Here is a 68911-nt window from a genome sequence, read left to right on the forward strand (position 1 = left end):
GCCAAAGAAGGGGGTGGCAGAGGATGAGATGGTTAGAGAGCATCACTGACTCAATGGACATGAATTTGAGCAAACTCTGAGAGATAGTGGAGGACAGAGGAGCCTGGTGTGCTGCAGTCCATGGGGTGGCAAAGAGTTGTATACAACTTAGCAACTGCACAACAGCAACAATGAGGAACCTAGGCTTTAGGAAGATGGGGTGACATTCGTGAAAATCTCCTATATTAGAAGAGTTCAGTTCAGTTGTTCAGTCATGTCCAACTCTTTGCGGACATGCCAACTCTTTTGGACTGTAGCACACCAAGCTTCCCTGTTCATCACCAACTCCCGGAGCTCGCTCAAACTCAAGTCCATTGAGTCGGTGATATCATCCAACCACCTCTTCCTCTGTCATCTCCTTCTCCTGCTGCCCTCAATCCTTCCCAGCATCAGGGCTTTTTCAAATAAGTCAGTTCTTCGTATCAGATGGACAAAGTATTGGAGCTTCAGCTTCAGCATCAGTCCTTCCAATGAATATTCAGGACTGATTTCCTTTAGGATCAAATGGTTTGATCTCCTTGCAGTCCAAGGGACTCTCAAGAGTCTTCTCCAACATCACAGTTCAAAAGCATCAATTCGTCAGTGCTCAGCTTTCTTTATGGTCCAAGTCTCACATTCATACATGACTACTGGAAAAACCATAGCTTTGACTAGATGGACCTTTGTGTCTGCTTTTTAACATGCTGTTTAGGTTTGTCATAGTTTTTCTTCCAAGAAGCAAGTCTTTTAATTTCATGGCTGCAGTCACCATCTGCAGTGATTTTGAAGCCCAAGAGAATAAAGTCTGCCACTGTTTCCATTATTTCCACATGTATTTCCCATGAAGTAATAGGACCGGATGCCATGATCTTAGTTTTTTGAAGAAGGAGGTTTGGTATTCCCATCACTTTAAGAATTTTGAATGCTGAGTTTTAAGTCAGTTCTTTCACTCTTCTCTTTTACTTTCATTAAGAGGCTCTTTAGTTCCTCTTCACTTTCTGCCATCAGGGTGGTGTCATTTACATATCTGAGGTTATTGATATTTCTCCCAGCAATCTTGATTCCAGCTTGTGCTTCATCCAGCCCAGCATTTCACATGATGTACTCTGCATATACATTAAATAAGCAGGGTGACAATATACAGCCTTGACTTACTCCTTTCCTAATTTGGAACCAGTCCATTTTTCCATGTCCAGTTCTAACTGTTTCTTCTTGACCTGCATACAGATTTCTCAGGAGGCAGGTAAGGTGGTCTGGTATTCCCACTGCTTTAAGAATTTTTCAGTTTACTTAAGAGTAGAGGAGTAATTAGCTCTGTGCTAGGCCCTCCCAGAACCTGCAGTTTATCTTCTCTCCATAGTCAAGCTCTCCTGCTCAGTTGTTGCCTTCGTCTCAGTCCATACACTGGAATGTTGCAGTCCCGATGCTTGTGCACACCAAATCAGTCTTTAGTTGCTAGGATCAACCTCATTATTTTCTTAAATATTTACCTGTTTGGTTTTTTTTTTTTTTTTTTGTCCTTTCCTTAGTCCTTGAATGAGTTCCTCCAGTAGAGCTCGAACAGAATAGTTTAATTCTAACCTCTGGGCAAAAACAATCTGTTCTAACTACGCATCTAAAATACAGTTGACCGTACAATACCAGTTTTACGCACGGGATTTAAGTATCCCTGTATTTTGGTATCCACGAGGGGCTCCTGGAAGCAATCCCCTGCGGATACCATGGACGACTGTATGCAGTTTCTCTGAGTTCAGTGAAATTCCCCTTCCCGAACTGATTCTATGAATGACTGATATAAACCCCACTACTGCACGTTGGGGTGTAGCAGGAGCCCTTGGTAACTTCTCTCAACGTACCAACTTTTAGAGGAAGTCATCGTTGGGTTCCTAGTATGTCTTCGCAGGCATGTTCGCTACGAAAAGCCAGAAGCGAGGAGCACAAAGGAAGCTGACCACTCAAAGACAAGCCGTTTCCTGGTGAGAAGTACGAGGCTGGGGCGAGTCTGAAGAGGCCGCTCGGAAAGGGTCCTTGCCTAGCGACGACTGGTCGAAGTTGGAGACCCAGGGCCGAGAGTCCGGAAACCGGCGTTCCCATCTGCAGTGCCGTAGGGACCTGGCGTAACCTGCGGGCTCTGCATGTGTGTCAGGACGGTGCGTGAATCGCGGGGCTGTAAACATCACACCTGGGACCCATCTGTCAATGCAGGAGACAGAAGAGACGCCGGTTCGATCCCTGGTTCGGAAAGATCCCCTAGAGCAGGGCATGCAACCCACTCCAGTATTCTTGCCTGGAGATGCCTGGCGAATTCCATGGCCTGAGGGGTCTGGCGGGCTGCAGTGCGTGGGGTCGCAAAGAATCGGACAGGACCGAAGAGACTTAGCACGCGCGCACGCAAACCTCACGTCAGACCTCGTTCCGGTGATCTGCGCCTTGGAAGACTGACTGATACATAATACTCTCACACGAAAGCAAGAAGACACCTTCGCGCCGGGACTTTCAAACTGTAGAAGAGCCACACCCCCGGAGACCGGAAGCTTTTCAACTAGCGCCCCCTTGACTGCCGGTTATTTATAAAGGGGCGGGGGTTGGGTGGGTGGGGGATCGGCCTCAGGAACTGCAACTCCCAGAATGCAGCGCGGAGCTTCCGGTTTCCGGCGCGAGGACCTGAGTGAGTGTTTACACCGGCGGCCCTGCGGCCGGGTTCCTTCCGCGGGACGGGTGAGGGCGCTGGGTCCCGGGCCGCGCGGGATCGACCTGTGGTGACTAGTAGCTGGTTCTGTGGGAGTGGTGGGGTCGTCACCCAAGAGATAGTGTCCCTGTCGCAATATTAACTATCAGTGACCTTGGGCCGCTGACTTCACCTTTCTAGATCTTGGTACCTTCGGCTGTAATATGTAGATGATAATGCCTGTCTCAGAACAGTTGTGAGGATTAAATGATATATAGTGTATTAAAAGATCCATTTCCTTCCCTGCCGTTAACCTGGAGATGGAAGGTTTGAGAGTGCCTTAGGATCTGCTGCACAGCCTCGAAGCCTTTTCTTTCCTCTTCTAAAGAAGCCACTTTGGAAGCAGTAATGATTCTAACAAGGCCTTGCCTTGTCTTAATTCTCCCAACCGCCTGGTTTCTGATTCATTTTCTGGGTACCCATAAGTACCGGGCATGGAGTCAATAAAGACAAAAAATTCTAGTCTTTGCTTTCAAGAGCCTCTAAGAATGAGATGCAGAGACGATTGAGAAGTAAATAGTGTAGATATTTGTAACCCTTTGTCATGAGGGACTATGACAACAACAGAGAGGGGAGACAGAGAGAACAGAGGAGGTTGTGTTTGAGTTGCTCTTCATCAGAGTTTGCTTAGAGAGGGAAGAGGGAAGAGGAGTTATATGCAGAGTTAGCAGATGAGCAGAGTGGGGGAGAACTTTGTTATGAATCCAGGCTTGGTGGGGATGGACTTAAGTATTGGGGAGGGTGGGGTAGCCCAGAACTTTTGAGAGGGGAAGGCTGGTAGAGAGAACAGATGTGAATGTTTTTGAAAGCCAGGTTGTGGCGTTTAGACTTATTCATAGAAGTGGTTTGATTTCTAAACAAAAGAGTGTCTTGATCAGATCTGCATTTTAAAATGATGAGTGGCAGCGTGGATATTTAACAGGGAGAAGCAGGAGGCAGGGAGCTTCTGGTAAAGCTGTTGTGGTGGTTAAAGCAAAACTTGGTGAAGAAACACAGAGTCTATGTAAGGGAGAGGGGTAGATGATCTCATTTGAACCTCACAACGCACCTGTTAGGTGGGATGGCATTTTTATGTCCACCGTAAAGCCACAGAGGCTTAGAGAGCTGAAGTTTCTTGCTGCCATAGAATGAGTGAAAAGAGGACCTCAGATTCTAGTTCAGGCCTTCTGATGCTGCATCCTGAGCTTTTCCAACAGAGTCACAGAGAATTCTCATTCAACCCCTTGGTGGGGTGTGGGTGGTGTAGGTCTGTCCTTTAACCACTAAGGCTTTGTTCCTTTACAGGGAGAAAGAGAGAGCGCGAAAGAGAGAGGATGTCTCTCTCAGATTGGCACCTGGCGGTGAAGCTGGCTGACCAGCCACTTGCCCCCAAATCTATTCTTCGGTTGCCAGAGACAGAGCTCGGAGAATACTCCCTGGGGGGATATAGTATTTCGTTTCTGAAGCAGCTTATTGCTGGCAAACTCCAGGAGTCTGTTCCAGACCCTGAGCTCATTGGTGAGTCTCTGTGGCCTGGGGATGGGCTTCTGCTCTGATTTCTTTTGGGGGAGAATCATTCTGGAATCACAAGGATAAAGTAAGAGTTTGGGATTTGTTGTCTCATAATGTAAACACTGGGCTGCCCTGGTGGTTCAGCAGTAAAGAATCTACCTACCTATGCAGGAGATGCAGGTTCAATCCCTGGGTGGCAAAGATCCCCTGAAGAATGAAATGGCAACCCACTCCAATATCCTTGCCTGGGAGATGCCATGGGTGGAGGAGCCTGATGGGCTACAATCCATGGGGTCGCAAAAGAGTCGGACATGACTTAAGAGACTAAACGAAAACAAATGTTAACACTGCTGGGAAGTGATTGTTGTTAGGTGAATAGAAACAAATCATATAATAAAACCATTGGTTACCATTTTAGTTGTACAATATACTGAACTACTTCATCACAACATTTCTTACCTATAACATTCTTTGAAAGAGCAAGAACTTGGGTTGGAAGGAGGTGCTGGCTAGGGAAAGGCCCTTAGCATATGGCATTTGAGGTAGGTCTTAAGGGATGGTTAGAAGGATTTTTGGTTGGTTGGTTGGTTGGTTGGAGGGAAGACAGTGAAAAAGGAGAGATGGCAAGGGCACTCTAGGTGGAGGAAGAAGGAATTTAAATATAATTTCTTTCTTTCTTTCTTTTTTTGTCTTTTTTATTTTTGACTATGCTGTGTGGCGTTCAGAATCTTTGTTGCCTGACCAAGAATCAAACCCTGGACTCCAGCTAGCATCACTCTAGTGAAAGTGAATATAATTAAATTGTATTATTAATGCAATGTCTTATAAACTAGAAAAATGGTATAAACTGGCAAGAAGTATATTTTCAGTCATGCGTGCTAAGTCTCTTCTGTTGTGTCCAACTCTTTGCGACCCCATGGACTGTAGCCCACCAGGCTCCTCTGTCCATGGGATTCTCCAACCCAGCTGGAATGGGTTTCTATGTCTTCCTCCAGAGGATCTTCCTAATCCAGGGATCGAACTCATGTCTCTTAAGTCTTCTGCACTGGCAGGCGGGTTCTTTACCACTAGTGCTACCTGGGAAGCCATATATTATTAATGCAATGGCATATAAACAGGCAAAATGGTATAAGCTGGCAAAAAAAAAGTGGTTTTAGTCATAAAAACATGGGGTTCATTCTTTTTTATTGTTATATTTTCCCATTCATTTAAATGGTGCAGTCTCCATGATGTTAAGGTGTAGAGTTTTCCTGTGTGTAGATTCTGTATTTTATCAGTTTACACTTGTAACAGTTGTTATTAAAATGTATTTGAAAGGAATCAGCCATACATATACATGTATTCATTTTCCCCAGGCCCTACTTCCATCCAGGCTGGCAAAATGTATATATTAAGAGTACTTTTTAAAGCATATATCATTCTCTAGCTATCTGTCCAATCAAGATAAGGTTCTTAGGGGACAGAAGTCATTTAAATTGTTATGAGGAACAAAATATAAATGAACGATTCTTTTTTTTTCTTCACATAGATCTGATATACTGTGGCCGGAAGCTAAAAGATGATCAGACCCTTGACTTTTATGGCATTCAACCTGGATCCACAGTCCATGTTCTGCGCAAGTCCTGGCCTGAGCCTGATCAGAAACCGGGTGAGTGTTGGCTCTTAGACAGGCAGAGCTTCTGAAATATCTGCAAGGGAAGGAGGGTCTGTGCATCCTTGAGGCAAGGGCCTGGGTGGAACATAGGGGAGATTTACTGAGATGATAATAAAGGATATCTTTATTATTTATTGGATTGGACACATTGATGAACAGTGTAATTTTGATCTTCTTGCTGCCAGTGGCCACTAACAGAAGGCACTTTTAAGTTCATTACCCATTGTTTTAGTGGCATGGAGAGTATGTATCTATTTAAATTCCTTTAGGGCAACAGTTTATTTTTCAGTGAACCTTGTATTTTTTGGTTATTTTTGTTCTCATTAGAAAGAAAGTGAAAACTCCTTGCCCTCCTCTAAATGTTACAGTGTGTTCTCATGTTCACAGATCTTCCCACAAACTGCTTCAGGCGGGTGATTTATTCAGTCACCTCACTCCTGCTAATTTATTTTCCTGGAGTTTGAGAATATTCGAATGGTGTGAAAGTAGCTCTTGGAGGAAACATACAAAGCCTCTCATGCCTTTCTGACTTATTGATAAAAGGTGCTGCTTGGAATTCATAATTTAAATTTCACATCTGTGTTTTAAAAGCCTCCCTGAGGATAAAGCTAAGCTGTTAAGAGATTAGCTTTGTTAAAAATGGGCAGTTTGACATATTTTAATAATGTTCACAATTGCTGTGACTGATTATCAGCTTGAAATTCTCCCTCTTTTCAATTCTAAACATAAAGGACAAAAAGATCTTCTTTTGTACCTGATGGGAAGTGAGAAAGAGAAAGGCAGTCTCTGGTATCCAGGGGCTGGCCTGGCTTTCAGCTAGGCCTTGAATCGTGAACAATTTCACAGGTCACCAGCATCTACAAGGCCATTCACTCTGGGGCCATAATGGATCCAGATAAAAACTAAGATTTCTTCTCATTTCTGAACAGAGCCATAAATCTGCACATTGACTAACCACAGAAATGACCAAATAACCCTCTATCCTGCCTATTAGGAGTGACTGCTGTTTCTTCACCAATTTCAGCTTTCATCTTGCTCTAGTTTTCCTTCCTTCTAGATAAGAATTATTAAAATACCTAATCATAAAATCACCCCCACTTCCTGACAGCCTCCAGTCCACAACAAAACCCTGCTTCCTTCAACTTCCTGCACCGAGTCCCCTAACTAAAGCGCAGACCCTCTGAGTCCCTTTTAGCGTGCTGCTGTTGAGATGCCCTGTGGTCCTGGTGGTGCGCGTCCCTCTGTAGGAGCAGTAAACACCCCTGGCACAGCTGCAGGTGTGCCCCTCTGGTCTTTGGCTGGGGGGGATTGACAGACGGAAAGGAGCATTTGTTGCTTCTTCCAGCCAGATTGTTGCGGTTTGATATCTCATTTAATCAAGTGGCTCAGCAGGTCAGGTAACAGTATTCGCGTTTTATACATGAAGAAAAAGAGGATTAGAAAGGTATTCATTCAAGGTCATCTGCTTAGAAAAATGAATGCAAGAGCTGGGATGTGAATCCAGGTTTTCCTGGCTCAAGAGTATTCTTTCCACTGGGCTGGCTGCCTCCCACTTCCAAAGGATGAGATTAGCTCAGAGACATTAAAGAGACAACTCTTTAGCTGATTATGGGCTTAAGATTTCAGAGTCCTTTTTATCCCCTGGAAATTTATTTTTAAACAAACGGACTTTTTATTCAGAGGTGAAAATAAACTTTTAGATTTGAAAAGAAATTTTTGTGACGGCATTTTAGATATTTTATCCTTGAGTGTTCTTTCAAGAGGAAGCACATTTCTTTATCTTCCACCAGATTAGATCCTGTAGGAGGAGACAGTGTCAGTTGCTTCCTTCCCACCTGGACCCCTTTGGTGGTTCTCTGCAGAAGTTTACAAATCCCTTTAGGATCTCACTTAGGCCTGCTGTTTGGGCAGGGGTATGTACCCTGGGCTCCAGCACAGAATCAGCTTCGTGTTCCTTCAAAGCACCTCATGCTTACATTCTCCCAAGCCTTGGTGCTTGTTCTCATTTAGGCCTGCAATACCTTTTCCCCCAGTCACCATCTGTTCTACCTTCAATACTCCTCTCAAACGTTCTCTCCTGGGAGGTGTGGTCCTCCCAGTCAGTAGTGCTGTCGGCCTCATGTGCCTAATGCCCTCACTGTGGTCCATGTCTCTGTTGTTGAAGCCCTCAGCATGGTATTTTGTCATTGTGTGTATGTGTGTCTGATTCTGTCTCATTTCTCCTACCGTCTTAAGAGTTCCTTGATGGCAGGGACTCTTACTTTTTGCATTCCTGTGCCTTGCACAAAACAAGATTCACTCCAAAAGTATGGAGTAAATGCTTAGCACAAATTTGTTTAACAAATAAGCCAGGTAACTTACTTCAGGTGAATATTTTTCAAAAGAGACAACCTTATGATTAGAACGATAGGTAAGGGTGTGGTTGCCACACAGAACCCCAGGGGTGCCATTCTCCTTGCTTTGGGAATTGTGCCTTTGGAGTTGAGCAGTGCAAAGTATAATCACAAGTAGCCTTCCTGGGTGAGGGTCACCACACTTTTAAAAGTGTGATCCAGGGTGGACTTCCTGCCTACTCCCCCTTCTTTTACTGAAATTTCTATGAAGTGGGCTGATGTCCTAAATTATCTATGAAATGGGTAGATGTCCTAAATAGTAAAGTGACCAAGTAAAACTAAGACAACTGCTAGACTTTCCCATAGGTATGAGTCATAACGTCCAAAGATCAAAAAGGAACTTTGAGTCCTAGTGACATGCTTGTTTTTGGACATGTGATGAAAGTTTGTTCAGAAGCCTAGAGGTACAATGTTGTCTTGGTCCTTCTTATATTTGTTTGTTTGTTTGCTTTAAATCAAAATAATATTACAGAGTCCTGAAAGAAAATACCCAGGAGAAAACAGTTACCCCCCCAATCCTGTCACCTTGGCTTGTTCCCTTCCAGCCTTGGCCCACATGCACACTGACTTCTCATAAAGTTTTACTAGAGAACACCCATACAACTTTATGTTCTATTTCTTTCTCTTAACATATTGTGTCAACATGGCTCCATATTGTTCAGATGGCTTGCAGCACTTATTTTAAATCACTGCACAAAAGTCTACTGAGTTCATTATACCCTCCTCCTTTCCAAGTGTGAAAAGTCTAGAATTCCTGCAGTGGGACATTGATCAGAACAGTCTCTTTCCTAAGGTAAGAGTCTCCTCTGCTAGAACTTGAATTTGTTTATCTACCAAAGAGGCTTAAAAAGAGTGCCGTTTTCACGTCTGTGGCGTAGCTTTTTTTGATTGGGTGCCAATTCTTAGCGGGGTGAGGTGGGAAGAGAACCCGCACCTGGACTCTGGCTGAGGCGATGCGCTGCGTCTGTGGCAGGGGTGAGGCCCTGGTCACAGGGTGACTGAGTGAGTGTCTCATCCCCAGAACCTGTGGATAAAGTGGCTGCTCTGAGGGAGTTCCGAGTGCTGCACACGGCCCTGCACGGCAGCTCCTCCTACAGGGAGGCGGTGAGTGTGTGCTGCGCCCCCTTCGAGACTCTTGGCAGGCCTGCTGGAGAGGGGTGGTGCAGAGAGGGAGCCAGAAGCTGGTTGCCATGGCTCCCCAGAGTTCCATGGGGAGGTTTCGCCATGTCTGTGGGTCCCAGTAGAACCCTGTCTTCCCCCAAAGAGGCTCTCAGCTAGGCATTGTTGATTGCCTCTAATGATAATGATACAGCCTCTCCTGACATTGGCCTCATGGAATGAGTATAGTTACAGTCAAAAGATCCGTATGCTGTTTCTGCTGGGCCTCATTCTTTGACTTGGACTGAACTGCTTGCCCACCACTCCTTCCCAGGATCCCCTCACTTGGAAAATGCACTGATGACTTTCCATAGGAGAGTTGATAAGCAAGATGAAGACAGCTGCAAACTTCCCAATATATATAAATGCAAAATGATAGTTGTCTGGAGATTGAAAAGGACTTTTGGAATCTAGAGAAACCTTTGTTATTGGGCTTATAATAAGAGCTTTTGTTGTGCAAGCATTAGAACTAGAAATGGGGGAAAGGACCATAGATTGAAGGCTTATTGTGATCTTGCTTTTATGTTGTTTCCCCTCCAGTAAGCCATGATCTCAGAGAAAAAAAAGAGGTTCATCTCTTTCCTGGGGCTATTGTTCCACTGTGGTGGTGTGTGTGCAAGCACTTAGAGGAAGGAAGTACTTCAGCTGTGTGTGGGTATTTCTGAGTGCACCGAGCTAGTAGGAGTGTTCAGCCCTCCCCATTTCTCCTGCAGGTCTTTAAGATGCTCAGCAATAAGGAATCTCTGGATCAGATCATTGTGGCCACCCCAGGCCTCAGCAGTGACCCCATTGCTCTTGGTAAGTGCAAGGCTGAACTAAAGGAAATAGGAACTGTTGAAGAAGGAGAAGCCAGGAGGAGGCAATTACGTTAAAGAAGCTTTGACACATCATGTGAAGAAGATTCACTGGTCTTGTGGCAGGAGGGGGAGTAATCCAGATGTGTTCCATATACCCAGCCCTCCAAGGGCTGCAGCCCCACAGGGAAATCGTGGCCTAACACACACCAGAAATGAGACTGTGAGGAGGACATGTGAAGGCAGCAGTTAGCCCGAACCACAGAGTCAGGGAAGGCTTCCTGCACACCTTGATGGACAAGGGGAGAACCTAGAGACACGGGGAAGAGAGGCTGGGGTGCTGTACACAGTATGTAACCTCCGTGCGGGGGGGCAGTAGGAGCAAAATGGAGAGCACGTGGGCTGTGCTCCTGGCACGTTGTTCCCCCGCTTTCCATGAGGATCCCTGTTAAGCTGGTTGCTCCAAGGTCTCCCCACTGGATCTGGCTACATTTCCTGTCTCTGAGGTGACCCCTATTCTCCTTCAGGGGTTCTCCAGGACAAGGACCTCTTCTCTGTCTTTGCTGATCCCAACATGCTTGATACGTAAGTATGCCCATCTTACTAAGGGCCCTTTTTCTCTCCTCATGGTCGGGCCAGAAGCCTAATGGTCGCCCTGGATTCTGCTCTTGGAGCCCATCCCCCAAATCTGTCCTATAAATGTGTCAGGGGGTGGGGAGGAGCCAGGGCTGGAGGAAGGGGGGCGGGGCGGGGAGGTGAGGACAAAGCCCAAGGGCAGGGGCAGGCAGAGGTGGGGATGAAGCAGGGTCCTGAGGGAGGTGACTTTGCAGGCCAGGCTCAGTTTAGATCTCATTCAGTAGATATTAGGGAGCCTGTGAAGGATTTTAAGCTGGGAAAAAAATAGGTGCATACGTCCCAAAATTTTAGAGTTGGAGGGGAAAGTAGAGGTTGTGTACCTTTATTTTCAAGTGAAGAAAACAGCCAAACCCTCGGAAGGATGGGGACCAGTCAGAGACTGCCCGCTGAAGTGGTGTTGGGAGTCGAGACAGGAGACTACCCCTGAGCCTCTGCGCTGTGCGTGTCCCATCATGCATTGCCAGAGAGGAGAGGGAGGCATCTGCGGGGGCGCTAGGGTGAAGGCCTGCTGATGCTGAAGGCAGAGCAGCAGGGAGACAAGCCGCCTGGAGGGAGGTGCTGTGGCCAGGGAAATTTAAGGACAAGCAGGGGTGACTTGACTGTTGTGAGGGGCGCCCAGAATTCCTGCCAAACCCACAGATGCTCTTTCCTTCTTAGTCACCCTTGAGATTCTTCCTGCCCCGTCATAGGTTGGTGCCTGCTCACCCTGCCCTGGTCAATGCCATTGTCCTGGTCCTGCACTCGGTAGCAGGCAGCACCCCACTGCCGGGGGCCGACTCCTCTTCCCGGGGCATGCCCTCCAGCGCCTACCGGGACGTGCCAGGTGAGCCCCAGGACAGGGGGACGCGGGCCCTCTGGGGAGCGGGCAGTGGCCCAGGGCTTTGCTTTACTCGCAGCTATGTATAGTGCTGGCAGAGGGTGTTCCTTGGGAACTCTGGGTTTGAGTCAGGGAGAGCATCTGTCCTGTAATTTTCCAGGGGAGAGATGAGAACATGAATTTGGAGTAACTAGCGCCGAGATGCTGGAGCAGCGCCTGTGCCTTCCTGTTCCTCCTCCTGAAATCTGTCCTCCCTCCTCCAGGTGGCTTCCTGTTTGACGGGCTCTCTGATGATGAGGACGACTTTCACCCAGTAAGTGACCGGGCTGCCTGCCATCTGGGGGAGATGGTGCTGGGAGGCACCCTCCCCGGGACCTGGCACGCCCAGCAGGGGGTGGTCAGAGGCCCTGTGGGGGCCCAGGTGTGTGACTCTATTGCTGAGAACCTGGCAGCCTGGGGAGTCTCCCCAAGAACTGTTCCTGAAGCAGGGATGGGGTTCTTCTGAGAACCACTCAGGGCTGCTGCCCTGATCTGGGCACCTTGCTTGTCCAGAGTGCCAGGTCCACGCCCTCAAGCAGCACCCCCAGCTCTCGCCCAGCTTCCCTGGGGTACAGTGGAGCTGCCGGACCCCGGCCCATCACCCAGAGCGAGCTGGCCACCGCCCTGGCCCTGGCCAGCACTCCGGAGAGCAGCTCTCACACGCCGACTCCTGGTACCCAGGTATGGAGAGAAGGGGTGGGAAGGTCCAGGCCGGGCCCCCAGGGAGAAGGGCCCAGTGGTAGAGTGAGTTTACCTTTGCTGATCCTTGTGCTCCATCTGCTTGGATCTGAGCTCTACCTGGAACCCCAGTGGGTTTCCCACTGCAGCTCAGGTGACCTCCCTTCACCTGCCTTTAGGCTCAGAAGTCTGGGGCTCATCCCAGGCCTGACTGACTCTTCTCAGCAGTTGGAAGAACCTCTTGTTGCATAATGCTTCCTTACTTATTCCTGAAAGTGGCCAAGCATACATCACAGGCTTAAGCATTCCTGGTGATGGTCACTCCAGTCGGCAGGGCCATTTCTCCTCTCCCAGTGTGGGTCCTAGGCTCGGTCAGGGGTCCCATTCCATCTCCCTGGAGCAAAAGAGTACAGAACCCTTTGTGCCCACACAGCTTTTAGGTAGCTCTGTGTGACTGTCTCATGCTGGCCCCTGCTGGGAGGCAGTGGTGAGGCACCCAGGGCACCCTGGGGTGATGTGACAGCAGTGGGTGTGTGCTGGGAGACTGGGGTGGCTCTGAGGGTGGCACTGACCGTGGTCTGTCTCTAGGGCCACTCCTCAGGGACCTCCCCAATGTCCTCCAGCGTCCAGTCAGGGACGCCCATCACCAACGATCTCTTCAGCCAAGCCCTGCAGCACGCCCTGCAGGCCTCCGGGCAGCCCAGCCTTCAGGTCAGTCTTCCCCCTTCTGATGTTCACACAGCTTCTTTGGTACTTTGGACGTGAGCTTTTCTCTGCTCTCCGGAGGCTCTTCCACTTGGCCTGCTTTGCTGCAGGAACAGCTGGGGCGTGACAGCGTGACAGGAGAGGGTGCTCCCAGCAAGGGCGGTTGTCCTTGAGGCTTCCACTCCTGCACCCAGTGCCCATGACCTGGCTCCACTGACCACCGGCTTGGGTATTTCAGTGGCTGTTTCAGTTGAGGAGTCACTCGTCCATCCTGTGAGCATTGACTGAGCCTTGAGCATGTCTGGTCCAGGCTTGGTCCAGCTCCTGGGATAGTGATGAGCCAGTCCTCATTCCCGCCATGGAGAGGCGCCAGATAGTCACTGAACTGAGGGAACAGCAGGGTGAGAAGCTGGCCCAGTCTTGAGGTCAGGTAAAACTTTTCTGAGAAAGAGGTATTGTACCTACTGTCAAAGAATTCATTAGAGGTTAGCCAGGCAGAGAAGGGGATGTTTGGTTGAGGGGATGTGGTGTCCCAGCAGAGGCAGCTACCTGTTTGAGCGAATGTGGAGGTACACATGGCAAATCGGCAAGAGCAGAAGGCAATATCCATGATGAGAGATCCTGAGATGGAGCCAGAGTAAGGGAGAGCAGACGCCTGAGTGTGAGGGCCTTGAGTGCCTGTGTAAGGAGATGAGGCTTGTCCTGCGGTCACCAGGGAGTGGTACGGTCTCCCCTGCCTCATGGAACACGGAAGCTTAGCTAGCAGCTAAGTGCCTGACCCAAGGGGTGCACATTTTATTACACGCCTCTGTGCGCAAACTGTTTGCTTCACTCTCTTTCCTTTGCTCCTAAGCCTGGGGCATGAACATCATTTTTGGAACTGGTCCACGGTCATGAAGCCATCAAGTGACAGGGACAGGGTCCGGCCCGTGTGGTTCTCACTGCCCCACGTGGCTCTGCTGAACAGTGAGGGGAGCAGGAGCAGGACCTGGAGACAGTTGGTCTCTTTGGTTCCTTCATCATTTGCAGCCTGATGCCTGTTTGCTCTGCTCTTCAGCTCAGAAGCTTTTATGTCTCCACCTGGCCTGTAAACTGAACTTGAGTTGGTTTCTGTGGTTTTCTAAAAATTCTCCACATCCTCACCTTTGCTTACCTGCTTCTTTGAATTTGCATTTCATCTTCACTGCCTTCTTTCCCACAGTATAAACACATCCTTTTCCCTAAGGTGTACACTTCCTCTTTCATGAGACAGAGATATTGAAAATACTAAATTTCTTTAAATCCATAGAGAAGGCCTTTCATAGCTGAAAGTCAAAAAATCAAGGAACCATTGTATGAAGAGTAACATATAGTTTGAATTCATAAATGTGAAAATTTCTGCAAAGCAAACCAAACCAACATACAAAAAGAAGAAGCAAAGTCTGAAAGCTGATCACAAACTGGGAAAGAAATCTGTAACGCAGATCAAAGGGCAAAACCTCCCTGAATTGAAGTTCTAGTGATTTAGGACCAACAGCTCCATAGAAAAGCAGGCGAAGGATAGTAACAGACTGTTCACCAAAAAGGAAGTACAGATGGCCTGTAATTCCTTGCAGCCCCATTGCTCAGAATTTATCCCGGAGATGTGTGTGCATGCAGAGAGTGACATTTGTACAGAACCAGTCACTGCAGTGTTTCTATAATGGCAAAGATTGGAAACTGCTCTGTTGTGGTACATTTCAGGACATCCACAAGTGCTTTCTATGATACCTTAATATGTTAGAAAAAAAGGAGAGATATAAGAGAAGGGTAAGTATAGGAATGTATATTTATATTTCCTCAAAGAAAATAAAGTAGGTTATCAGGAATGGGGGAGACGAGTAGATGAGTGTGACACTTTTCACAGTGTGGTTTAGTCGCTCAGTTGTGTCCAAAACGACTCTTGCAACCTTACGGAGTGTAGCCCATCAGGCTCCTCTGTCCATGGGATATCCCAGGCAAGAATACTGGAGTAAGTTGCTATTTCCTTCTCCAGGGGATCTTCCCGACCCAGGAATCGAACCCAGGTCTCCTGCATTGCAGGCAGCCTCCTGTAGTGCAGGTGGATTCTTTACCAACTGAGCCACCAGGCACTGTGTATCATGCTAAAACAACAAAGTTAATTTAAAAGTGTGTGTGTGTCTATAGATACAGCAGGCAAAGAAAGTAATCTTTTGAAATTTAGACACTGAATACTTTATGCTTTTTCTTTTTGATCTTTATGGTACATTTCCCCTTTTATTGGGAAAACTTTTAATTTGTTCCCTAAACCCTCAGGCCTCTCCATAGACCTCCTCGACAGTCCGCGGACCTCCTCAGTGTGCTGTGTTTTTTGGAACCTCATGTCAGCAGCTTTCCTGGAGGAACACACCTCCTTCTGCTAGAGGTGAACAAGTCTCTGTTGGATCCTTACTGACCACTCCTGCCTGTCCTGTCTTTCTGCAGAGCCAGTGGCAACCCCAGCTGCAGCAGCTGAGGGACATGGGCATCCAGGACGATGAGCTGAGCCTGCGGGCCCTGCAGGCCACCGGGGGGGACATCCAGGCGGCCCTAGAGCTCATCTTTGCTGGAGGAGCCCCGTGAACTCCCCGCTCCTCCTGAACCCCCAGCAAACTGCTAAGGCGGCTGCCCATGGGAAGCACTCTTGAAGGTGCCCCATCTCTACTCTCCCCAATACACCTGATGGTCGACCTTCTGCTTTGTCCAGTGTGTGGCCTTTCTGGCTGATCTGAGTGGGTAGAGGTGGTGGGGGGGGGCAAGTATGGTGTGTGGGTTCTGGTGCCACAGCATCAGCTGGCCCCTGCTTCTGGGCCCCGGCGGGAGAAGCTGAGATCCATGTCCCGAGATGCCGCGTGATGCCCACACTGGTTTTTTGGCAGACGTTTCCAGTGATAGCCTCCAGGCCCTTTGGTGCTCTGGGTGTGGCCTCCTCCAAGTGTGCCCAGGGACTGCTGCTCAGCCTCCAGGGTGGCTGCTGTGTTACGCCTGTGGCCAGAAGAGCCTTGAGCTCCTGAGATGACCAGTCTGAGGAGTGGCCGGGTGGGAGCTCACCCCCGCTTCCCCGCCATTGCTCCCTCTCCCAAAGGCTTGTGAAAGATTGCTTGTCCCTCCCCTGGCCTAGTCTCACCAGGCACTCTGACGCCCACTCTGTAATGATGCCAGGATCCAGGCCTCAGAGCCGTGCCAGGAGGCAGAGCCCGCTTCTCTGTCCTGAAGGCATAAATACAAGAGCAGTTAAATAACAATACTAAACAACAACACCGACACCCACAGGGCCCAGCTTTCATGTTGCAGAGAGGGCACCGACTCCCAAGCTGCTGCTCCATCTGCCTGAGCTCTCGTTCCCCTTGGCGCCGCATTCCCTGGTGCGTCGCAGACATGTCCAAGTTGAGCGAGTGGGTTTCATGTGCTTTGGATACTCTGTCAAGAAAAAATCCTTCCCTTCAGCTGGTGTTTCGGTGGGAAGTTGCTCAGAGGTCTGCTCCTGCCGTGTGCCTTTGGCAGAGATTTCATCCGCAGCCTCCGTGCTCACGTCATTCATCTTCTGCTTGTCTCCTCCTGGGACAAAAGATTTACCCCTGATTAGGACTGCCTACTCTGTCCTTGCTTCCTCAGAGCATTTACCTCTTAGCTCCCTTTCTGTCTCAAGGGACCACACAAAGCAAGCCTGCTCCCCCTGCTCTCTGAGCTGGGCTTCAGCTCAGGAGAGCTGGGCCTCCCAGGTGGTGCAGTGGTAAAGAATCCGCCTGCCAGTGCAGGAGAAGCGGGTTTGATCCCTGGGTTGGGAAGATCCCCTGGAGTAGGAAATGGCAACCCATTCCAGTATTCTTGCCTGGAGAATTTCTCAGGCAGAGGAGCCTGGTGGCCTACAGTTCATGGGGTCACAAGGAGTCGGACACAATTGAGAGATTGAGCACACACAGGGAGTCCACTTGCCCTTGGGCCTGTTCCCCTGGATTTGGCCCCTCACAAGTCCTCTTTCCCGATGGCCTCCAGCCTCTGACACTACAGAGAGGTCCTTGGGAGGCTCCACTGTTCCACATGTGGTCTGAACATTGTTTTTTCCTTCCAGAAAATGGGAAGTCTCCACATTTCCCTCCATCCAAGACCTAATGTTGAGGGGTGTTTGCATTGGCTGAAAGGACTCAGAATTCACCAGGCTTTTTGGTGCCAGACCTCTTTGTGCCTCAGTGGTCTGCCTGGAACCCAACTGCCTCTTTGTGGTCGGGAGCAAAGACCAGGAAGCTCTGTCTTTGAACCTGATGTGTCTGGCTTGTTTGCGATGTAAACAAAGGCCAGTTCCATCCTCCAGGCTTGTCTGGTCAAATGGGGCTGACACAGCCCTTCCCGTCCCCATGATACAGCCCGCCTTGAGCTGGTTTCCGTCCTGTGGCAACTTGCCCCCGGCCCCCAGGGACTGCACTAGGTCTCCTTAACACCCCTAGCCATTATGCTACGGAACACTTGGGTTGCCTTGCCCTGTCCCTGGAACTGACTCCCAAATACCAGTTTTACTGCTTCCCAGAATTGAACTGTCCCCACAGTTTCCCTTTCCCTTGTTTGTCAGCTCTTTCCTCCAGGGTCTGGGTATGTTGGCTTTGCTTCCTGTAGCCATGTTTTAAATAATATATTTTGAGTCTGATAAGTGCCACCACTGAGCCTGGGGCTTTCCAAGGGACCAAGGACTGCTTCCTCGCTATTGTCCCCTTTATCCTTTCAACAAACATTCATTCAGTTTCTATTCTGTGCAAATTAAACACATCGAGGGCCTTGCTCTCACAGAGCCATGCCATTGGTAAGACAGACAAACATGTTTGCACTAAGTCTGATGAGAATAGGCCGGGCCAGTCCTGTGGGCTTGCGCTCATAGGAAAGGGAGCTCGGTTGGTTGGGTTAGGGTCGGTGTGTGTGTGTGTGAAGAGGGACAGCTGCCTGGAGAAGGTGGCATCTGATGTGACGCCTTCAGCAGGTGAGAATTGGGCCGGAAGGTGCACATGCAGAGTGGGCCGGGAGCTGAGAGGACACAGCTGGAGCCCTGGGTGTGAGGGTGGACTTCAACGTAGGCAGAGGCTGGAGCATTCAGCCTTGTAAGGAGTTAGGACTTATCCTAGGGGCAGTGGGAAGTCACAGGAGAATCTGCATCAGAGGGGAGAGCTGGGTTTCCATTTTAGAAAGGCCGCTGGTTGCTGTGTTTGAAGAGATGGAGAGGAGCGAGCTTGGGCAGGGGAGACCAGTGAGGAAGCTGTGATCCACTTAGAACTGACAGTGTGTGATGGGCAGTATGGCAGGTGCGGAGAAGAGTGGGTGGGGCTGGAGAGACGAGTCAGCGTTAATGGCTCATCTTGGCACAGGTGAGTATATTATGATTAGCTGCATTTATCAGATGGGGGCACCAAGGTGGAGAGGTTACCTGTCCCCAGTGTCATGGTGGTGCAGTGGGCAGATCAGCCTTGGAAGCTCACGTCCACTTACTCCAAAGCTGGCAACCTTCCCACTGTGGCCCATGACTTCTGAGAGTGAAGTGGGAGGTGGGGTTGGGGTGGGGTCTCATCAGGCTGAGGAACTAAGGCTTCATTCTGAAGGCAGAGAGCAGCCCGTGGATGACTCTAGGCAGGGCAGCGGAGGACTAGACTCGTGTGAGAGAATCTGACAGCTGCGTGGAGGCTGGATTTGTGGGAAGTGAGACGGAGTGGGAGGCCAGCTAGGAGGCTCGCTGCCTGCAGATGGGGGCCTCGACTAGAGTTGCAGCAGGGGGCTGGGAGGAGAGGGATGTGAGATGTGAAAGACCAGATCTAGGGGGCAGGCAGGATGTGAGTGGGTAGAGGGTGGTGCTGCAGGAGTGAGGCACTGGGCTTGGGATTCCGCGAACAAGACCACTTAGGATATACTGAGCGGCAGGAGCCGTGAGACAGCCAGGTGGGGGTGTCTGGGAGACAGCTGGAGGGTTCTAGGCTGGAGATAATGATCAGGAAGTTTTGAATTGAATGGGCCTGTGTCAAGAGAGAATGACATTCAGCTTTTCAAGGAAAGGCAGGAAAAGGGGACACCCACTAAGTAGTTAGACTTTTATAGCAAATAGTGACTGATGGACGTGGGACCGGGAAGGAGGAAGGACGAGATGGGCCGCTTCTGGGAAGGCTGGAGCAGGAGTCATCAGAGCTGGACAGAAAGGAGCTGGAAAGAACCGGACCCAAGGGGCATGGTCAGGGGGTATGTAGTACCACTGAGCAATTTGGTGACCCAGGGGCTGACCTTGGACTTGACTGCTTGAGCCATGGTGGCCTTGGCATAGAGCCCAGTTCCAGGGGTTGAGGCCTGACTAGGTGGGGGCAACGGAGGCAGGGAGGACAGAGAACCCTGGAGTATCTGACCAGGGAGAGGGTGGTTGGAGGGAAGACAGGATAGAGTGAGTGTTTGCAGTTCAGCAGAGGTGAAATTGGAATTGATCACGAGAACTTTTCTAGGAAGCGAAGGGGAAAAAAAAGGAAGCGACCCCAAAATAGAATATGCAAATATGCAGAGATGGGTGAGTTTTCTGAACAGATCCCTTCTCCTGATATAACTCAAATTTGGCTGGGCTAGCATGGGCTGGGCTGGCACAGCTTGCTGGGCACATGGGCCCGGGTTCTGCTCCTTGCCTCAGCCCCATATGGCCTGGGCCCCCGACCAAGTTCTGAGTCCTACCCTGAGGTGGCCTCTCGTAGCCTCTGCCACAGCCTTTGGCAGTGAACGTGTGTTGAGGATGGGGGGGTGGGGAGTGGTATTTAGACCTCCCTCTATCTGCGTACCCAGCCTCTCAAACCCTGCTCTGGCCCTGGCTTGGGGTTGGATCAGCTTGGCTGTGCCCCTGGCTCCCCTGGGGCCGGCCATATTTTGGCTCCTATAGACTCTGCAGTTGCTGGTAACAGAATTCTGCCTCCTGTATGCCTGAAATGCCTTTTGCGGAGGCCCAGGCACTGTCCTACTCCACCTTGGCAAAAGCAGCTCACAGCAATGCAGGGCAACAGTGCTCATTTATCAAGCACCCTCTCTGTGCCAGTCACTGAGCTAGGCACTCACATATGCCATCTCAGTTGATCCTCACAACAACTCTGAAAAGTAGACCTTATTATCCCCATTTACAGATGAGTGTTTCCTGTTAACTGGACATGACTGTGCCGGGAAACGGGCCGTGCTAGAACTTGGGCAGGATTGTGTCCACGTGATTCCATCAATTCACGCACCTGGGGCCTCATGCCTGCCTGGCAGGCCGGAAGCCACTCAATGGGCCTGAAGGGTCTGCTCACTACTTATCCTTCCTGGAAGTGGCAGCCTGAGTCCTGAAGGGAAATCAGGCTTCTAAGTCAGACTGACTGAAGTGTAGGTCTCTTTTCCATGGAGAACCTAACCTCTTGGAGCCTCAGTTGTGTCCTGTTTGACATTTTCCCTCAACATATGTAAGTGGACATTGACAACATTTATGCCAGACATGCCAAGGCAGTGAGAGCTGGACTGGTGAATATTCTAGATGACCTGATAATGAGGCACCCCTGACAAGAGGGATAGAAATAGGGACACTCTGAGGTCCTGTGGGGCGGAGGGACCAGAAAACCACTTACTTTTCTGCATGATGGGGTCTCCTTTCTTCCCCCTCTTGGGCCCAGATCCAGACTCAATCTTTCTCCACCAGTCTCTCAAAAAGCCACTGCTGATGGATGGGAATTGGTTCAAGGACCACCCTAAGCTAAGATCAACAAGATTTAGCAACCCAGTGTCTTGGCCCGACAAGGCGTCGCCTCTGGAGGGGCTGTGATAGGAGTGGAGAAGTCTTTCCATTCCTTGACTCCTCCATCTCTCTTCTAGGTGCTGTGTTCTGATCTGCACCCCAATCTCTGAAGGAGATGGTCACAAACCAGACTGCCTAGGACGATCTCAGAAGATGTTTGTTAAATGACTGGTTGATGATGTCCTAGGGACCAACCAGGATTAGAGAGACCAAGCAAAGCCCCACGAGGGACAGAGTTGGAAGTGGAGTTATATACCCTGAAAAAAAAAAGAAAGATTTCAGGGGACATGACCTCTATGTTGAAATCTCTGAAGGGCTCTGTTCCAGGAAGAGTGATTAGATGTGGTCTGTGAGGACAGAGGCCTTAGAGGACAGATTTAGGACCACTGATAGGAGTCTTCCACTAGGGAAGAAGCCTTTATTTGTCAGAGCTAACGAGATGGGTGAGGCTGCCTTGGGGGTAAGCGCATCCTCACTGGATGTAAGCAGATGCTACATGACATCCAAAAGGGCTGTTGGAGGGGCTCCCAGGTTGGACTGAACGACCTCTGAGGGTTACTTCTGACCCCAAGAAGTGGGGTATCCAGGAAAGAAAGTGAATGTGGGAAATCACATGTTTGCATGCATTTCTTTTCCTCACTCAGGTGGCCCTAGCAGACCCAAGGATCACATCAGAACTGGAAGGGTCCTGGGACGCCTCCTATCATCCAGAGATTTAAAAGCATGTTTATTTCAGCCTAAGGACTTCCCTGGTGGCTCAGATGGTAAAGCATCTGCCTACAATGTGGAAGATCCAGGTTTAATCCCTGGGTCAGGAAGATCCTCTGGAGAAGGAAATGGCAACCCACTCCAGTATTCCTGACTAGAAAATCCAATGGACAGAGGAGCCTGGTAGGCTACAGTCCATGGGGTCACAAAGAGTCGGACACAACTGAGTGACTTCACTTTCACTTTCACTTATTTCAGCTTACAAACAAGAAGCAAATGCAGAAGATAGAATGAGGAAGCTTTGTCTACTCTGGTCTAGATCAGATAGACCAGAAGAGCTGCTGGTTTAGCCTCTCTTTCTCATTTTGTAAACAAAGAAATAGAGGCCTGGCCTGGGATAGGGTCCTGCTTAATGTGAGTCAGTGGCCAAGCTGGGACTTGATCATTGGCCTCCCAGCCATATCTGGTCAGGAGACTGTGTTAGTCTTGATGGGTTCCACATGATTCCCACAAGATCCTGCTCTGCCTCAGGCCTTGGGCACCGAGAATGAACGCTCAGAGATGGATCTGAGGGGAGGGGAGGGGAGAAGTAGGGTGGAGCGGAGGGAGGAGTTTGTCTCCAGGAAGGCTTGGGAGCATGTAGAGTTGCCCCTTAACAAGCGGGGTTAGTGGTGGTGTCCCACTGTGCAGTTGAAAATCCATGTATGACTTAAGGTCCGCCCTCTGACTCTGCTCTTCTGCATGTGAGGATTTAAACAACCGGGGATTGGACTGTGTAGCACTGTAGTGTTTTCTATTAAAACAATCCACGTGTGAATGGACCTGTGCAGTTCCAACCCATGTTCAAGGGTCAACATTTAGTCTCTGCTAAGAGTCCGCTCTTTTCTGAAATGGCCACCAGGTGGCACTCTAACCACAAGCCCAATGCCGTATGGGCAGAGTTTGGGGGCTAGGAATGCTGGGCTGCCCCTGGAAGCCATGGGGGGCACCTATCATGTTTTGAGGTGACCTGAGTGCCCTGACGGGGCTTCCCTGGTGGCTCAGTGGTAAAGAACCTTCCTGCAATTCAGGAGACATGGGTTTGATCCCTGGGTTGGGAAGATCCCCTGGAGAAGGAAATGTCAAGCCACTCTAGTGTTCTTGCCTGGGAGATCCCATGGACAGAGGAGCCTAGCAGGTTACAGTCCATAGGGTCACAGAGAGTCAGACATGACTTAGCTCAAGTGCCGTGATAGAAGGAGAAAAGTTGTCTGTCTTCTCCCCACTCTTGTTTGTCGCTGAATGTCCGTCCCCCTGTGGATTTCTAATTTTTGTCTCTCAACTTGACTGGCCAGACTCTGATCTGAGCAGTATAAGGTAGGACCAGTCATATAAAAATGCGTCAAGAATGACTAGGACAGGGAACAGAGATGTAAGAATGGAATGCTTCTGGGAGGGGTTGACGCTTAGGGCTAAGAAAGGTGGTGGAAATTCTGAGAACTTCTCCGTTTAGGGTGATTCTGAGCTGGCCTAGAAGGAAGAGGCAGCCTTGGGTAGGAGGAGAGGGGTAGGCATTTGAGGGGAACATCCTATCAGAAGGGTAGGGGTGGGCAGACCACTGAGGGAAGCATGAGGTGTGGTATCAGAGTCTGCATGAGCCGAGGAGGGCTTCCTCTGCCTCACCTTGTCCAGCCCTGAGCCCTGACATGGACTACCAACAGTTGGGCCACGTCCAGTGGTGGCAGAGGCTGTTGTGACCATGCCTACAGCTGTGATACAGTCATGGGCCTATATACCACGAGCACACAGTAAGTTGGAATTCCCAGACGGTTACATGACTATAAATATCTGACTTGTGAATTATTTTAAAACCGGGAGTTTCAACAAAAACTCATTTTTAGCTTCTCTTGAAAACTAGCTGCCCGTTTCACGGAGTGTACTTTCCTGTGGCCTCGGGGCTCAAGCTGAGTAGCAGCTGCCCTGATGACAGATCACCCTGGTCTCTCAGCCCCTGCCATGGGTGCTGGTGGTGATGGGGGGACAGGAAGAGTTGCTGTTACTAGTAGCTGTAGGTCCTGGCTGGGCACCAAGCTCTGAGCCTCTTGAAGGGGCTGTTGTGGGCTTGGGCTCCTTATCCCGCCATCCTCATACCTCCCACCGACCTCTTGTTAGGGGTGGGTCATTTCTTTGAAGACCAGGTGTAGCCTTGGACTCAGGGTTGGGGAGGGGTCAGAGGAAGCTTGGAGTGTGAGGAATGCTCTGAGTAAGGCCCTGAAAGGTCTTGGTCAGAAGGCTTCCAGGGCCTCCTGCGGCTTTGGAGCTCTGAACCTCACATCTGTGTGTGTCCGTTTCTCTGATTCTGCAAGGGGTCTTCTTGGATTTGGCGCTTCATCCACAGGGAGAACTACTCCAAGGTAGTTTTCTCCTAGACAGAAGCCCCTGCCTCATTTCTTTCTCCCAGCCTCCTCCCCTGACTCCCCCAAGGAGGAGCTGTAGGGAGAGGGAAGGCAGGAGGAATATGCCTCTGCCTCAGACACGTCAGTATCCACATCTGTTGCTCCTCTGCTGGTCCATTTCCCATCACTGGCTGTGAGCATCCTTGGTCCAGGCCCAAAAGCCAGCCTTGGGCCCCAGTGAGGAAGGCAGGCTCCTGTCGCCTGTACCATTCTGATGTGACTTCCCTTCACTACCATGCCAGACCCTGGCCCTCTGCTTTCCCCACCCTGGGTACCTCTTCCCCTTCATGCCCAGAGTCTAACTGCACTCCCCTGCTAGAGCTACTGCCCCAAATCACTTTTACGGGCTCAGTTCTCACCTTCCCTGGCTGCCTGTAGCCAACCAGTTGTGGGCTGCCATCTGGCGCTGGCCCTTTGCCCCTGGGTTGGTTGGCCCGGGGTGTCCATTGGTGGTGAAGCAGGTGCTGAGATGAGCGTGGAGGAGCCTAGCCAGAGGGATCCCACTTTGACAGGAGGTGGGACAGTCTTCAGTACTACCCCATCACCCCCACCCCAGCCTGGAAAAAAATTCCCTGGCACTTGCCCCAGTTTCCATCTGCTGCCCTATTGCTTGGGAGGCTGAGCGCAGCCCCTGACTGGCCCTCCTCTTGAGCACCTGGTAACCTGGGCCCTGTCTGGGTTGTTCTGAGGATAGTTTAGGTCCAGCCATACACCAGAGGCAGCCGCAGAAGGGTGAACTGTACTGAGAGCGTTATGATAGAGAAGGTAGGGGTGTGGGTCCCAGAGAGACTGCCTGGGCTGCCATCCCAGCCCTCCTCTAATGAGCTGTGTGACCTTGGGCACACCTCTTCCCTTCTCTTACCCTGGTTTCCATGTTTGCAAAAGGAGTCAAATAATAATACCTACCTCTTAAGACTGTGAAGATGAAATGAATTCAAATGAGACTATGAAACATGCGCGGCACATAGTAACCTCAGCATGGGTGATTGCTGTTGGAGTCAGATGACCTTGGTCCCCAGCTTGGCTCCATCAGCTGAGTTTGGGCAGATCCCTCTCCCTCCCTCTGCCTCAGTTTCCTTCTCTAATATAGGGTTCTGCTCTCTCCCTCACTAAAGGAGAGAGCAGAGAATGTAGGACTGGCTGGGAGGGTGTAGGTGGAAGTGGGTTGTGTTGTGAGTTGCTGTGCATGTGGGCAGTGTTATCATCAGTTCTGAATTTCAGTTCTTACAGGCAGGGCAGGCTATTTCTTAATTTGCTCATCCTTGCAGAGAGGGCAGACACTGGGCCATGCATCTCAGCTGATGGGGCCCTGGGCTGGGAACAGAGTGTCAGTGTTGGAGGTCAGCCTGGGCCAGGACATGCTGCTGGCTTCAGGGTCACAGGCTTGAGTATAGGACCGGGGCGGGTGGACTGTTCAACTGTCGACAGCCCCTGTCTCTTTGGGACTGTGTACCTCTGGGCATCATGAATCTGTTGGCCCTACGAGTGGGCCAGGAACCTAGTTCTGCACTATCCCTGGAGGCATCTTGATTTCATCTTTTGGCCTGCTGGGGTGTCTTAGGGGCACTTAGGGAAGAAGGAGAGGATAACTGGAAACAAAATATGAAATGGTAAGGCAGAACTTCCTAGTGATAACCTTTTCCTGGGGCTGTGGGGCTGGGCAGAGGGTTGGAGCTGGGGCTGGGGCCAGGGCAGTCTGTTCCCTGTCTTCGGTGGTCTGTAGTATGCGAATCAAGTCCAACTAGGTGTGTGGGTCTTGGGGGCCCCAGTGCACCTCTGCTACTTCCTCCTCAACCTCTCTTCTCTCGGGGCAGTCCACCTCAGGACGGACGTTCAGTAAGCAGTAGGTGGGGCTTCCCAGGTGGCGCTAGTGGTAAAAGAACCCGCCTGCCAATGCAGGAGACATAAGAGACTCAGGTTCGATCCTTAAGTCAGGAAGATCCCCTGGAGGACGGCAACCCACTCCAGCATTCTGGCCTGGAGAATCTCCACAGAGGAGCCTGGTGGGCTATAGTCCATAGGGTCGCAAAGAGTTGGACACAATTGAAGTGACTTAGCATAGCAGGGCACAGCACGAGCACTGGATAAGTGGATTTCCCATCCTTGGTTAGGTTGGGCTGAAGCAGAGGTGGAGGGTCTGGGTCCTGACTGGCTTGAGGGAGAGGAGACTCCTTTACAAAGGGCAGACGTGAGGCTCGGAAAAGATGAGCTGATGGCAGAGCTGCCTGGGCAGTTCAGATGACTGCAGAGGGATGTGGTCAGACCTGCAGGGGGTCACCACCGGGTCATCAGGTTGCCTGCTCAGCTGAACCCTGTGCATTCTGTGGGCAGAGATCCCTTAAAGCTGGTCTGACTTTGTTTCCCCAGCAGTGAGTCCTGGGCATGCAAGATGCTTCCTTCTCTTTCTACTTGGGGAAGGGGCCTTCTTAATTATATCCCCCTCCACTCACATGGAAATGAGTTTGGATTTTCTGAGCATACACCAGCTGGCTGGGGGGGAGGCAGCCCAGAAGCCTGCTGGCTGGGGAAAGGAGGAGAGGGGAGGGGAGGGAGCCAGGCCAAGATGAAAATTCCGTGTTCTCACAGCAGAGCAAGGATGGGGTTCTGAGTGCTCCCCACAGATTATTGACCCTCTGCACAAACCCCGCCCTCTTGCTTAGGGAAAAGCTTCTTGCATCTGCTTATAGGCTCAGAGGAGCTGTGTCAACTCAGGCCAGCCCGCCTCTGAGAACCACATCCTTCAGGGTCCAAACACTTAGCTGACCATTAGCGAGGCTGTCTGAGCCCTCAGGAGAGGTCCTTCCTGACTTCTAGGCTAGGCCAATCCCTTTATACTGTGGGGGGAGTGACTCTCAGGCCCGAAGAGGGGACAGAACCTGGAGCTCATCACAGAAGACCATAAGTCTGTCTTGCTCGCTGCCCACCCGGGTTCTGCCTGCCGGTGGAGTTGCCCAGAAAGAGGTGGTGTAGGTTTCCCTGGGGCGTGGGGGAGAGGGGGCACTTACATCCCCCTTGGCTAGCCTAGAGACGAGGGGCGGGGGAGGGGCGGGGTGGGGTCAGACGTTTGACTCCGCCTCCTCGCACTGGCTTCAGCTCACGCTCGGGCGCTGGCTCAGTCTGGCTGCTCTCCGCCGTCGCTCCGCTCCGGGGATGACACCGCCTCCGTCCAGATGCACCGCCCTCGGCGCCCCGCGAGCCCGCGTTTCCAGCCCTCTGGCTTGGTCCAGGTTCCCGCTGCGGCTGCTGCTGCAGCTGGTCTGGACGGCCGCCGCCTCTCAAGGCCACCCGAAGAGCGGACCCCGCATCTCCGCTGTCTGGAAAGGTAGGTGGCGCCGCGCGAGCTGCGGGGCGCGGGATCCAGTGCCGCGCGGGGCGGGTGCGGAGTGTGCGGCACCAAAAGGAGTGCGTGCGCGCGGCTCTGTGGGTCCCGAGCTGTCCCCGCCGGGAGCGTGTGGGTCCGGGTGAGTGTGTGAATGTGCGCGCGGCCACACAGTAGCAGGTGTAACGCTGCGGCGAGCGAGCGGCGGGGGCCGGAACCCGGCTAAGTCGCTCCAAGTCCGCCCGCAGCCGGGAGCCGCAGCGGCCGGGCGCAGGGGGACGGAGAGGGCCCTCTTCTCGGCCCTGGGCACTCCCTGTCCTCCAGCGCCCGGGCCTCTGTGCGGGGGATCCTTTCTCTCGCCGGGACCCCCACCCGACTCTGTCTTCCAGAGCTGCGGGCTCTAGCTGCGTGCGGGGAGCCAGTGGGGCCGGCAAGGGGGCGCGGATCCTCTGCCGCCGCCGCTGCGCTCGGGCTGCGGGAACAAAGACCCCGCTGCCTGCCCCCGCCCCCCGCCCCGGCCCCTTGCGCGGGCCGGGTAAAGGGGTGGGCACCCTGTGGAGACCCCGGACAAGGTGCGGTGCGGAGGCTTCGGGCACCCGGGCGCTGCCTCTGCAGTGCCGGGACCAGCCGCTCCCCCCTTGTCCGCACGTGGCAGTTGTCACAGGGCTCGGCGCCAGCGTGGGGGTAGTGCCCGATGGGTGGGGCGCGGCCATTGGGACCCCCAGACAGAGGATTTGGGGAAGGAGTGCAGCCTTTAGGCCCTCGTGGTTATGTGAACTTGGGGGACCGGAGTCTCCCCCAGGGGCGCCTCAGTTTAGACCACTGTACGTGGGTTGGAAAACCAGCTGGGTGGTTTGAGGGGTTTTCTGCCTCGAGGGGCTGAGCTCCCCTCCTCTGCAATGCACAAAAATGCTTCCCCACCCCCCTGCCACTGGGCTGTGTCCCCATGTTCGGCGTCGGCGCGGCCCCCCCTGCGGTGGCGGTGGACCGGCAGTGGGGGTTGGGGGGGCTGGTAGATTTGGCCCCTCCGGGAGCTCTTTGATGCCTGAGGCGGTTTGCAGGGATTGCCAGAGCCTGAGCATTATCTGGGGCAGGTATTCTTAGCAGAGAGAGAGAAGAAAAACCCACTCCAAAAGCAAGTGGCCTGAACTGCTGCTGCAGTGGAGGGAATGTGACTCGCCCAAGGTCACTGTGCATTGTGTGAGCTCACAGTGCAGAGAGGAGGCTCTAATCTGGCAGGGCCCAGAGCTTGTTCTGAGTTAGGAAGTGGAGAAAGATTTAGGCCGTTTCTTGGCCATGCAGAGGGTACTCTGGGGGCCAGCTCTGCTACCCAGACAAAGATATTCCTGCTGCAAGTGGAGCGGGGCATCTGGACCCCTGACCATCCACTCAAGGTAGACACCGACACGCCCCTCAGTCATACCAGCTCCAACCTGGGCTCTCTCTCCCTTCTCAGCATCCTTGTCTTTCCTCGGCCGGCTTAGCTGTCTTGGACAGCACGGCATTTGTGCACTTTGAAGGGGATGATGGCCACATCTGAGTGTTCGAAAATCTCTCCTTGCCTGAGTGTTCTGAAGGCTCCCCTTGTGCCAACCCCCTTGCCTTTGGCTCTGCTTTTCCTCATCCCCCAATCTTCCCAAGATACCCTTTCACACACATACTTAATGCACACCCACCTTTTAGCACTTAATGCTGCCTTCCCATCTCGGGCACTTAGTTCCCACCCTGAGGCTATTTAAAACTGATTTCTGTCCTCTTACCCACTTTCCAAAGTGCTGTCTCTGCTGCACGCAGTTCACTATTGTAGCCACAGTGGCCGTGCCCTCTGCTGGGTAATGCACTATTGACCCCCACTTGGGTCTGCCAGCCCCTCACCTTTCTTGGCCAAGGGCAATCTGTGGTCTTCTTCACTGGTGCCAGGTACCCCACAGGCCAGACAAACCCTGCCATCCACCTGTCCCCCAGGACCACCAGCTGGTAATGGTATGCCTAGCTGACAGCTGCCTCCTATTTCCCGTGGAGTGACACATGGCAGTCGGACAGGAATGGGCTTGGGCAAGGCGAACCCAGGAGTAGGGTGAGAGGAGGACCCTCCCAGCCTTGCTGGAGGCCTACGTCCTGTATACCAGTGGGGTGAAGGGATGGGGGCGGCAGCCTCCAGGAATGACTAGACCAAGGATAAAGGTAGTTCTGGAGCTGCTTTTCCATGAGGCCTAAACTGGGATTTTAATTATAAGCCAGAATAGGTGTGAGGACTGGAATGGATAGAGAGGGATCTTTCTTTGTCATTTATTTCCTGCTACTTGAACCCCCAAGTCCTAGGGGATGATTAGATAAGGGAGTTCTGGGAAGGTCCTGGCCTGCTCTTGTCAGGGGGGTTGATGCCTCTCCAGCCTGATAAAGGTTGGCCCAGAGCAGCTCTGGACAGAAGGAGGGATGTGCTAGTACTGACCTGCCAGGTGCCCTTGAGCTCTTTACCTGTCTCTGACCCTCAGAGCTTGTCAGGACTCTGGAGTTTTTCCCCCTAGAGCTGTCACTGACACGGGGCCAGTCAAGGGTGTGACTTTGTGGACGTGACCTCCCTGCAGCAGGGGCTGGAGGGGAGTGGTTTGCAGGTGAAGGCAGGAGGTGGGCATGCTTGTGTACCCCTCTCCCATTCCATCCCTGGTTGAAGGAGGTGAAGAAGACCCGAAGACCTTGATCTCTAAGGTCAGAGGTGAGCCAGCTTGTCCACAGCAAGAAGCAGAGAGCAGTCTCCACTTATCCATCTGGTTCTGCCATCTCCCTTGTCCAGTTAAAAAACAGGATGTTATTGTTGACTCGGCAGCTGCTGGGGGAGCCATTATGGGGCCACTCCCCAGGGTAGGAGGTTGTTGTCACCTCCTTTAAGGGGATGAGGTCACAGCTGGGGCTCCCCAAGCATCACCATTTCCAGTGGAAATCCTTGCCCCCTTGGGGACTCAGATGTATTCATCACCTTCAAGGTGAACTCCCCCTGCAGAACAGGGCGGGGGTAGGGGGGACAAGTCCCAGGAGGAAGGGGAGTTTCTAAGCTGGGAGAGATGCTTGGTGATGTCACTGGGAGTTTCCTGTTAGCTCTGTGGTCCCCCTTTCCTGAATAATGAAAATTCTAAGAGCAGGCTGGGATGTGAGAGATCTGGCACTAGCCCAAGATGACCATGATTAGGGAGAAAGAGATGGGAAGTTGGAAGCCTGGTTCTGTACCCAGCTCTGATGATTTTCTGTGTGCCTCTGGGCAAGTGCTTGACTCCCCCCCCCCCCCCCCCCCCCCCGCCTTGACTTTTTCTGAGCCTCAGTTTCTTCAAATTTCCAAAGCAGGTGGTGTTATTTGCCGCTAAATTGTGTCTGACTCTTTTGCGACCTTGTGGACTGTAGGTTCAGTCCCTGGGGCATGGAAGATCTCCTGCGGGAGGGTGTGGCAACCCACCCAGTATACTTGGCTGGAAAATCCCATGGCAGAGAGCCTGGCAGGCTACAGTTCATAGGGTTGCAAAGAGTTGGGTATGACTGAAGCAGGTGGAGGCTGTAGTGGTCTCTTCAAACCCAAGCAGTAAGGAGAAACCAAAACCTGGGAAGTCAGGGGAACTCCTTTAGTTTTCTGTTCTTTCCTAGCATTTTCTCTCATAAGTTGATGGCTGATCAGCTGGAGGAAATGGCTCATTTGGTTTGTGACTCTGGGGGTGGGCATAGTAATTCAATATTTTTGGCATTTATCGTTTGCTGGGGCCAACCTTGTGCTGGTCCTGAGCCCAGGGAACCAGGGATTAGAAACTAGATGAGTGCATAGGCGTCTCTGTGTAGATGAGGAGACAGACAAGCAAGTCAACCTGCAGTTACAATGCAACATGTCAGGGCCTGTCACAGAGGGCAGCTGTGGGGGTCAAAGAGGCACCTAATCCAGTCTGCACAATCAGAGGGGGCTTCCTGAAAGAAGTGATAGCTCAGGATGGTGCGTGGAATAGGAGCCAGCTTGAGAGGGGAGGGACAGGAGGCAGTACCCTGGTGTGACAGGATTTCAGACCCCAGAATTTGCAACTAGGACGAAGGAGAAGCAAGGAGCTGTGTGGGCAACACTGAGTCAGCCTGGGGGCTCCAGGAGGGTTTCTTGTAGGAGGGGGATGTCTGAGCTAGGCACCTGGCCTTCCACAGTCAGCCCAGCAGTAGGAAGGAAGGACCAGGGCGGGCAGGGAAGACCTCCCTGTGTCGTAGCTCCCTGATGGGGAGCTGGGGCAGGGTCCAGGGACCCCAGAGCCTTCCTGCTGACTCCTGACCACAGATGTTCTCCGGGGAGGACGCCCAGTCCTCAGCAGAGACGCTTCATGGACTGGGGAGCTTGCCCAGCGTCGGCCAGGCCCTGCTAGTGTGGGAGGTGCAGATGGCCTTCCTCTGCCCAGCTTTCACTTCCAGGAACCTTCACCTCCTTACCCAGGGTGGATCACTACCCAGGCTGGGCACTTGGGAGAAGCAGGGAGAGCAGGACACCCTTCTTGGAAGAAGGCTGGGCCAGGACCCCTAATGTGCAGGTGGGAAGCTGAGGCTCAGCCTGTGGGGTGGGACCCAGTGGCCTGCAAGCGGCGGCGGTAGGAGTGGGTGGCCCCCGAGTTGACAGCTCAGGCCCCAGCTGACGTCCTATCCTCCACCCCCAGTGCCCCTGCTGGGCAGTCTAGCTGTGTCACAAGGGGCTGACCGTGCTTCCTCTGCTCTAGTTGACAGCTCTGGTTCCTCCTTGGTTTCCTTTTTTGGCCAGGCCTGGCTGCCCTGGAAGCCACCTATCTCCAAGGGTGGGGGAGTAAGGGGGGTCCTCCTCGAGCAGGGACTGTAGCCCCCAAATGTCAGGAGACTTGGGCTTCTCCCTTTCCTAGCCAGCCCAGGCTGTGAGGGACGTTTCATCCACCCCTTTCTTGTTCCCGATGGCCAGTCAGCCTCCAAGCCCTTTACTGCACCTCCACCCCACCCTGGCCACAGGCCTTCCCTCACCATTCCCCACTCGCCATACTTTCCTGCCTCAAGGCCGTCGCCCTGCTGGCCATTCCTCCAAGCACCCAACTCGCCCCCCTTCCTTCTTTCTGTTGGTTGGATCTCACTTCCTCCAAGGAGCCTTCTTGGATGACTCTAACTCACACAGCCTGATGTCAGAAAACAAACGTCAGAGGTCAGCTGGGTTAACCACTTATTCCACAGATGGGGAAACTGAGGCCAGAGAAGCCAGGGACTGGCCCAGCATCACCCAATGAGACGGGCAAAGCTGGGAGCAGGGTGTTGTCTTCCTTCCAAGACTGTCCTTGGCCTCAGCCCTTGGCCTCCCTCCACTTGTCTGTCTTCATGCTCTGTCTCCAGGGTTATGGCTCCCCGAGCCCATTTCCAGTTCAGCTGGACCCAGACTCTCCCTGCCCCAGCGCTGTCTGCTCCCGGGAGCCCCAGCAGCTTGACCTCCTCCCTTCAGGACCTTGGATTTGGGCCAGCTCCACGCACTCTTCTGGTCTTTTCCTCGGGGCAGCTGGGCCTCAGGTCCTGGGGACAGGTTGATCTGTGTCACGGCATGGACTAATCGGGGTTTAACCGTCACGGCAGCCCAGGATTAGGCTGAGGCTGCTGTGTCTCTGCACCCTTTCTGCCAGTCAGGGGTGGGGCTCTAACCCAGCACTCCTGGGGGCGGCCCTCACGAAGGAGGGTAGCCAGTCCCTGCTCTGTGCCTGGGTCTGTGTTTAGTTCCTTTTCCGGTGAGGGCAGAGGAGAGGCTCTGGGTTTGCCCTTGGAGGGCCTGCTGGTACCTGGAGAGGTTGGCCTGCGGCCTGTGACTAGAGAGGGCACCTGGGGAGGTCAGGAGCCTGGTGCAGCCAAGGACTGGGACAGGAGGTGAGAGCAGGAAGGGTCAGTGTGGGGTGGTGCAACCGGGGACGACTGCCTGGTGGAAGAGGAAGAGCCAGGCTAGACAGAGGAACAGGGATGTGGAGTGGGGCAGAATGCAGCATAGATTGCTGCTTGTATCCTTGTCTTCTGGGCCTGGGGCTCTTTGCCAGCCTGGTGAGGGAGGAAGGTCACCGGGCAAGGCTGGTACCGTGTTGGTGGCCCAGGAGCCTGTCCTAAGGTGTCTCTTGAGTCTGACCTTGGGGTTTGGCCTACCCTGGTCCTGCTCCTTTTTAATGCAACGCCCTCAGCTGCCCACACTTGCCCGTTCTGGCCTTGGATTGGCCCCGGGGGACTGGGCTTCACCTTCAGGACCCCACAGTCCAGGTGAAATTCCACTAAACAGTGTGATCCGAGAGAAGATGGTGTGTGCCAGATGGTGTATAGAACAAGGTCAGAGGGAGGACGGAACCATGAGGCCTGGAGCAGTCTGGGACACTTCCTGAAGCTGGCAGGGGAAGAGGGAAATTGAGGCTAGATCCTTAAGCCCAGGTTAGACCATGTGCACAGAGAGAAGGGGCAAGGAGGTCGGGGAAGGGAGAGCACAGGCGAAGGGGTAGAAGTGGGATGCAGCCGTGCAGCCACGGCAGAGAGGAACAGAAACGGGCGGGCCTTGACTGCCCAGCGGAGGAGTTGGGCCCTGCTGCGACAGGCAGTTGGGACCCGTGGTGGGTTCTTGAGTTGGGAGGTAGAAGCAGTGTTTTTGTTTTTTTTTTTTAACCTGTGCAGGTTGGATGGGAGCCTGGCTGGTTGGGTAGTAGAGAAGGGTCTCTGAGCACACCCTCCCTTCGCTATAGCCTGCCCACACTGCACCGTGCTTCTGTTCTGGGCAGAGATCATGGGATGCTTGTGCACTAGTCAGCACGCAGTGCGGCACTGCACCCCCAGGTCCCTAGTCCCTGCCTCCCGCAGGCCTGCACACCCGCGCTTGCTTACACACACTCTCTTTAGGGCATCGTGGATAGAGGTCAGGCATTCATCGGCCAAGTAGCCTCTGACCAGGTTCCACCCTCTCTGGTCCTCGGTCTCCTCATTTGTATGAGAGGCTGACCTAGAGGCTTCCAAGGGCTCACCTATGGAGCCCAGTGTTATAAACACAGATTTCAGACTCAGTCTGCCTGAGTGTCAGCCTCCACACCACTAGTGAGCTGAGTGATCTTGGGCAAGTTACTCAACTTCTCTGTGTCTGGCTGCCCTCATCTCTAGAACGGGCATAATAAGAGAAGTTGCCTTTGAAGAGTTCAGTGCTGATTGAATGAGTTAATACATCTGACACTCGAGTACCGCCGGGTACGTAGTAAATGCTGTGGAACAGTTAGGTGGGGGTATCATCGTTGTCTGCATCATCTCCCCCTTTGGCATCTCTGATTGCTGATGAAATGCAGCCCTGGCAGCCTGACCCCTGCCAGCTCTCCCTAACTGCCCATGCTGGCTGGCTGCCCTTGCTCTCTGACCCCTCCCTTCTTCCCCTCTGGCCCAGGCTAAGGCTGAGCTAAGGAACCTTCTGTTTCTCAAGGCCCCCTGTCCTGCCTGCCTCCTTCCATTTGGGGTGGTTTAGCCATCTTTTGCTCTCTCCCTGACCCCTACTCTGGCCCTGGGCCCAAGGGCAGGCCCAGTACCTCTGCCTATCCTCTCCTTTGAAAGAGCCACCACCTGACTTCAGCCTCACTCTGGGGCTTTTAGAACCTGCTGAGCTGGAGGGCCGGTGGAATCCGGGCAGAATCCGGACAGGACGTGGCTTCCTGCCTGCCCTGGGCTTGGAGCCTCCTCCCTGTCTGGCTGGGCCTCTGTGCTAGCCTTCCCTGAGCCCCCAAATCTTTCTTGGTTCAACCCCGCCCCCAGCACACACTCAGTTTATTCTTCATGCTGCTCCTTACCCTCATGCCTTTGCCCCAGCTGATCTCTCCAGCAAGTCAAGCCTTCTGGTCCTTCTAGAACAGTGGTGCAGTGCAGAGAGCACACAGCCCTTGGTGGCATGGAAGGCCCTTAGTTTTACTTCCTGTAAAATGGGCATGCAGGTGCTGTCCTGACTTCTTTGCGGGGTGGTCGGGGGAATTTGGTGAGCTAGTTGGTGGAGGCAGATGAGGATGTGGTTTCACTGTTGCCTGTGCCTCCAGATAGCCGTCTCTGACTTATCCAGTACTCACAACCCCACACTTTTCCCCAAATGCCCCCAAGCTTAACCCCGAGTGTTTTGTTCCAAGAGTCATGGTGGGTCATAAAACCTAGACCTTAGCGAGTACCAGCCCGTCCAATCCACTGAGGAGGAATCCACACTCGGGAAGGCCCAGTCCCTGGTCACAGTCACGGCCACCCAGCCGCCTGGCTGCCACCGGAGCACAGAGAGAACCCGGGCTGAGTCCGCATTCAGCTTCTCTCCCACACACGGCTGACCTTGGTGGGTGGGAAGACCCTCCCCATGGCTCAGCACACCGCTCTCTGTTCCCATGGCTGATAAAGAGAGGCACACCTCCCACGGCCCCGAGAACCGCCTCAGGGGCCGCCACCTGCCCCAGCACACCAATGCTGTGGCAGCTGTCCGGAGCCCTGCCCTGCCGAGTGTCGCCAGCGCCCCAACAGCAAGCACAACCCTTCCTTAGCACGGGCCCATGCCACCCCATAAGCTGGGCTTCTGGATACAAGGAGCGGCTTCCCGGGCCCTCCTCCCTGCCATTCTGCCAGAGGCAGCGATGAAACCCTCACCTCCTCCAGGGGAAAGGTTTCCATCCACTGATCTGACGCACAGAGTTCCACAGTCCTTCCTTCAAGTTTAAGGCTTTGATTGCTAAAAGCCCCAGGAGGTCAGAGTCCTACTGGAAGGATGGTGGGTGGCTGATCCTTCCAGTTACCAGGTCAGTGACTTTTCCCTTGGCCAGCAAGGGAATGTAGGGTAGAGAGCAGGAGATGACCCAGGGAAGCCGAGAGAAGGGTCAGACGGTTTTTGAAGATGAAGACGCTCTCACGGAAGTCCGGGCTGTGGTCCTGGGCTGGAGCAGGGTGCTGAGCTCCAGAAACCTGGGCCAGCGGCACGGTCTCTCTGGCTTCCGGGCCCCCTCAGCTCAGCCACTGTTCCCTTCCCTTCTCCTTGACCTGTGGGCTCCCACAGGATGGCCAGCCTGAGGGCTAACTCCTGGGCTCTGCGCGGGCCTTCCCTCTTCTCCCTCTGGCGAGGGTGTGAGGTGGGTCTGGTGATCCAGGGTGGGGCCCGACTATGGGAGGAGGCTCCTGACAGCTGTGGTTGGGCCTCCAGTCGGAGGGTGGCCTGGCTTCTGCCCCGTGCCCGGGCCTCCCTGGCTGCCTGCTGCAGGCACTCCCTGCTGGATACTGCATTCCTGCCATTCTCGAAGCCCGCCCTGATGCCTGCTCTCAAAGGGTTCCTTGAGGTTAGCATTCAAGGCCTGTCGGGCCAGTGGGTCAGCTTGGAAGGCTGTCCTTGTCCAGACCAGACTGTGGGGCCATCCCTTGTTGCTCCCTCCACAGATAATGACACCGCCCCCCATTCTGGCTACCTCTCCTCCCTCCCCTGAGCAGCCCTCTCTCACGGGCAGTGAGGATGTGGGGACGCTGAGGACCAGAGGGTGACAGCACCCAGCACTGATGAGGAAGAATGATGCTCCACCAGGCAGCCCCGCTTTAGGAAAACCCCCTCCACGGAAGGTCACACTTGTCCCAGACAGTTGGTTGCTGGTATTGTGCTGGGAGGGTGGGGGCCACCAGAGGGGTCAGGTCTGATTGGCTCCCACAGGATCTGAGCCCCAGGGATGGCCTGACTGGGGGCCTGATGGGGGAGGGCTGCCCCCCTGACACCCAGTCATCTTCTTGACCCTCATTTCTGTCTGGGGCTGGGCCTAGTGAGGAAGGTGGGGGCTCAAGGGGACCACGGAATCTACCTGGGTACAGGGCAGCCTGAGTGTGCCCTTTCTTGGTCCAGAAGAAGCCAGGATTGGCAAAGAATCACATGGGGATAGGGGCCTTGTGCCGGGGCCATGCCCACCCCGTGTGTCCCTAGCCCTCTCCCCTGCCTGAACCCCTGGTTATTCTGGGAGCTTTTAGCTACCACTTAGTCAGCCACTAATGCGTCAGGCCGGGGAGTGAGGGGGGAGACACGGTGCCAGACGGTGCTCCTTTTAGACTTCCAGGATAGGAAGTGGGGGGGCGGGCTGGTCAGACAGGGTGACCTGGGGTGGGGGGATGCTGGGAGGCTCTGTGGATCCTGGCTCCGCTCATTGGAAAGAGAAGGCAGCTCTGGAGACTGAAGGGCAGGGGGTTGGTGTAGCCTTGGTCCCCTGCCTTGCCCTTCCCCCATCACCACACTGGGGGCTTCAGCCCATCTTTCCCCCTTCTCCTCTCTTTAGGTCTCTTCACCCACCACACAGTCAGCTTCCCCACCTTTGCTCAGGCTGTTTCCACTGCCTAGAATTCTCTTCTTGCATTTCTGACCCATCTAGCATAGGTCTGTCTGCCTTCCCCATCCTTTTGGATTCCTAAGGAAGCAAGAAGACATATTTAGGGATGCAACACTGAATCTCTTTAGGAGCAGGCCCCGGCCTTGCTCAACCCCTGCTGGGGTGGAGCCTTGAATGCCACCCCCTCCTCTCTTGGTGCCAAGGGGCCACAGATCCTGGCCACCAAGACTTAATGCTGCCTTCACTTCCAGGCAGCCCTCCTGCCCCTGAGCCCCCCAGCCCCCGCTCCTGTGACCTGAACAAAGCTTCCTTTCATGTATTCATCGAGCTGCTGCCGCTCAGACACTTCCCCTGCACAATCAGGCCCTTTGAGGGCCTCGGGCAGTGCGGGAGCCGGGCTGGGGCTGGGGTAGGGAACGGGCCAAGGCCTCGTCCTGGGGCCTAGCTGGTGCCATCTCCCCCGGTACACATCACCAGGCGCAGGGGCGGGAGGGGCGGGGGCCTCGGGGTCAAGGGAGGCAATGCTCCTGGGCTCCCATTTCTCCCACAAGATGAGGTGAGCAGTTCCTGACCCCGACAGCCACGGCCAGGATTTGAGCGCAGCGGGGCTCACGCTTGCAGATCTGTGCAGGGCTGTCCTGGCATGCTATACCCAGCAGCACCCCCATATGCACCCAGCAGCCCCCCAACCTCCGTGCAGCCCTCACCCTCCCTGGGTGTTCTCAGCGATACTTGGTGAGCAGCCCGGGGGTCTGTACCAGTTTTGCTTGAGCGCCATGGAGGCTTGCTTTGGTGTGGCTCTTTCACCCCTCCAACTGGGTTCCAGGGTAGGGCCGGGCCTCCCCACAGGGCTTGCTCTTCAGGGCCAGGCCACGGCTCTCCCATCAGAGTAGACTGCCCAGGACAGGCTGCGTCTCCTCACTTGGATGGCCCTGTGACCCCAGACACAGGCTCCCTTAGGGCCCCTCCCGCGCCCCTTCCTCCATGACTAGGGCTGAGCATCGGCTGTGCAGACCCCTCCTCTGAGGCCTGTGGCCATGAGCTGAGGCGACTGTTTGGAGGTGGCAGTGTGACCTTGGGGCTCCTCCCCTTTGGCCTCTGGAGGGCCTCAGATCTCAGGTTCCAGCCCCGCGTCTTCAGGCCCAGACATGTAGCTTTTTCTGGCTGCCTGGCCGTCTCAGGGAGTAGGTGGGGAGCTGGGGCTACAGACTGTCTCAATTCCGGGTTAGGCTGCGGGGCTGGTGGCGGCTGCTCAGGCTGCGGGTGAAAGGGGAGCCGGAGCCAGGGCGCTGAGTCAGGAAAACCTGTGTCTCTCCCCAGCACTCTAACACTCTAATTTTATCCCAACTGCTGGGAAGGGGAGCCTGCCAGCCCTGGCTGAGCCCTCGCCAGGTGAACCCAAGGGCCGTGAGCTCAGCGCTTCTCTCTGGCCCGCAGTGCTGGCGTCTTCATGAACGTTCCTGTCTACCAACACTCAGTCTGGATGAGCCAGAGTCTCCTGCCTCCAGTGCGACCTTGGGCTAGAGTGTCCCTGAAGGCTCTCCATACAGTGAGCCGGGCTACAGCTGAGGTGGAGTCTGAGAATAGCCCACTTGCCCACGTGACCTGGCCATGCAAGAATGTATCTTAAGGAAAGGGGGTGAAAGTGGAGAGGGCAGTGTTGCAGGGTGGGTAGGGCGCTCTGTCCCTGCTGAATGCAGAATCAGGAGAAATAGCTCAAATGGCACAGAGGGGACTGGGGGCAAAGTCAAGGACAGGGCAGTTCTTTTCTGTCTGGGCTGAGGGTGTCCTGCTTGGGTGTCACTGCCTGCTGCCCTTGAGTTTGCTGCAGCTGAATAAACAGTGATCAGGCTGAGGGCACGGGCTGGTCGGAGGTGGGCTGATGCTAGTTATGGCTGATTGCTGGGGGTGCCACCGCAGGCTGTCCCATTCCTGTAATTTAGCCCTGCAAGCAGGACGACCTCAGCGTTGTCACCGGAGATGAGACATCTTCTTCCCGGAGGCAGTGGCTGCAGAAGGTTTCTTTTTTGGGCAAAACTGTCCCAGTCAGCCCTTCTACTTAAAGTCCCAGGCTATGCTCTGTGAAGGGCCCCCATCCCAGAGTTGTGGGGAAGTGGGGGCTGGTCATCCCTCCCCGGGAATGAGCTGGCATCCTTGTGAAACCAGGCCAGGGCAGTCCAGGGCACAGAATCCAGCTTGGGGGCAGAAGCTCTGGTTCCTGGCCTGCTACTGCCCATGTGAGTTTGGGCTGCCCCTCTCTGGACCTTTGTTTTTCCATCTCTAAAATGGGAGGAACTGGACATTAAGATTCCTTTCTGGCTCTTGATCCTTACTGACCTGCTTACTCAGGGGATGGGTTAGGCTGGGAAGGGTCAGAAAGGGCCTCCTGAAGAAGGGGAGAGGGTTCCAAGCAAAGTGATTCCTGGGAGCCTGAACTGGCCGTGGGGTTCTTAGAGGCCTTGCTACCTGCAGGAGGTGGAGGTGACCGCTTGCTCTGTCCTAGGCAGCAGAGAGCCTCAGAGCAGAGTTGGGGGCCCTCCTTCCCAAGCCCATCCCTCTTGGGAGCAGCAGAGTGTTTGCAGGGAGGGTGTGGGGGTGGGGTCGGTTCTCCCCAGGGGTCCTTAAATTCTGTCCCGACTCTGAGGTCACACATATTGTAGGGTAGGGGCCTTGGCTTTGGGGTGAGGACAGCTGGTTTCCAGCCCCTACCAGAGGGCTTCTCTCGTTTCCCGCTCACAGCTCTGAGTCCAGTGTCCCCATAGCCAGCTCCAAGCCCTCGTAGCTCAGTGGATGCGGTGTGCGTGGGGGGCAGGCCGGGATCTTCCAGCCTCAACGTTTTCTGCCTATTGTCTCCTCCTTAGGCCATGCAGGGCAGGATCATGTGGACTTCGGCTCAACTGAGCCACACACGGTGCTTTTCCATGAGCCAGGCAGCTCCTCCGTGTGGGTGGGCGGACGCAACAGAGTCTATGTCTTTGACTTCTCCAAGGGCAGGAACGCCTCCATGCGCACGGTGAGCCTGGACCCTCTCCTGCCCCCTTCTCACTTCTTTCTTCCCCGTCTTCTTTTTATTGATTGTTTGATTGATTGACTGATTGATTGTTTTGGCTGAGCTGGGTTTTCGTTGCTGCGTGTGGGGTTTCTCTCATTGAGGCAAGCGGGAACTGTTCTTTGTGACGGTGCACGGGCTTCTCATTGCAGCGGCTTCCCTTGTTTTGGAGTGTGGGCTCTAGCGCATGGACTTAGTAGTTGTGACACACGGGCACACAAAATTTGTTGCTCTGTGGCATGTGGGGTCTTCCCAGACTAGATATCGAACCTGTGTCCCCTGCATTGACCCGTGGATTCTTATCACTGGACCACTAGGGAAGTCTCTTTCCCCATCTTATCTCCTCTCTGGCCTTGATGAGAGGCCTCAGGGAATCTGGGGGAGCTGGCATGTCTTCCAGAACTGGTCAGCCCCCATTATACCCCATAAGTGGTGTCTGGGGTAAGACACCCCTGAAAGTGGTCCTGAATGGCCTGGGTGTTGGGGTGATGTGGAGACAGGCATGGAGCTAACACGCCTGGCCGGGTGGGGAGCGCTGACTCGGGAGGCCTAGCAGGAAGTGGGCCTCCCAAACCCCGTGACCTTGTCTTGTGAGATTTCTGGGCTGGCCCATGAGCTCAGGGCTTTGGCTCTGGGTATCAGGCTGGGTAGCCTGTGTGATCTTGGGTAAATCACTCCCCTTCTTGAAGCCCTAATTGCTCATCTGTCAAACGAGCCCATCCTGAGGATGCATGGAAAGCAGTTGGGGCATCTTGCCCCTGGCAGACAGACTCATGTCCCCCCTCCCTGTTCCCCAGGTGAACATTGGCTCCACCAAGGGGTCCTGCCGGGACAAGCAGGTGAGTGGGGAACAGGGATTGCAGAGGGGAGGCTGGGCCCCTTGGAAAAGTCCCTAAGAGTCTGAGGAAGGAGGCCTAGCCCCGTCTTGGGAGCCGCATTCCGGGAGGAGAGAGGCAGCCCTGTCCTAGGGTTCCTGGCCTGACGGGGAGACACTCCTTCCCTAAACCCTTCTCTGTTTTTAGGGGGGTGGGAGTCAACTGCACCCACTTGGGCTCTCCTTAGAGATACCTCCTGGGCTCAGATTTCTGAAGCCTTCTTTCCCAAGACTGAGGGTCCTGGCGCTAGGCCTGCCAGGGCCTCCAACCAACTTCTTGCCTTCTGCCTTTCCTGGCAGGACTGTGAGAACTATATCACACTCCTGGAAAAGCAGAACGAGGGACTGCTGGCCTGTGGCACCAACGCTCGGCACCCCAGCTGCTGGATCCTGGTGAGGAGGCCCCTCCCTGTGTGCCTGATCAGCTCACCCTTGTCTGGGTGGGCTTCTGCCCCCCCATGGTGGGAGGAGGTGGTGGGGCACTCTGAGGCTGGTCTCACCTTGTACAGAGCCCCTGGGAGGATGGGGACCCTGGCTGAGCAGCTGGCACCCGTGGGAGGCAGTGACCATGGGACCACGTGGCATTCTGACCCCCTTGGTTTCCCCCAGGTGAACGACTCTGCAGAGTTCCTTGGGGAGAGGAGAGGTTATGCGCCCTTCAGCCCAGATGAGAACTCCCTGGTTCTGTTTGACGGTAGGGCTGTGGCTGGAGCAGGCGGGTGCCCTGAGGGCAGCTGCCCTGGGCTGGGGGAGGGTGGTCAGCACTGTGCCTGCACAGGCCCCGTGGAGGGGCTTCCAATAGCTGCATGCCCTTATCCGTGGCCCTCCCACTGTGTCCAGGGGACGAGGTGTACTCCACCATCCGGAAGCAGGAATATAATGGGAAGATCCCCAGGTTCCGCCGCATCAGGGGTGAGATCGAGCTGTACACCAGTGACACCGTCATGCAGAGTGAGTCAGGCTCCCACTGGGCCAGGCCGGGCTGGGCCGGGCCAATGAGCTTGTGTGAATGCTCAGGGGTCCTCATGTTTCTGGGCAGTCTCCCTGAGGGCCGCTGGGGCCACAGGCCGTCAGGAAAGTGGGAGCTGGGTGCAGCCCTGAGAAGAGAGAGCCGAGGAGGCAGGCCTGGCCAGGAGCAGGGGGTAGCAGAGGTGAAGATGTGGGTGCAGAATGGGCCTGACACCCTCTGGGGACAAATCAGAGGAAGCCCCAGACCCAGTGCGGGCTCCCCTGGAGCCACAGCGTGTTCCTCTGCTGAGCTCATGTGGGGCCACTCCCACTCCCTCCTCTACCAATTAGGCAGAGGTGACATAGGGGCCCCCAGGGACTCCTCCTGGTCCCTAGGCATGAAGTCATTGCTCCTGGGCCAATGACATCTTTGTAGGAGAGGGCAAAACAGGTGAGGGGTGGGGGTGCAGAGTCTCGGCCCCCTTGGGATGTTGGAAATGGTGTTCTGAAGTTTATTCTGGGTGGGACTGGACGTGGGTTTGTTTGTGCAGACTCGGGGGCTGGGTCCTCTGAGAGGCTCCTGGCCTCACACCCGTTCACGTCTGTCCCCGGCAGACCCGCAGTTCATCAAGGCCACCATTGTGCACCAAGACCAGGCCTACGATGACAAGATCTACTACTTCTTCCGAGAGGACAACCCTGACAAGAATCCTGAGGCCCCTCTCAACGTGTCCCGAGTGGCCCAGCTGTGTAGGGTGAGCCAGAGCAGCGTGGGCAAGCAAGTGTGTCTGTGCCTGAACAGGAGTGAGTGAGTGTGTGTGTGCAAGTGTGCGAGGGAGTCTGTGGGACTGTGGGAGGAAGAGGGTGTGCACAGGAGGGTGGGTGCATCTGTGAGTGGGTAGTGATGGTTGCGATCACGTGCATGTGTGAAGGTGTGCACAGGTGTGTATTCATGGAGAGTGTGCACGAGCTTATGCGGGGAACAAGAGTGTGTTGATGTTATGTGTTTCACCAGCATGAAGATGCTGGGTTGTGTTAGTCTGTGTCTTGTGTGTGAGTGTGAATGTGTAAGACTGGGCAGATGTGCGTCTGAGCCAGTGTGCTCGGTGGGGACCTGACCCCCGCACCCTGCAGGTCCCCAGTGTGGGCCCTGAGCCCTGGGTCAGCCAGGCCTGCCACCTGGAGCCTGGCTTGAGTCGTGCGACACCCCAGCCTTGCCCCTTGGCATGTCCCCCCCCTTGCAGGGCCTCCTTTCCTCCTCAGAAGCCTGGGTGCCAGCCTTCCTGACATCAGGTGCCCCGGGTGTGTGGGGCAGTCCAGGCAGGTGCTGAGGGACCGCCCCCTCCCCTCCTCATTTCCAGGGGGACCAGGGTGGTGAGAGTTCACTGTCCGTCTCCAAGTGGAACACCTTCCTGAAAGCCATGCTGGTGTGCAGTGATGCCACCACCAATAAGAACTTCAACCGGCTCCAGGATGTCTTCCTGCTCCCCGACCCTAATGGCCACTGGAAGGACACTAGGGTCTATGGCGTCTTTTCCAACCCCTGGTGAGTGGCCCTTGTCCTGGGGCTAGGCTGGTGAGTGTCCAGTGGGGATCAAAGCACTTGGGCCCTGCCGAGGGGATGGCTGGTATGGCAAGTGCGGGGATTCCAGGCTCAGGGACGAGGTTGTTGCCGGGCCTGGGTTGGGTGGACACAGGGCTCAGGGGGATGTGTGTGCTGGTGTACAGACAGCTGTGTGTACACGTGCCATGTGCATACGTATGGCTCCTGGGCCTGTGTGTCCACCAGCTGTGTATGCAGAGCGGCTGCTGGGCCCTGGGAAAAAGGCTGCTGAGGCTTCTCAGGATGGTGGGTGCTATCACACCCGCTCAGGCATTGCCTGCGCCTGATAATTCGCACCTCTTAATCACTCTCATTGATTGAAAACAAGGCAGGCCTAAGTGCAGGGTGTGTGGGGGGAAGGTGAAGGTGGGGGCAGGGTAGGGAAACCAAGACCCTGCTCTGGGGCTCCCATGTGCATGGACCCAGTGGGCTGGGAGGAGGGCAGGCGTCTGGCTTCCATGGCCATTAGCATCCCAGGGATGCACGTGTTGGGATTCCTCCTGCCCTGGGGTTGACCTCTGAACTCTGATTCTGTGACAGAGTACAGGTTGTGGTTTTATATTGCAAAAGAAGGAAATTAGGCTGAACTTCCGTCCCTCCCTCTTTCTGTCCTGCCTCCTTCCTTCCTTCAGTGGTATTTACTAACACTCAGGCACTGGCCTTGGCCTCCAAGAGAGTCCCTGCCCTCATGGAGCTCGAAGGCCAGGGGGCTTGGTCACAAGGCTGTAGTTATGCTCTGGTGCGGGGTTGGCCTGAGTGAGTGGAGGTGGGTGGTCCTGGGCCTCCCACTGAGGTGGTCTCTATGTCCCCCCAGGAACTACTCGGCTGTCTGCGTCTACTCCCTCGGTGACATTGACAAGGTCTTCTGCACTTCCTCACTCAAGGGCTACCACTCGAGCCTCCCCAACCCACGGCCTGGCAAGGTGAGCAGTGACACCCGCCATGGCCCAGCCCGAGAGCCCACCTCCCAGCCACCCCACTGATCTGGACCTGTTCTCCTTGCCCAGTGCTTGCCAGACAGGCAGCCGATACCCACAGAGACCTTCCAGGTGGCCGACAGTCACCCTGAGGTGGTGCAGAGGGTGGAACCCATGGGGCCTCTGAAGACGCCACTGTTCCACTCCAAGTACCACTACCAGAAAGTGGTTGTCCACCGCATGCATGCCAGCAATGGGGAGACCTTCCATGTGCTTTACCTAACCACAGGTAAGGGGCTACCTGGGACCCCTTTTCCAGTCTACTTGGTAAAAATGAGTATAAAGAATAATGTCATTAACATCTGGTTGGATAGTTATACCTGGAAGGGAGAACTGAGTGGCTAAGAGCTGTCAGGAGTTAATATGTGTAGCTGTGGAAGAGTCAGGCAGTGAGGGCTTCCTGGAGGAGGTGGGGGAGAAGGAGGAAGGCATCGAAGGCTAGAAGGTACCCAGATTCAGAGGCAGAAATGTGGTGAGTGTGAGCAAAGCTGGGTGTAGCTTGGTCCAGCACTCTGACTCCTGAGGATGGTAGGAAAAGATGTGGAAAGTCAGGTGGAAGGGCCTGGTCCCAGGTGTCCTATGGGCCTCTGCCAGGCAGAGTGAGGAAATTGGCCCCTTTCACTGTCTTTGAGATTATGCAGGTAAGAGGAAACATCTGATGTGGGATGCGAAGAGTTTCGTGAGATGTGAGGAAGGGCCTCCAGATGGCCGCGCCTTTGCAGGGTCTTGCGGAGTACTGCCGGGCCACCTCCTCTTCCCTAGAGGGGCACCCTGTGGGAGTGGGATCCGGCTGGCCCCAGAAGTAGAATAAAACGTTCTGAAAGGTGAGCCTGCATCCCAGAAGGTCATTGGCCATGAAGAAGACAGCCCTGCGGTGGCTTTAGAGCAACTTCCTGGTCCCAGACCGTGGGCGAAGATGCTCTGGGAGCAGGCGTGGAGATCAGTGTTGAGCGGAGGGTGCTGTAGGCCTTCTTAGGACTGGGTAGTGGCACTGTCAGAAAAGCAGTGTCTCCCCCAGTGCCTAACAGCTCTGGGGTCATGCAGTCTAGGCCTCAGGCAGCCCCCTCAGTTGCACATACTGCCCCATGTGACTTCCTGCTGTTGCTTCACCTTGGGGTTTTCTCAGGGTCATGGTGGCCTCATTGGTTTTCTGGCTCTTAGGAGTCTTGGGGAGAGTAATTTCCCGTTCACAGGCTTGGCTTCTGAGTTGTGAGATCCGCCCCTTGACTCCTCCATTCATCCTGGCTCCACCCACTGACCCCTGTCCTTGCTCTGCGCCCTGGCTCCACTCACTGACCCCTGTCCTTGCTCTGCTCCAACAGCGGATGGCCCGGCTATTGTGACCAGCCAGCAGGATGGAGCACTGGGGTGTAGGCGGGGTGACGATGTAGGACTGGGAGCAGGAGCCAGGACAAGGCAGGCTGGTCCTGGGCTGAGGGAGCTGTAGGCTCCCTTTCTGCAGACCTGGAAGCCGATGCACTTGAGTGATGAGGGCGTTTGTCTCGGTTCTCCCTGAGGGCCATCAGAGAGGTACCGTTTTGGAGTTTGCAGCATGAAGGATTGGGGCTGGATGTATGCATCCTCTGACCCCTCTGCAGAGGATGGGAGCCTCTCACAGCTGGAAGAAGCTATGAGAGGTTGTCACCGGGCTGTGTAAAGAGCTGAAGGGCAGTGTGGATGTGAAGGTAGTGCTTGGGCTGGGAGCCTGTCAGGCCAAGGGAGCCAGGGACCACATCCCTGGACCCGCAGAGGGGGGATTGTGGACACTTAGAGGTAATGTCCCCGGCAGGCAGTCATCTGATCATCTGACTGCTTTTTTGGGGCAAGTGATGCCCTGGGAAATTGGGAGGGAGGGAAAGGGAGGTAGGCTATTCTAGAAACTGGGACAGCCGGGGAGGTAGGATTGGGAGGACTCAGGGGTCAAGACGCTCGTTAGTCCCTGACAGGAGTGAATGAAGAGAGCTCTGGGCTCTGAGGCAGGCAGCCTAGTATATGACCTTGGGATCCCCATGTGGAACCTAAGGTCCTTTTCAGGTCTAAGATTTTAGAAAAATAAAAAAATCCCCTAAGACTGCATATGCAGTATGGAATCCTGGATTGGATCCTGGAACAGACAAAGGACATTAGCGGAAAAACCCGTGAAATCCCAATAAAGTCTGCAGTCGACTTAATCATAACAAACCAGTGTCAACTGCTCGGCTGTGACAAATCTCACAGTCATACAAGATGCTGACCTTTGGGGAGACTGGGCGAAGGGTATATGGGAATTCTGGACTGTCTTTGTGACTTTTCAGTACATCTGAAATTACTCCAAAATAAAAAGTTTATTTTAAAGAAAGCACACCCGAAAGAGTCCAGGAAACAGAAGAGGTTGGAAGGGTCTGGTTCTGCCTGCTCTGGGTTCCAGTTACCAGTTGCGTGACCTTGAGCAAGTTGCTTGGTCTTTGTGAGCCTCATTTCCTTTTCTTTGAAGTGGGGATGTTGATACCCGCCTCCCAGAGGAGTGGGGGGTTAAATGAAGTGCTGTAACTGATGCATGTAGCTGGAGGCTTGGCAGTGCTGGGGCACGTGGGACTGCTGGTTCTGTTCTTCATGTTCCGGCTTCCCCTTGCAGCCTTGGGGAACCCAGAGCCTCCTGGGATGGCCTCCCTGGCCCAGCCTTGGAAACTTCTTGTGATATCTTTGGGCCCTTAAGACCCTCCCCAGTCATGCTGTCCTCCCCCCACCCCACCCCATCCTCTGATGCTCGCCTGAGCCGTGACTTACAGCCCTGCCCACCCGTGTCTTTCCTGGTCAGCTCCGCCCAGGGGGAGGCTGCCTGACTCTGTGGTGGGGCTCCCGCCTGCTGACCCTCTGCCCTTTATCCACAGACAAGGGCACCATCCACAAGGTGGTGGAGCCGGGGGAGCGGGAGCACGGCCTTGTCTTCAACATCTTGGAGATCCAGCCCTTCCGCCGGGCGGCCGCCATCCAGGCCATGTCGCTGGACGCTGACCGGGTGAGCCTCCCCATCCCCAACCCGCCCTGTGGGGCCGACGTGACCGCCAGCTGAGGACAGAGCCCTTCTGTGTGTGACTTGCGTGTTCTTTTCAGGGTCTCTGGGCCCCCGGGCCTGCCAGGCAGCTGGACCTCAGCCTGGGGGCTTAGAACTCAGTCGGGATCCCTGGCCTGACTGGTCATGTTTTTCCTTCCAGCGGAAACTGTATGTGAACTCCCAGTGGGAGGTGAGCCAGGTACCCCTGGACCTGTGTGAAGTCTACACCGGGGGCTGTCATGGCTGCCTCATGGCCCGCGACCCCTACTGCGGCTGGTACCAGGACCGCTGTGTCTCCATCTACAGCTCCCAAGAGTATGTTGGCCGGGCCCCCTGCTCCTAGGAGAAAGTGGACACAGCAGTGGTGCTGGATGGGCGGCATCCCTTCTGGCCAGACCCTCCTCTGGGTGGGCACCACTGCTGCTTCTGGTCGGGGATGAGAACAGGGAAGGGGCCGGGCCTGTGGCCTCCTGTTTTCTTAGCCTCTCTCTTCCTTCCAACTCCAGGCCACTGCTGCAGTCCATCAATCCAGTCGAGCCACACAAGGGGTGCCCCAACCCGAAGCCAGGTACCTATCTGGCCCAGCTCAGAGGCTACAGTTCAATGCGGGTGGTACATTCGTGCCCCAATTGCCCTGTCTGAGGGAGGCCAAGTCTGGTTCTGGGGGCTCCAGACAGATGGGGCAGGACAGTCCTGTGGAGGGAGCCCCCTTGGTGTGGGGGTTCTACAAGGAGTCTGGTAAGGGAGGCAGGAGAGAGTAAGGAGGAGACGGGGGCTAGTTTCCCCATGTTCATTTAGAAGCCTTGGCCTTGTAGCCCTATCAGCGTGGGAGGACACAGCCTGCCCTGGGAGCCCTCGGCCGCTCCTCACGGCTCCCTCCCCTCGCCCCCCAGAACAGGCCCCGCTGCAGAAGGTTTCCCTGGCCCAGAACTCCCGCTACTACCTGAGCTGCCCCATGGAGTCCCGTCACGCCACCTACTCCTGGCGCCACGAGAATAGTGTGGAGCAGAACTGTGAGCCCGGCCACCAGAGCCCCAACTGCATCCTGTTCATCGAGAACCTCACGGACCTCCACTACGGCCACTACTACTGCGAGGCCCAGGAGGGCTCCTACCTCCGCGAAGCTCAGCACTGGGAGCTGCTGCGCGAGGACAGCGCCATGACCTCGCAGCTGCTGGGTCATGCCTGCACCCTGGCCACCAGCCTCTGGCTGGGTGTCCTGCCCACGCTCATGCTTGGCCTGCTGGTCCATTAGAGCCTCACGGGGCTGGGTGTGCTGCAGGCTTCTGCAGCCCCGAGGCACTGAAAAAGTCTCACATCCAGAACCGGCGGGGCCTGCGAGCTCCTTGCCCACCACTTCTTCCCAGGGGGACTGCGTAAACCTGACGGGGGACACCGGGCCTGCAGATGGCCAGCCGCAGGCGGCTGTTGGGCCCCCGTGGGGCGAGGGTGTTGCGGGCCACAGAATGCAGGCTCTGACTCTGAAGCTGGGGCCTTGATGACCCAAGACTTTATCTTTTGGAGATTATTTTTAAAAAACTCCTCAAACGGATGAAATGCAGTGATGCTCTTGGCCTAAGAGCCTGTGGGCCAGAGAGTGGGGTTTAAAAAGAGGAATGGAGGACCCCATCTCTGCACCTTAAGGCTGAGGCCCGAGTCCTTCTGGACTCTCTAGACCCAGATCGTCCCCTCATTCTCCCTCCTGCCAGGACTCGGGGAGGCTAGTGTTCCTGCAGGCCCGGGGCTGCCCTCTGTGACCTCCTCACCAGCCCTGGGTCTCTTTAGGCAGCTGCGTTGCATGTTTATTGAAGGATGTTTGCTTTCCGGACGGAAGGACGGAAAAAGCTCTATTTTTATGTTAGGCTTCTTTCATGTATAGCTACTTCTGACTGCATCTGTATGAAATACCAAAACTACATGCGGGGTAGGGTGGGGAGGGAGGGGCTGGGGGAGGGATAGGTCATGGCGGGGCGGGGGGGGCTTGAGTCTATGGCTCCTGGGAATGGAATGAGAGTCCAGGGATGGGCATGGGTTTGAAGAGAGAAGCATGAGCTGGCTCTGCCCTGGGAGCCCAGTCTGAAGGGGACGTTGGTCCATGCCCCTGGTCAGGGTGGTTGCGGGAGGGGGTGGGATGAGGGAGACAGGGGAGAATGAAGGAGAAAACTGAGCCCTAGGTTCACCGTGTTCATTTCAAAGGAGGAGCCAGGTCCTCAGGGGGAGGTTTCTAGGACTCTGCCCTTGGCATTGGGGGTTGGGGGGCGGGGGGTCCCCTCCCCTCCCCTCAGCCCCCTTCCCCAAGGGCTGTGCTTCCATGCTCCTAGCCTCCCACCTTCAGCTCAGGACATGTTATAACTTAGGCTAAACTGTGAATTCCTGTAGGGACGGCCTGGGCCAAGCTCTCCAGGTGGGCGGCTCTGCCCCCAGCCCTGTCCATGGATTTCAGCAGAGAGCTGGGCCCTTCTCTGGCTGTGTCTGGCCAGCCTGGGGCAGGGCCTGGGGCTGGTGGCCTTCCAGCTTCGGCCCCTGCATCTCTTCTCAATGCACTTTAATAATGTAACATATTACTAATAAACAAACTATTTATTTACCTGTGCGTGCTCCTTGCCTTCCACGCCCTTCTGGTCAGGGGGTAAGGGTGGGGGCTCCTGTCTGTGACTCAGCACCTCCTGCCCCTGTGAGCCTCACCCCCTCTCCCGAGAACCTTAGCACTGAGGGGCTCCTGGTTAGCGAGAGGCAGGAGTGAGATCTAAACCCACAGCTCTCGAGCACTGCTCTGCCTGCCAGACAAGGACCTGGAGCCCAGACACTCCTGCACCCCACCTTTCCTCACCTCAAGAGTGGGCCTTTCCCGCTTCCCAGCCTCCACCCCCTAACCACTTCCCTGAGGAGGCCTGGCCATGCTAGAAACAGCCTTTGGCCTCCCTGCCTTCAAGGGTCCCATTCTGGGAGATAAATCTGATCAAATAAGACCCTGTAGGATAAACCTGTGGTGATGGAAGTATCTGGGCCGGAAGGCAAGAGGGCAGGGGAGGTGGTGGGGCCAGCAGGCAGGCAGGGATCAGTGTGTGTGCAGGGGGGGTGGTTCCAGCAAGGAGGGACTGGTGGGCAAGGTTTGGGTGCTTAGCGAGCTTGGCTCTTCAACCACCAGGAGAGTGACAGTGCTGGGGTGGGATTTGTACCTTAGAAACTCTTGAACTCCCTTTAAGATAAAGCCCATAGGTTTTAAAACCCCAAAGGATGTGTGAAAAGGGGTCCCTCAAGGCGGGGGTGGGAAGTGGGGAGGGGAGCTAGGGGCTATTCACGGGGATGGTGGACAGAGCTATGACAGGACCAGGGATAGAGGGTGGGGGCCTGGGGGTGCATGCAGAGAGGGACCCGGGCATTCTTCCCTCCCCTCTCCTTTGTTCCCCTCCCTCCTGCCCCACGTGCAGGGACCCAGGCTTTTGGAGATTTCTTTTTGGCCATGCAGCATGTGGGCTCTTCCCCCACCAGGGATAGAACCCGTGTTCCCTGTATTGGGAGCACAAGAATCTTAACCACTAGACTGCCAGGGAGGTCTGATCCAGGCCTTTTGGGATTTGCTGGGAGATTTTGCTGAGCAGTAACTCCTGGAGAGGGGACTGTGGCAGGCTGGGGACAGTTCCCCTCTCTGAATCTGAGCCCAGCTTCCAGCTGGCTCGCAGACCCCCGCAGGGCCAGAACTGCCCCCCCCCCACCACTTCTGTCTGCACTGCACTCTCGTGGGCCAGCCCCATGCCGGAGGTTCTGCATGGTTCTTCCCGCTCCCACACGTGCCTTCCCAGGGTGAGCAAGGTGGCCCCAGGTGCTCAGGCCAGGAGTTTGGGTGACCCCAGCAAGCTCTGGGCTGGGGGCAGAGACCCGGGATCTCCATCATCCTTTGTGATCTTGGGCAGACCTGGCCTTTCCCGAGCCTCATTCTTCTTGTGTGGAAGAGGACGGGGCTGGACAGCGCCTCTGAGAGGCCCCTTCTTGCACACTGTAAGGGGATCTAAGACTAATTTGGCCTTTGGAAGGAGCTTAGAGTCAATGCCTAGGTCAGTCAGTTCTTCCAGCTCATAACTGGGCCGCAGCGGCAGCAGCATGGACTGACCCTTCCTCAAGCCCTGGATGGTGGTGGAGAGGGCAGAAGGAGTGGGTTCTGGGAGTGGCTAGTGGGGAAGGTAGGTCTCAAGCCCTGACCACACCTGGATTGCCAGGCAACCTCTAGGAGGTCCCTGCCCTCTCTCTGGACCCCAGTAGGTGCCCTCTTTCCTGTGGTGAGTCTCTTGGCTCTCCTGTGGGCCTACAGCAGGGGACCTGAGGGACAGAACACATTCCTTTGTCTCTATGGAGGCACCCCAGGAGAGGCTAGGTGGGCAGGAAGTCGTGTGCATCAAGGCATGACATGAGTCCATGTAAATCCCATGTAAATGAGCCGATGGGGAGGGGCTGGCTGGGCCCTGGGCTGCTGCCCTGTTTCCCCCTGACTGGCCAGCCACACAGTGGGCCCTGGGGGTGGTGGGTGGGAGGACTATAGGGTTGGGCCCTGGGAGCATGGAGATCCACACAGTATCATGGCAGCAACACCAGCCTCTTGGGGGCCAGGTCAGGGACAGGAGCCAGGCTTGTCCTTCTGTCTTCTGTCTTGTGCATCCCGCCCCAGGGGCACAAAAGAGAGAGTAAGACGGAAAAACCAAAGCTCAGCTTTCCTGGAGAAGTCGGCAGGGGATGGGGGACTCCTTTATGCCTCCCTCTGCTTCATAATTCTAAGGGCCACTGAAGTTCGCCTGGGTGATCAGTGTCCTACCATCCTGTGGGCCAAGGCTACTGCCTTCTCATCTCTCTGCTGCTTGAAACCCTGTAACAATTCTCAGCATTCATAGCCCCAAGAGCCCTGATCTTCTCCATCCCCGTCTCCCCTTGGTCCTCCACCTTCCTCTGCTGGAGACAATCTGCGCCTTTTCTTCTCTCAGTCCCTCCCCTGGAATGCCAGGAGGAGGATGGGCCCAGGCAGAAGTTGCACAATGACCTCGGAGGAGTCCTAGACCCCACTCGGCCTCCGTGTCTCTACTGCTCAGTCCTGAGCTGGGGAGAAGAAGGAGCTTTAGGAGGAGGGCACCTGGAATCAGGCCCCAGGGTCCTGGGGAGGGGAGGTGCAGGTCCTGCCCTCAAGCCCTTGCAGCCTGGTAGGGGAGGCAGATACTGAGCTGGGTGGTGACTGTACTTGCAAGGGTCCAAGGTGGGAGGAGAACCAATCCATTTTGGGGGAGATGTCAGGCAAAGAGCAGAGAGCACCTTGGAGGGTGAGTAGATGGTGGAAAGGTCACTGATGAATGGAAGAGGGAAGAGCATTTGCAAAGACCTGGGTGTGTGCAAGAACTTAGGGTGCCATAGGCTTCGTTGCAATAATGTGAGCTCCAGGAAGACAGACAGAGGGACATTGTCAGTTGTGGTCACAGCTGCATCTCTAGCACCTAGAAAAGTCCCTATGATACATTCTTGTTAGATGAATGAATAAGATGAAAGAGGAGCGAGGTTCTGGAAGTGAGATTAGATTACTACATCAGTTCCTGGGGTCAAGGCCCTAGATCTTTATCCATTAGGTTCTAGGGAGTCTCCCAAGGGTTTTGAGCAGGGGTGGGTGGGTGATGATGGTAATGATGATAAGGATGATGGGGATCTGAGACCCAGTTTTTTACACACTGTATCCCTGCCTCCCTCACTCCAAGTTCACCACTGCCCGACACACACACCCCGACCGCCCCCATCTCCCCCAACACACACCCAATCCTCAGGCATTTCCAGCTGCCTCCACGGCCCAATTTTAGCTTCTCACTGTCTGGAAAAGCAAGTGGAGAGTCTGGGATGGTCTTTCCCAGCTAGGGTCTGGCCAGGAGGTCTGTGGGTGTGGGCTGGTGAAATGGCTAATTCAGGCTCAGGAAACACTCTTCTGTTGATGTTATTTAACTCTGGGAGGAAGAGGCCTTGGGGAATAAAACAAAAGCAAAACCCACATTCTCAGGGTCACCAGTGGCCATGAGCCAGCCCATAGAGAGGAAAAAACACAGACTCACACCCAGGAGATCCTTGTTGATGTCCTGATATCTTTTTGTAGGATGGTGCCCATGCCAGAACTGCTGGACCTGACTAAAATCCCAGAAGTCAGGCTGGCAGTTTTCTCAGGTTGGGCAAGATGAAATGGCTCAAAAGGGCTAGGTAGAGATGAGCACATACGTGTTCAGGGTTGGGTTGATAACACAAAGGCAAACACACGGCCCACATCCTTATCCAGCCCATGTATCCTACCCAGGTCCATAGCAGACACCTAATCAGTCATGGCTTTCCTTTCTCCTGAGCTCAGACAAGCAATTTTCTCTAGAACTGCCTTCTAGAAAAAGCCCTTGAAATATAACTCAACTGAACTGAAATGCACTGGAAGGATAAAAAGACATACTGGATTTTGAAGATGTAATATGAAGAAAATAATTTATCTTGTTAATAAATTATTATGTTGATTACATGTGGCAGTGAAAACATTTTGGATATATTGGGTTATATAAAATATATTATAAAAGTCCTTCTTCCCTGTTCCTTTTAACTCCTATTTAATTTGGCTATTAGAATATTTGAAGTTATCTGTGTGGCTCAAATACATTTCTCTTGGACCACACTGCAGTAGCATACCTGCTTTGTGAGGGCATTTCGTCATTTTTGCTCACAGTAACCCCCCATCACCTAGAATAGTGTCTGGCACATAATAGACACGCAAATGGTTATCTGCGGATTGAATGAATGAAGCCTTGTCAACATTGCTCTTCAGGGAGCCACCACTGAGTGATCAGATGAACGTATTTGCTAACCTGCTAGAATCCCCTGTCTGTGTTTTCTGATTTTAGAGCTTCATCACCCTTTCCAGCCTTTCTTGATACCTAGGAGGGGCAGCTGGAGGTGAACTTGGGTGAATGCCCTGCTCCAACAAGGATCCTCTAAAAGGAAACTTCCTGTTCCTTCTGATGAGGAAACAGAGCAGCGTGCAAATGACATGGAAATCCTTCTGGGGTGTTTGCATGTTTGGGGGTACTGGGCATACTTCCGGTCCACTTCTCGGCTCCAGCTTCTGGTCTCTAGGGACAAAAGAGAACGCTTGGGAGACCTTGAGCCCCAGGTTGAGCCGGGGCCACTTTAGTCTTTTCCCAGAGAGCAAGGGCTGTAGCATCCTTGGCTCTCCAATCCATCAGGAGCCTAAAAATAGTCTGCAGTTCCAGCCTCCTCCACAGCCAACCGAGCAAAGCTGGGCCCTGCGCCCGCCAGCTCCTCCACAACCCAGACTGTCTGCAAGTTCTGCCCTAGCCACCAGCCCCCGTCTCCCTGGCTGAGGTCTATCCTGGCCCCTGGGGACCCTGAACTCAGCGTGCCCACTGTCAGGCCTGATGCGAGTTTGCCTACTGCTCTGCCCTCCCAAGCAGATGGGACCCTGGACCCCTGGACCCTTGGACCTCCCAACTCTGTGCTCTGTTCACTCTTCTGTTCTTGAGGGGGTGTTGGCCAGACACAGAGGAGGGGAGGGTGTTCCGGGCAGTGGAACCACCACCTGTAAAACCCAGTGGTATGAGAGACCATGGCACGTGGGAAGGGGTGAGCCGTTTGGAAGGGCTGGTTGAACGAGATGGGGCTGGAAGGTGGTAGGGCAGGTCTGGCAGCTACCTCCCTCGCAGGCATGGGTACTTCAGGTATTTTGTCCTGCCCCCGGGGGAGGGAACTGCACCTCTTAGATTGTAGCCCATCTGTATGGGCTGTTGCCCTTCTGTCCCTGCCAGGAGGAATGCTCAGTGCCAGGCACCTGCTCCCCTGTATAGGCCTTCTACATCTATGGTCTATGGGAAGCCCTGGTGCCTTCCAGATCTGAGCTTCTGGGGTCCCTGCCTGCTCCTCAGGGCTGCAAGTGGGCAGGTGGGGCTCCTCACTGAGGCCCAGAGGAAGGAGGGACTCAAGGCAATCTGGAGCACTTGGCAGAGTTGGGACTGGATCCTCTGACTCCTGATGCCCAGCTGGGACCTAGCCCTCCCTCTGAGGTTGGAGGCACATCCTGGCCTGGGTGTAAAGGATGGGGTTTGCGGGTCCCCACAAAGGGGAGGGCCTTTCTGGCGGCACGAGTGGGTGCAGGTGATGCTGCTAGCCCATGACGGTTTCCCCACTTGAGTTGAGCAGGGTCCCAGGTACAGGAAGTGGGGGCAGCGGATGTCACAGCCACTTTCCGCTTCTGGGGGAGCGATTTGGGGGGAAATGTTCAGGTCATGGAGCAGTTATTTGCGTGTAGTGCCCGGAGTCTTATTTCTGAAGACTTTTCTTGCCTGACATCTTCCATTAGCCCTCAGAGGCAGATAGCCAGTGTGGGCATACCCTTCCCCCAGCAGTGAGATGAACCGACGAGGCCAGAGGAAGGGAGCCAGAGCTACCTGGCCCATCAGAACCTGGCCTAGAACCCAGGATTCTTGCCTTCCCCCAGCCCCCCGTAATGCTGGCAAGCATCCTCCCCCAAGGAAGCAGAGGTGGGTGTGATCTAGAGGCTTCTCTTGGCCAAGGAAGTTGTTGAAAGAGATATTTAAGAAATTTGAGGTTTTCTCACCCCCTACGGCTCCCCTCATCTCCCAGCAGGTGGGAGCCTTGCTCAGTGTTCACAAAAAGTGTCCAGACTGTTTTAGGACTCTTGCTCCTGGTTCTGGGGCCTGTCAGAGGTGCTCTCCTCCCCCAGCCACCTAAGGAATCCAGAGCTGCAGCTCTCCTGTGCCCTGGATAGCATACTGGGGATCTTAGACCCATATCCCATGTGAAGAAACCACAGGCCTAGGGGAAGACCCAGACTGGCTCTGTGAGTGAGAAGGTGTGGGACTGCTGACATCTTAGCCGTGATACATCTTTTCCTGAACTCCACCTGCTGCTTACTCACCTGCGCTGACACCCTCACTCCTACCGCAGGTCATGGGAAGAAACACAGGCAGAGTGTCCGGGTAATGAGAGGGGTCGGGTGCCCTGGCAACCAGGGCAGGGTGGAACTGCAGGCTTCTTTTTCTCTTGTGTACACACATAGCAAGCACACGGGGCCACACACATTACCTGCTCACGTGTACACACATGCAGACATGCGCATCCGTGCACGTGCACACCCATTCATAGAACCTTCCCCCTTGGGGTCCTGCTCACATACTCAGATAAGGGTGGGGGGCGGTCGTGAGGCTCTCTTTTTGTGTGACTACAGCCTTAGGGTAGACCCACATCTAATTTCTCAACTGTTCCTGCCTCTCTGGCTCTGGCAACTGGGAGCTTGAAGACCTAGGCTGGGAACCCCCCCACTGATATTTGGGGAACTTAGTGGGGATCACTGGGCCAACAAGACCTATAGAGAGAGAAAGAGAGAGAGGTGAGCAGAGGAGATGGAACAGGAAGATGCCATGTGGAGCTGATGCTTGGCCCAGAAGGTGTTCTAGACCCTCCCCGCTTCGTGCTCCTCCCCTGTGGGCCTGCTGAGATGTTCTATGACCCATCTGGGAACTGGGAACAGAAGAGAACTGGACCACAGGAGGCCCAGGGTGAGGTGGCTGCAGGCAGGAAGTCTAACTGAACGTGTATCCCACCCATGGAGAGCTGGGGCTGAATGTCCCTGGCGAGTGTCATGGGGAGGGTCATGGTTGCAGAGGGCCTCTTTTCCCATGCTTTCAGGACAATGGGCCAGATAAGGCCAGGTACTTTGGTTTCCTGGGCGGGCCAGGGCTTTCCTGAAATACCCAGACTTCCTGGTCTCCCAGGGTTGAAGCAATGACATGAGAAGAGAGGGGATTGTGTAGGCAGGAAGCCCCGGGATGCACTGAAGGCCTGCCCTGCCCTTGCATGCGAGCTCAGGGTGGTCCCCGGAGCTGTTTTTGCCTACTCCACCTCAGCACATACTGGCTGTGTGTTCAGAGTTGCCCACTTACTGAGCACCTAAGTCCAGGCTCTTCATACAGTAGACTTGTGAGGGGCAGGAGGAGCCAGGGCTGGGCACCTGGGAGGGGGTACCTGTCACCACTGGGGCAGGAGCTAGTGGTCCTCCAGGGGGCTGACCCAGCAGGGGCCCAGAGATCTCCTGAAAGGTGTCACTGATCTCCACTCTTTGTCAGCAAAAGGCATTGGTCAGCCAACCACCTGGTTGGTCTTCAAAGGGCAAGATTATGAGGGCAATAATACAAATGGGATAATAGTGACTGTATGCCATTTGCTTGGGACTGTTCTAGAAGTTTTACATGAATCATTTTAGTTAATCTCCTAACCAGCCCTATGAAGTTGCAACTATCCATTATATTAGTTAAAGGAACTCAAGCACAGAGAAGGTGAGTGGTTTACCAAAACTTCAAAGCCAAAAAAAAAAAAAAAAAAAAAAAGGCAATTAATCCTGTCCCTACAATAACTGGAGTTTCAGACTGTTTTATTTGATCTCAATTCACTCATTGTGTAGTTATTTATTAAGCTCCTTTGCTGGGCTTGTGGTTGACATAGGATACATATAGCAGAGGTGAGCATACAGGTAGGTGGGGGATCACTCTGGCAAAATGAAAGAGGTCAGGCTTGGGTCAGCTCCCAGGGACAGGGCTCTCCACGCATCATCTGCTCAGACCTGATGCTTGGACATCAGAGGAAGCTAACATGACCACTCATTCTAAAAGGCTCAGTGTGGGGAGGACCACCTCAGTGTATCCTCTGAGGGACAGAGACAGGCTGCGTGGGGGCCCAGCTCCCCTGCTCTGGTTGGAAGGCTGCCATAGGAAGGTGGGGAGGGGAGGGGCCTTCTCCTTTTGCTGTTTCCCACCAGGACCATTTCAGGGAACAGCTGCTTTGGGGGCTGGAGGGAGCCCACATCCTGCTTCATCACCATATCAAGAGCATTTGAGCGCAAGGACCTCCATGGGGCCCAAAGCTGAGTAAGGTTGAATCAGGCTGACTCAGTGGAAACCTCTGCCCACTAGTGTCTCCAAGCCGGATACTGCAGCCAGACCAGAGGAAGAGCCTCCCAACTGCTGGTCCATATGCTGCTGGAGCGCAAGCCAAAGGAGAGGACTTCGGCAGGGTGTCCCAGCCTCAGGCTCTGTAGTACCTTATCCTATCCTGCGAGGCAGACTCCTCATGGGGAAACTGGAGGAGGAGTCGGGACCCATGTCAGAGCCCAGACTGCAGCCAGTTCCCTAGGCCCTTTGTCAGGAGGGCACCTGCCCTGAAGCTGGGACACGAGGAGAGGGCTTCATCCTCCAACAAGGCCCTCTGGGTCTCTTCTCCTCCTGACTACTCCTTGCAGGCTGAGTCTGGGGGCAGGGGTTCGGTGTGAGGGTGTGGTCTTCCCTGGGACAAAGAAGCCTCCTATGCAATGGGGTTTTCAGACAGACACAAATAGATGAGCAAACAAGCCAGCCAGACGGGTTCAGCCTTTCAACTTGTCCCTAGGGAAGTTGTTTGCCTTTATTTATTTATTGGGATAAAACAACCCTCTCAAAGTACACAATCTAGTGTGTGCAAAGTCGCTTCAGTCGTGTCCAACCCTTTTGACCCCATGTACTGTAACCCACCAGCTTCCTCTGTCCAGGGGGCTCTCTAGGCAAGAATACTGGAGTGGGTCACCATTTCCTTCTCCTGGGGATCTTCCTGACCCAAGGATGGAACCAACCGAGTTTCCTGCATTGGTAGGTGGATTCTTTACCACTATATTTACATCACTGTGACCACCATCATTATCTAATTACAAAACATGCCGTCACCCCAAAAGAAATTCTGTACCTATGACCAGTCACTTCCCCTTCCTGCCACCACTAATTGCCTCTCTGTCTTTATGGATTTACCCATTCTGAGCATTTCACACAAATGGAACCACACATGTGGGCTGTGTGGCTGATTTTCTCTCACTTAGCAGAATGTTTTCAAGATTAATCCATGTTGTAGTATGTATCAGCTCTTCACATTTCTTTATTGTCGAATACGAGTCCATGGTGTGGATATGCCATATTTTATTTATCCATTCATTAGCTCATGGACACTTGCGTTGTTTCCACTTTTTGGCTGTTATGAATCATGCTGTATGAACATTGATGTGCAAGTTTTTGTATGAACATATGTTTTTGATCCTTTTGGGGATCTACCTACCTGGGAGTGGAACTGTGGAGTCATATGGTGATTCTATATTTAACTTCTGAGAAGCTGCCCAAACTGTTTTCCACAGAAGTTATACCATTTTACATTCCCACCAGCTATGTGTGGTTCCAATTTCTCCACCTCCTCACCAACACTTGTTATTTTCTTTGCCTTTATTCTTTCAGAACATATATCATTGAGCACCTAGCTGGTGCGAGACCTGTGCTTGGGCTAAGGGGTGCAGGGGGACTGGGCCTCTGGCTGTTCTGGCAGAGCCAAGGGGCACAGACATAAAAGAGTGGCAGCTGGTGGTGAGTGAAGGAGTAACAGGGGGCCTGACCTGCGAGGGACAAGCAGGGCAGGCTTCAGATGTGACGTTTATGCTGTAGCCCCCAGTCCCTGCCCTGGCCCCCTTCCCAACTCTCCTGCCTCTGGGAGGCGTGATGGTCAGGTGCCAAATGCCTCGGTGCCGGTTATCTGAAAATTCCCCTCCTTGCCTGAGCTTCACCCACTAGAGCCTGTCCCTTTGTGTTGAGCCCTCATCTTTAGCGGCCCCATGTCAGCAGCCTAAGCCAGATGAGGAAACTGAGGCCTGGGGGGACATGATTTACCTAGAAGACAGTTGCAGAGGGAAGACCAGAGCCCAGATTGCCAGACCCCCAGTCTGACGTGCTCTTAGCTCTTCTGGGATGAGGCTTGGGGTAGCGTGAGGCTGGGGGGAGGGAAGAGGAGTTGGCAGAAGCCTGAAAGTGGAGCCCAGGGAGCAGGAAGCCAAGCTTCGAAGATTTTTCCCAGGCCAGGGGAAGGCGATGCTGATCAGATTTGTGTGAGTGAGGGGTGAAGAGTAGAGGTCCCCGGGGACCGCTCTGACCAGTTTTTCCTCTCCCCAGTTTCAGTTCTGTTTCACTTGCCCCCTGAGACCCTGGGTTTAGGGGTCGGTTGGATGATGTTGGGGTGACTCTTAGTCAAGCCTATCTTGTTCTTGGGGGTGGGGGCAGGGGTAGGGGACAGGCCCAACACCATCTGTGGGCCACATCCGTCAGCCTGCCTTCCTGTCCCCACCAGATCCCACGGCCTGAGGGAGGAGACCGGAGGCCTGGCTGGGCCCATCCCCAGTGGGTGGGGGTGAGCTAGGGTGGGGCCTGGCTGACCGACAATGTGACAGTGTTGATGGCTTCTCCCGCTTTCACATTTGGAGCCTCCAGGAACTAGTGACTGTCCCCAAAACAAGGCTGGGGGCATGTTTGCTCAATGAACTCATAGTTTATAGGGTTAAGTCAAAATGCGCTCACTCCCTTACTCCACACTCAGTGACTCACCGGTCCCCACGGTAAGTCCCTGGCCACACCAGGTGTTGTGGGGGAGTGCGGACAGGGTGGGATGCAGTCCCCGTCCTCCCAGACAGCAGGAGAGGCCCTGGTTCCCCCACCAGCACACTCAGGGCACTGGAAAGCCAGCGGCGGTGGTGCTGAGGGGGAGCAGACAGCTGGGACCAGCCTGACTGGGGTTCCCAGGGGGGTGGGCTGGCAGTCCCAGGCCCTGCCTGAGCCTGGAACAACATTTTGCATCTCCCCATGGTGACCTGACCTGGAGGAGGGCATGGCAACCCACTCCAGTGTTCTTGCCTGGAGAATCCCATGGACAGAGGAGCCTGGTAGGCTACAGTCCATGGGGTGACAAAGAGTTGGACACGACTGAGCGACTCAGCATAGCACACACGGTGACCTGAGCTCAGAGTGGGGGGAGGGGAACGAGAGGGCAGGTGGGGGGCTTGACAGACACGTGGTCCCTCCCATCCTTCAGAGCCAGCAGGTCGAGGAGCATGAGGGAAATTCATGCCCCAGATTTACCAAAGATAGTCCCCATTTGGGGCCTTGGCTTGGTCGGGGAACTTCGTGGCTCTGTGGGAGAGGTATCTGGGGCTGTTTCCTTGTCTTTGGTTCTCTGGGGCCTCTCCAGGGCTGGGGTCCATCCTTCACGGGCTCGGGGCACTGGCAGAGAGACCCCAGACCTGCCTTGACTTTCCCTCATGCTCCTCGACCTGCCGGCTCTGAAGCTTGGGAGGGACCACGTGTCTCTCAAGCCCGCCATGTGCCCTCTCGTTCCCCGCCCCCACACTTCATTTCTCCTCTCTGGGGGCTCAGCTCACTCAGACTGACGCTATCTCTTGACCTTGTCCCATGGCAGCCCCTGGGCCTGTCCCAGTGGCTGCTGTGAAGAAACGTGAGTGGTGGGGGGAAGTCCAGAAGATACTGTCCTCGAACTGCCTCCTGCCACCCTGCCCGCCCAAGGCCTTACTTCCCCATCACGGAGCTCCCGTGGAGCTTTGGGGACGATTTTCAGCTCTTGAACAAAGGGCCTCTGAGGGACTGGCTTTTCCTCGGGGCTGCCCTGCTGCTGTGGCAACGTGGGATGGGGATTTTGACATCGCCAGGGACTCAGCATGGCTGAAACTCCCCCTGGACCAGCTTAGCTGCCCAAGCATTAGCCCTTGGGGCTGCCACAGCCAGGCCTGTGGCTCTGTGAAGTCAGAGATCAGGATGGCATCATGCCTTGGGGGTGAGCCCTCACTAGGGGGCTAGAGCCCTGACAGCAGTGAACCCAGGTGGGAGACATTTAAAACCAATGAGGTGTATAGCTGATTCATCTTGCTGTGTAGTAGGAACTAAGCAACATTATAAGGCAGCTGTACTCCAACAAAAATTAATAAAAAAGAATGGAAACCAATGAGGTGCTACCTTAGGCTGGTCAAAGTGGTTCTTGAATTCTGCCTTTGTGGACACGTGGAGTCAGCTAAAAAAAGAAGGAGCAGAGGGAAACTGCGTGGTCAAAGGCACAGAGGTAGCGAGCAGAATGACCTATTGAAACTGTAAGCGTTTCCATGTGAGTGATGGGAGTGGAGTGGGTGTGTGGACACTGGAGGGCAGGGAGTGAGCAGAACAGCTCAGAAATGACCCCTAGGGCTCAGGCAAGGAACTGGAGACCTCCCTGAAGCCAGTAGTGTCGGGGAAGAGCTGGGACCCTCCTGGACCCCTTGCACAGCTGTGCAGGGAGGGCCCTGCATGAAGCTGGCGTGGCAGATGGCAACTGACTCAGCTCTGCCTCTCTGAGGGCCAGTGGGAGGCTGCCTGCCCACATGAGCTGCCTGAGCTGTGGAGTAGCCCAAGGCTGGCTCCTCTGGGCTGGCTTCTCTGATCCCTTCATAAGCTCAGGTCTTACTTCCGAGGTTAGGAAGGTTGCAACAGAGGGGCGGGCATGAATTTGGAATCACCCAGTCCTAGGTCCACATCCAGGCTGTGAACACCTGGATAGTGTGAAAGCAGCAGTAACACAAAGGTAACCTGGATAGTGACCTTGACCCTGCCCTCCCACCTCTGGGACTTTGTCCTACAGAGACACCTGTAGACATATGGCATATGCACAAGATCATTCGCAACGGTTGTGAGAGCTAAAGATCGGAAACACCCTCTCTACCCATCAACGTGAGACTTGCTCAGACGAGGGTATGTCCCCATGATGGAATACTATGCAGATGTGAAAAAAATGTGGATTCTTTCTAAGTATGAATGTGCAAAAAAGCTCTGGGAATTTTGTCAAGTCATAAAGCAAATTAGAAGTCACTGAAGTGCAGAGAAAAGAGATCATGCTCAGGCCAAGGGGCCAAAAGCAGTATGATGTGTTCATGTTCGTAAAGAGAGTTCAGTGTGCCTGGAATGAAGGGGCAGTTTCTGGTGAGTGAGATGGAGACCAGCTTGGGAGGGCCCCTAGGCTCAGAGAAGAAACAGAAAACTGCCAGGAGCCAAGGGACAGTTTTCAACAGGTGCTGATCGACTTTTTCTGGTAATAAGATCTGGCAACTGTAAAGCAGTAACTCCCACTGATAATGGGCTTTATACACACTGTCTCCTTTAAACCTCTCGACAACTCCAAGCCCCATGAAGGAAGTGTTGTCGTCATCCTTATTTTACAAATGAGGGGATGGGATGCATAGAGTTTAGGGACCTAGCCCAAACTCACCCAGCAGAGCCAGAGAAATAACCCAGGCAGTCTGGCTCCTGAGCCCACGCCTGAACTGCTCTGCTATCCTGGCTCTCAGGATGGTGGCCTGGACAACCCAGACAAGAGGCAGAGAGGGTCTGGGGGAACAGTAGTGGCTTTGAGGATGGGGACTCAGGTGTAGATTTGAAAGCTTTTAGGGGGTAGAAACAAGATCTGATGGTGAGTGGGGTGTGGCTACTGTGGAGGGGGAGGAGTTCAAGATCCATTCATTCATTCACTCACCTTAGCAAGCTCAAGTGCTCCATGGGTGCCAGGCACTGTTCCAAGAACTGGGCTTGCCTTGGCCACCAACACAGACAAAAATCTCGGCTCTTTAAGTGCTTTCGTTTTAGCTTTAGGTGGAGACAGACAATACAGGATACACACAATAGCTATGTTAATTACAGAGTCTGGGAGAACTGTGGAAAAAATTAAATAACGCTAAGAGTGATTGGCAGTCCTGGTCAAGAAGACTTCTGAAGGTTTAAATGGGGTGGTCACGGCGAGCCTTATCAGGAAGGTGACATATGAATGAAGACAGAAAGAGGGTGAGGGAGTGAGCCTTGCAGAGACGTGGGGGAGGGGCATTCTGGCAGAGGAGCAGGAGTGGGAACACCTGCAACGTTTGTTGGACTCCAGCTGGGCGTAGAGTGGGCAACCGGGGAGCGATCTGGACGGTGGATGGTGGGATGAGCATCTGGGTGTCTGGGTGTCAGCAGCATACCTGGCAATTGAGGTCTTGAGATAGGAGGAGGTCAGGAGGGAGAAAGTGAAAGGTGGTTGTTGGTTTCAGCATCTGGGCCGACCACGATGGAGAAAGAGGGAAGGGAAAGTCTGGGGAAGAAGACCAGCTGTGAGTGCCTGAGGGGCATCTGGGAGGCAGGGTCCCGCTGGCACTTACATTATCTGGTCTGGAGCTCCCGAGAGGGGCTGGAGTGGCAGTGTGTTAAGGATGTAGGAGGGAAAGCTAAGGGTGAAAGAGGGCTGTCTCCTCGGGGTGGGTGTGGGAGGCAGAGAGAGGAAAAGGCCCAGGTCAGAGCCCCGGGTGGGGACTCATTTAAAGGTGGCATTGGGAGGAGCGGGGGGAGCACCAAGAAGAGGCCGGTAGGGGTAGCGATCAGAGAGGCAGGAGGAGGTCTGTGTGTGTGTCTCAGGAGTCAAGAGGGCCCATGTTTCAAGAGAGAGAGGAGTGATCAGAAGCATGGAACAATGCTGAGGAACACAGTCAGAGATGTGGGCAGAGTTGGGGCACAGAATAACAATCGGGATGCTGCCAGTGACCTTGGTGGAGTGTTGAGTGGGAGTTAGGTCTCGAGTTAAGAGGTGGGAGGTGGTTGGCGATGGAAGGGGTAAGCGGAGACTTTGCTTTCAAGAGCTGCCAGGCAGAGGCTGGAGGTTGGGGTGAGCAAGCTATTGAGAGAGGGTTCCGGTAGGATGGGAAAGACTTGAGCAGTGGGTTTGATGCCAAGAGGCAGCAGCAGAAGGTGGGGGAGGCTGAGATGCAAGCGAGACAAGGCGGAGGCCGACAAGTTCCCAGAGCCTCTCTGGGGCAGGTCTGAGGTGTCATGGTCCTGCTTCCTTCTGGTTCCCAACCTGAGGAGGGAGGAGAGGAACGTGACCTGAGGGGGTTACGGGAGGGGAACGTGGACAGAACCTAGAGAGGAACAAAGGCAGGTGCAGAGGGAAGTGTTGACATCCTTTACAGAAAACGTGATGGCTGTTTCCACTGTGGTAAGAACATAAAGGAAACCTCGTGAAAGCAAGCGTGGGGGTGCCTTTTGAAAAGATTTCCTTAACATGCAGGTTCAAGCCCTGCTCCCAGCCTGGCCCTGACCTCACACCTAAAGCTGGTGAACCTCAGGGGGCTCCCCCAACAGAAGGGCTTCCAGTGGGAGCAAGCCTACAGAACCAGTGATGGAAACGGGGTGGGTGGGGTGCGAGGGCAGCTTTAACCAACAGCTGGAGGCAGGAGAGCCTGTGACATCTGGGAGGCAGGGCCAGAGGCACTGCTGGGGAGAGAGGCCAAGGCCTGACTGCAGAGACCAGCCGACCAGGAGCCAGCATCGAGACCCTGTGATGCCCAGGAGTCTCTGCTGAGTGTGGCCCAACCAGAAATGCCCACCGGCCCTGGGCCTACCTGGTGCCCCTGGCCTGGGGTAGCCTCCAGGGGCTCACTGCCCTCTCCAGGGTGGTTTAGTCACTCAGTCATGTCCTACCCTTGCGACCCCATGGACTATAGCCCACCAGGCTCCTCTGTCCATACCAGGCTCCTCTGTCCATGAAATTTTCCAGGCAAGAATACTGCCTGGAATGGGTTGCCATTTCCTTCTCCAGCAGATCTTCCTGACCCAGGGATTGAACTCAGGTCTCCTGCATTGAAGGCGGATTCTTCACCTCTCTAGGGCCCAGGCCAAAAGTGCAGGGAGACTGGATGTCTGGGGGTGTGGTGGGGGCTGACGAGGGTTGGGGGAAGGGGAGGAGCTGCTTTGTCATCTCTTCTCTTTCTGGGCGCACCTGGACCTCACCTACTTAATTTCAGAACCACCCATTGGCTCGGCCGTGGTTATCTCCCCTCTGGCCCAACGTTTCTTAGGAATCCACCAACTTCTTCTTTTCTGAAACTCGAAACTACTTTTAACTTCAGGGAACGGGAACTAACCCTGTTGGTAATAACTAACCCTGTTTGTATTAACCTACCTTTAAGTGAGTCCCCACACGGGGCTCCCGCTACATGCACACATACACACTTGCCACCTGTGTGTGAATAGGTGCCACACTCGGAGACGATTCATGAAGACCCCACAGAGAGGACGCTGTCCTCCCCACTCAGCTGGCGGGGAGGCTGAGGGGTGACACTGTGACTAAGCTAAGCCGGCCTCATAGCGAGTGGTGAGGCCACTGATGTGATGTGGAAAGGCCTGGCCAGGGGGTTATCTGTCCTGCATTATCTGCATGTGGCCGGCCACACGCACTCTTGTGACAGTGTACATTCTTAATCTCCCCCTCCTATCTAGGGTGCTGCTTTCCCGGATGCCTTGGGTTCCTGTGGCTCTCACAGACACAAGAGAGTTCCTCCTACCCTGGTGAAAGGTGCTCAGGGCCTGAGAAAGGCTCCGAGGGGATACTCGACACACGGCCAGCTTCGTGAACACTCTTCAGTTCCCAGGGCATCCCACTGGGGACTCAGCATTGACCCCTGATGGCCAGAACTTGGGGTCCACACGTGGAGGCTGGACCAGACTCCCAGTTATGACTCCCAGCAACCTGCTCTCTGCTTAGCCCTAGCGCCCCACAAATGCCCCAATCAGAAATGCTCCCCACTTCTCTCTGTCTGCTTGAGTACAGAGTGCAGGCTCTGGGCTCAGGGATGAAGTTTTGTGGCCACCCATGTGACCTTGGGCCAGGACTGTGAGTGCTCTGGACCTTCGTTTCCTCACCTGCTATAGAGGGGTGCTCACGATGACACTGTCCCCAAAGTGTTGGTGAGGATTAGGGGAGATAGTTCCAGAGCCTGGCTCACAGGAGGTGCTTAGAAAATCCTGCTTCCTTTCCCCCAGGGCCCCAATTTCTTGGGACGACCCTCCACTGTTGGCTGCTAGGCGCCAGGAAATGGGGAGTGGAGCTTTAGGACTTGGCCCTGCTCGTGGGAGCTGAGGGTTCACCCTGGGTTTTAGAGTTCATGTCCCTTTCGGGGCCTCCCTTAGGAAGGAGGCCACAGGATTCAGAGCAAGAATGAGGAAGTGTTGCCTGAAGTACCCCTGACAGGCTCACCCCTGACATATGTGAAGCTCAGGGCAGAAATACTAATGGAGGTCTAGAGAACTGATGTCTAGATATTTAAGTTATAATCAAGCTTCGTTGTTCATTGTTGAGTCGCTAAGTCAGGTCCGATGCTCTGTGACCCCATGGACGTAGCCCGCTAGGCTCCTCTGTCCATGGAATTTTCCAGGCGAGAATACTGGAGTGGGTTGCCATGACTTCCTCCAGGGAATCTTCTCAACCCAGGGATCGAAACTGCATCTCCTGCGACTTCGGCATTGCAGGCAGATTCTCTCCTGGTGAGCCAGCAGAGAAGCCGTAATCAAGTAGACAGACTGCTAAACAGAATATCCTCCTGCCTCCTACACTGGCAAACACAACTTCCTCATCACCTGGAAGGCCAGGCTGCATTCAGAATTCTTGGACTCCTGGAGTCCAGTGCTGGAATGTGGCAGCACTGGGAGAGCCAACCCCAGCCCCACCCCTGGCCCCAACCTGGGCCTCATAGGTCACCTCCCCAGGCCGTTGGTCCACAGTCCATCCACCACACCTGGCAACAGCTGTCCTTGGGGAAATGTCCATGCAGACTGTGGGGCAGGGAACTCTGGGGTCCTGCACTGGGAGGAGGAGCAAGACCCCACCATCAGAGTTGAGTCCCCTTGGCTCATGGACTTTCTCCCCTTCTCTTGGGGAGTGAGGCCAGAGGAGGGCCAGAGTGTATTCTTCTGGAGTGCGGGCTCCAAGGCAGGGGCCCTTCTCGCCTCGGCCTAAGTTTGATGCTGCCCCTGG

The 68911-nt window shown here is 54.4% G+C and overlaps 2 protein-coding genes across 3 annotated transcripts; both read left to right on the forward strand.

The window, feature by feature from the left end:
* Positions 1 to 2667: 2667 nt before the first annotated feature.
* LOC136147257 (ubiquitin-like protein 7) lies at positions 2668 to 15818 on the forward strand. Of its 2 annotated transcripts, none has more exons than XM_065906584.1 (11): positions 2668 to 2686; positions 4031 to 4243; positions 5766 to 5885; positions 9306 to 9388; positions 10156 to 10240; positions 10764 to 10821; positions 11562 to 11695; positions 11953 to 12002; positions 12242 to 12409; positions 12995 to 13117; positions 15575 to 15818. In XM_065906584.1, exons 2-11 carry the CDS (start codon positions 4060 to 4062, stop codon positions 15710 to 15712), a joined length of 1143 nt encoding a protein of 380 aa, XP_065762656.1. In that variant the 5' UTR covers positions 2668 to 2686; positions 4031 to 4059; the 3' UTR covers positions 15713 to 15818. The 2 variants fall into 2 exon arrangements, with proteins under 2 accessions (XP_065762656.1, XP_065762655.1); XM_065906583.1 differs by having other exon boundaries at positions 2669 to 2736.
* Positions 15819 to 27130: 11312 nt separating this feature from the next.
* Positions 27131 to 50094, forward strand: SEMA7A (semaphorin 7A (JohnMiltonHagen blood group)). The gene is made up of 14 exons (XM_065906134.1): positions 27131 to 27359; positions 40552 to 40703; positions 41537 to 41578; positions 41914 to 42006; positions 42223 to 42307; positions 42454 to 42564; positions 43177 to 43316; positions 43923 to 44107; positions 44979 to 45087; positions 45172 to 45370; positions 48012 to 48139; positions 48336 to 48490; positions 48682 to 48743; positions 49069 to 50094. The coding sequence occupies exons 1-14, from the start codon at positions 27188 to 27190 to the stop codon at positions 49428 to 49430; spliced, it is 1995 nt and encodes a 664-aa protein (XP_065762206.1). The 5' UTR covers positions 27131 to 27187; the 3' UTR covers positions 49431 to 50094.
* Positions 50095 to 68911: the final 18817 nt, after the last annotated feature.

Source organism: Muntiacus reevesi, chromosome 15, assembly GCF_963930625.1.
Source record: "Muntiacus reevesi chromosome 15, mMunRee1.1, whole genome shotgun sequence".
Lineage (NCBI taxonomy): Eukaryota > Metazoa > Chordata > Mammalia > Artiodactyla > Cervidae > Muntiacus > Muntiacus reevesi.

Excerpts from the sequence above, each read along its gene's own strand:
- LOC136147257 (XM_065906584.1), top strand. The coding sequence starts at position 4,060 with ATGTCTCTCTCAGATTGGCACCTGGCGGTGAAGCTGGCTGACCAGCCA. Across the intron at positions 4,244-5,765 it reads TCCAGACCCTGAGCTCATTG|ATCTGATATACTGTGGCCGG; the intron begins GTGAGTCTCTGT and ends TTCTTCACATAG. Across the intron at positions 5,886-9,305 it reads TGAGCCTGATCAGAAACCGG|AACCTGTGGATAAAGTGGCT; the intron begins GTGAGTGTTGGC and ends TCTCATCCCCAG.
- SEMA7A (XM_065906134.1), top strand. The coding sequence starts at position 27,188 with ATGACACCGCCTCCGTCCAGATGCACCGCCCTCGGCGCCCCGCGAGCC. Across the intron at positions 42,565-43,176 it reads CAGTGACACCGTCATGCAGA|ACCCGCAGTTCATCAAGGCC; the intron begins GTGAGTCAGGCT and ends TGTCCCCGGCAG. Across the intron at positions 45,088-45,171 it reads CCAACCCACGGCCTGGCAAG|TGCTTGCCAGACAGGCAGCC; the intron begins GTGAGCAGTGAC and ends CTCCTTGCCCAG.